Source organism: Nelumbo lutea, chromosome 1 (genome assembly GCF_056320005.1).
Source record: "Nelumbo lutea isolate HS-2025 chromosome 1, American lotus-T2T, whole genome shotgun sequence".
Lineage (NCBI taxonomy): Eukaryota > Viridiplantae > Streptophyta > Magnoliopsida > Proteales > Nelumbonaceae > Nelumbo > Nelumbo lutea.
In genome coordinates, this window is record NC_142684.1 from 42,905,287 (window position 1) to 42,958,854 (window position 53,568).

At 36.9% G+C, this 53,568-nt stretch overlaps 1 protein-coding gene and 1 pseudogene across 1 annotated transcript; both read right to left on the minus strand.

Moving 5' to 3' along the window:
• Positions 1-19,496: 19,496 nt before the first annotated feature.
• Positions 19,497-20,550, minus strand: LOC148874421 (uncharacterized; annotated as a pseudogene).
• Positions 20,551-24,166: 3,616 nt separating this feature from the next.
• Positions 24,167-52,012, minus strand: CJD1 (Chloroplast J-like domain 1). Its single transcript, XM_088962526.1, has 10 exons — positions 51,644-52,012; positions 51,042-51,138; positions 50,824-50,928; positions 50,650-50,727; positions 33,011-33,066; positions 32,487-32,544; positions 25,494-25,619; positions 25,259-25,354; positions 24,802-24,873; positions 24,167-24,509 (listed from the first exon to the last, which is right to left on the minus strand). Exons 1-10 carry the CDS (start codon positions 51,748-51,750, stop codon positions 24,447-24,449), a joined length of 858 nt encoding a protein of 285 aa, XP_088818652.1. The 5' UTR covers positions 51,751-52,012; the 3' UTR covers positions 24,167-24,446.
• Between the last annotated feature and the right edge of the window lie 1,556 nt (positions 52,013-53,568).

Here is a 53,568-nt window from a genome sequence, read left to right on the forward strand (position 1 = left end):
GTACATCATTTTGGTTGAAGCTAAGTGCATAAAAAACTGTCCAACATAACTTTCTTGTTTACCCCATCTATCTTCAGGGAGCAGGGAATAACTGGAAATTAGTCCGGGTTCAGCATTTCTAATAAACACCCACTAGCTGTGTTTGGGATCTTACCCTAGTTGCTAAGACTAGCTGCTCCAACTCCTTGGCAGCACACTAGTGTTAGTCATATAAGGATAAACTTGCCAAATCTATTCAATGGTTGAGAACATTCTAAACTAGCATGAGTCTCTTAAGTCTCCAATTTAAGGGGTAATACACAGAAACATGTCAATTTCAACATGTAATGATAGTGTACTTTATCCATTTATAAATAAATGTTTATGTACATCATTCTGATAAGAGCTAAGGGCATATTTTATATAACAACTCCCATTTGCACTTAAGTCAAATCGGGTAAAAGTCTCAATCGTATACTATCCACATGTTCTTCAAACACTTTTTGTGTTAGTTGCTTAGTCAGTGGATCGACTACATTCTCTTTTGATGCTACCTTCTGAATCTAGATGGCTCCTCTAACAATCTCCCATAGAACTAGTGTTATCACATAACATTGGAATGAGTGATGTGGTATGACTCCAAATTCCTAGATGAATTTCTTCATCCATACTACTTATTTAGCTGCTTCACTTATGGCAATGTGTTTGGCCTCAATCGTGGATTAATCTTCTAACTCACTACATAGGATGCCAAATGTATTCAGATGTAGATTTTATATCATCTGAACCAGTGAGGTTGCTAAATAAGTAGTATGGATGAACTACCATCAAAGGCAAGACAATATTCTTTAGTCCTTTGTAGATATTTTAGTATGCTCTTTAAAGCAATCTAGTGATCTTATCCTGGATTAAATTAATATCCACTCACAACACTTACAGCAAGAGCAATGTCTAGCCGAGTGCATAACATAGCATACATGATGCTCCCTACAATAGAGGCATAGGTAACATTTCTCATATCCTCTATCTCCTCAGGGGTCTTAGGTGACATTGCTTTGGAGATAGTGACGCCATGTCTGAAATGAATGAATCCCTTCTGGAATCCTACATGTTGAATCTTTTGACAATCTTGTCAACGTAAGTATATTGGGACAATCCAATTAACTTATTCGATATATCGCTATAAAGTTGAAGTCCCAAGATGTAAAAAACTTCTCCAAGACTTTTCATGGAGAATTTCTATGGAAACCATACTTTTACTATGGTTAACATTCTTGCATCATTCCTAATGAACAGAATGTTATCTGTATATAGAACCAAGAATATAATCTTATCTCCCACTAGCTTTTTGTAAACACAAAGTTTATTCGGATTTTGCTCAAAATCAAATTGTTTGACTATTGACTAAAACTAGATATTCCAAATGCTAGAAGCTTGTTTTAAGAATGGCCATGGGTCGAAAGGTTTCCTCATAATCGACTCCTTCTTTCTGAGTATAACATTTCACCAAAAGCTGAGATTTATAGGTCTCAACATTTTCATCAGGGCCATTCTTCTTCTTGTAGATCAACTTGGAACCAATTGCTTTCACCCTAGGGGTAGGTCTATGAGAGTCCAGAATCCATTGGTTTTCGTCGAGTCCATCTTTAATTTTCTTGGAATCTAACTACTTTAAGGAGTCTACGTCTAACATAGCTTCTGTATAAGTCATGGGATATTGCCATCTGTAATTTTTGGATTAACTCTTATTACCCCTGAGCCCTCCTCATCAAGAACATCTTCCTGATGATGATTGTTAATGATGTAATCCTCTTTTAAGATGTGAGAATTTTGACTAACAAAAACTTTTTGTTCTCGTGGATCATAGAAAAGATACCTAATAGAGTCCGTATGGTAGCCTACCAATAGGTAACAACTTACTTTGGATTCCAATTTGTTTGCACCTATCTTTTTGACATGTATTGGACAACCCTATATTTTCAAGTGTCTTATAATTGGTTTTTTGCCAATTTAAAATTCATAAGGAATCTTAGGAACCAACTTGGTTGGAACCTAGTTCAACATGTAGATTGTAGTCTTTAATGTATATCCCCAAAAGTATATGGGTAACTTTGAGTGGACGAGAAGTAAGTAGACCATATCCAATAAAGTCTGGTTTCTTTTCTTTGATACACCATTCAATTGTGTTGTAATAGGAGGAGACAATTGTGATATAATTTCATTGTTCTTTAAGTAGTTCTTGAATTCACCGGAGAGATATTCACCACCTTGATCTGATCAAAGGATTTTGATTTGTTCCCTAATTGTTTCTCGACTTTATGCCTAAACTCCTTGAACTTTTCAAACGATTTGGACTTATGTCTCATTAGGTACATGTAACCATATCAAGAATAGTCATCGGTGAAAGTTATAAAGTAAGAGTGTTAGTTTCATGTTTTAACGTTCATGGAACCACATACATCAGTATGTATAAGGTCAAGTGTGCCTGTACTTATTTCAGGCTTATTTGTAAATGGCCATTTTGCCATCCTACCTTGAAGGCAAGGTTCATAAATTGGTAGATCTTCTACTGTGAGAAAATCTAGAAGACCATCATTCACCAATCTTGTGATACACTATTTGTTTATATGGCAAGTTGGTAATACTACGGGCATATGTGATTAATCATTTCTCGTGTTCTTTTCTTGGGGATGTGTTCTGACATCATTTCGGTCACATTTATTTCTAAAAAAGGGTGAAGAACATAAAGACCAATCTCAAGTTCTCCATGAGCAAGGGTTTTGTTATTCAATTTAATTACAATTTTATTACTGAATGAAATAGAATAACCATCCTTACATAACTTAGAAATAGAAATCAAATTTCTTCTAAGTTGTGAAGAATAAAGACAATCTTTAAGGGTAATAATCCATTCTCTAAAAATTAAATCTATTGATCCTATAGAAGTAGCTACAATAGTTGTAGATATACCCAAGTAGAGCATGACTTCATCATCGCTCAACCTTTTGCTTTCCTTAAACCCCATGCAATGTATTACATGCATGAGTAGAAGACCTAGAGTCAATACACTAGGATGTAGAAGTGACCAACATATTGGTATCTATGAATTGAGTTTTGAAATTGCCTTCTTTCTTCTTCTTGAGGGAATCCAAATATTGGGGACAATTCCTCTTCTAGTTCTCAGAATTCTTGCAGAAGTTACACTCATTTAATGACTTGTCTTTCTTCTACATCTTTGGCTTGTTGCCCTTCCTTTGAGGCCTCTTCTTGCACTTTCATTTCTTCCTAGTAGATTTGCCTCCATCAAAAAGCATGGCCACTAGCTTGTCCTTTCTAATCAGTTCATCGACTCTCTACAACATATTATCGAGCTCAAACAAGCTTGTTAGTTTGTTCATGTTGTAGTTCATGACAAGCTGGTTAAAGGATGTGGGTAGAGAGTTTAAGATGACATCAATCTTGGTATCATAATCCAACATGGAACCAAGAGCCTCAAGTTCATTGATAAAACCTATCATCTTCATGACATGGTCATGAACCGCTTGGTTCTTGATCATCCTGGTGGTTATGAACAATTTGAGGACCTTTCGCCATGCAGAACAATTCTGTTACTCATACGTGGTCTTTAAACTATCTATAATATCTTGACAGGATTCTACTTTGTCAAATTACCTCTGGATAGAGTTGTCTAGTGAGGCAATGATGTAACACAAGGCAAGAGAGATTTTCTCTTCCCATTCCTGTTATTCCCTTCTCTAAAAATTAAATCTACTATTCTTATAACAGTAGATGCAACAGTTCTAATTATCTCCAAGTAAATCACAAACTCGTCATCATTCAGCCTTCGACTTTCCTTAAATCCCTGCAATGTGTTACATACATTAATGGAAGTCCCAATGTCAATACACCAAGATGCAGAAGTGACCAACATATTGGTCTCTATGACAGGAGATTCAAAATTACCGTTTTTGTTCTTGCGGGATTCCATATTCTGAGGACAATTTCTCTTTCGATGCCCAATCTATTTGCAGAAGTGACCTTTATCGGATGACTTGTCTATCTTCTGCTTTTTCGGTTTGCCTCCCTTTTTTGGAGGTTTCTTCTTACCCTTCATTTTCTTCCTACAAGATTTATCCCCTTCAACAAGCATGGCTATTGGCTTATCCTTATTAATCAGTTGCTCAGCTCTTTGCAACATATTGTTGAGCTCATGGAAGCTAACTTTTAGCTTATTCATGTTGTAGTTCACGACAAATTGATTAAAGGATGATGATAGAGAATTCAGAACGACATTAGTCTTGGTGCCATCGTCAAGTTGGGAGCCAAGAGCCTCCATTCATTTATATAACTTATCATCTACACGACATGGTCATAAACTAGTTGGCTCTCGGTCATCCACATGGTCATCGACAATTTGACGACCGTTTGTCTTGTAGAATGATTATGTTCCCAATACATGGTTTTAAGACAATCTAGGATATCTTTTCATATATCAATTTTGCCAAACTATCTCTGCATGGAATTATCCAAGAAGGCTATGACATAACACCGAGCAAGAGAATTCTTCTCTTCCCATCCTGATATTCCTTCCTTCATGCCTCAGAAGCCCCAACATCCGGATGTCCAGTGTTGGGTTTTTGGAAACGTTGTCCAATTTCTCGGATGTAAGCACCAGGTTTAGATTACAAAACTAATCTAGATAGTTGGGTCCTTTCAATTTGTTGTCGCCTAACAATTTAGCAAACTATCTATGAGAAATCACATGAGTGCAAGGGGCCTATATATGAGAAATCACATGATAGTTGGGTCCTTTCAATTTCCCTCCTACCTCAGTGACGAGGACAAAGTTCATGTCCCTAGAAATGTGGAAAATCACATGAGTGCAAGGGGCCAGTTGTTTTAATTGCATAAACCATTACTTTCTGTGAATGATCACATTTCCAGCCATCCAATGAGCTTTCCATTCGGCCTCCATCAAATAAGGTTCATTGTTATTTTAGGTTAAACCTTTCTAATTGGTAAGTGTAGACCCGTCATATCGAGAGCTCCAAGGTACTATGGAAGAGTCATCCATTTTAGGATACACCCCTTCTGCTAGTCTATGATGCCCCTATCATCTCATGAAGCAATCCCACCGACTGTCTTAGTGAAATGGATAACCCAATTTTATGGTGCATCTCCACCCACCAAATCAGATTGTTTTCATGCTAATGACAAAATGCCTTTAGAGATATCATCTTATGATATTCCCTATCCCATTGCGCTTATGTTGATAATGAGTGAATGTGTATATCAGTCCCTAGGTCATGTTTAGGTAATACCATATTGGCTCCCACTGACTTTTACAAAGTCATATTCAAATGGACACTTTAATGGGATAGGGTTCCCACGAGGTTCCTCTTGGAGAAGAAGCTATTGTGGGGACCCATTAGAAAAGGAGATCATACAATGATCCCTGGGATTCATGACAATGATGTGCATTTAGCCATGATGTTCGTGGAAAGCCTGATAAGTCAATACATGGCCCATGAACGAATCACATCCATTCAACACATCACATACACATACATAATTGATCCATATCAATTTAAAACTTGTAAAACTTGATTCATTTAAATTAACACATGATCAACCCATCAATGGACCAAATTATCTAATAATTTCGTCTTGGTATATGGGGCTAAACTGCAAAAAGCAGTTCGACCCATATAGTTGTCTATGCGGAAATGGGATAGTCTTGCTTTAATCTAACATTAAATGGTTTTTCAAGTATGGGCCGAATTGGTCCCTACAATGGGTCATCAAACCCATGGCCTAAAATCGATTTTGGGTCACTCAAATAATGATCCAAGGGGCTATGATCAGACCCCAAAGAAATATAGGTTCAACCCAACAAGATTGGACCAAAACTAGGTCAAATCAGCCTAGGGTTTGGTGTCCAAAACATGCATTAATTCACATAGGTAATGATCTGAAACTATCAGTTATGATTCACAATCATATTAGAAAATAAATAGAATATAATAAAAAATAAATGGCTAGGGCTGATAGTGTGATGGTCCGAATCCAATCTGGACAAAAATTGCATCACTATGAAACTATAATCTACAGATTGATCTCTATTTAAGATCTTTGTCTTCTCTACATACTTCGACTATTTCTCCGATGTAAAAATAAAATAAGATAACCCTAATTTATATTGCTTAAATAAAAAAACACAATACATTCTTTCTAGAAAAGAAAAATAATTAATTACAGACCACATAATGAAATTAATAAATTCGGTGTGCACAAATCTTGCCACCATCAAGAGTTCGATCTCCATCATACTTTCAGCCCAAGATTTCAAGAATCCATAATAGAACAATTCTATAAATATATATATATATACAAATTTTAGATCATTGGCCCACTTTGAGAACCAAATTCTTAGAGATTTCTTCTAACTACGTAAATCGACTAGACTAGTTCTTGCCAATTTCAGTTTTGGTTCCAATTTGGATTGGTTCATCCCAAGGATTGAACCTAGTGCTCTGATACCACTATTGGATGGGTTAGGATACGTCATATGGATTGCGAAACCATGCAAGATGGTTGGGTGAAATTTTAAAAATTTCGTAATCCTTTTGGAAATCGAATTTCCTATGTTTTAAAAAAATGCATTTTTCAGGATCGATCTTGCACTGAACCGAACCAAATTCGAAACCAAACAAAGAGGGACATGGGGAAGTTGAACCTAAACTAGACCAGATTTGCACTGATTCAACAACACTGTTTTCATCAAAATGCAAACCAACTGCTTGGGTCGAATAAAACTTATCTTTATCAGTCCTTGAAAGCCTAGGTCGTGATTTGGTTTCTTGGAAAAGAAAAGAGTAGAAGAGAGAACAAGATAGAGTGTTCTTCTAATCTAGTTCACCCTCTTCTTCTTTTATCTTCTTATGGAGCACTCTCCTAATCAAATTAAGAGATTATCCAAATCTAATTTGGATCTTGACTCTATTAAGAAATAAGTTTTATCTTATTAAAAGAATGGGTGCTCCATACCCATTTCCAAACGTAGATATGTGATAGCTTACATAATCTTATTGATTATGGGCCTTGGGCCCATTTCCTTCTAAGGCTCACAACCCAAGGTGTTGCATGGCCAATTTAGGCCTGATTTGTATGGCATGGGCCCCATAATGACCTCACGAAAAGGCTTCTTTGAATTTATTGCTAAATGCAATGATCCCTTGAGCATATTACTATGGGCTCAATATGGGCCCAACATTTCCACATGGGTTTAGCCCAACCTCTACGAAAAGGCTTAGTTGAATTTACTGCTAAATGCAATGATCCCTTGAGCACATCACTATGGGCTCAATATGGGCCCAACATTTCCACTTAAATGATCATTGAATTCAGTCATCCTATGAAGACCCAAAGATAATAGACTTAAGTAAGATAAATCCCATCAGGCAATTAGCCCTATAATGGTCTTTTACACATAACCTCTTGGCCCATAATAATTACAACACTACTTGACAGGGAAGGATCTTTCCCCTAACTACATGGTACAATGTCATATTCTCTACTCGGATGGATTTCAGGAATTACAACATTTTGCAAATATTCTCATAAAACATTAATATATGTACATGTATATATCATAAATATATTTTGCAAAATCAGATTGCAATCCACTATTGAAATTCACTATCAGCAATTTAGGTTTCCATTTGAGAGTTTGTAAACCCTATCATTCACTTTATCCAACAAAGGAGCTGATCCTATCACTATGATAACCCACTTAGGTGAATTCTGATACTGCCCTGACATACCCAAGTTTTAACATTTGATGGATCTCACTGATTGGCATATCAAAGATAGCCCAATCCAACACTTAGTGTAGTACCATAATCATGTTTAAGTGTTATGTGTCATTTTCCAGATTTGCCCATCAATCTTCAAGGTCCAGGGCATAACTAAAAAATGATCTGTGTTCAGTGCTTCATCCAAACACACACTGCATGTGCTTTGGGTCAAACCCTAGCAGCTGAGACAAACTGCCCCAATTTCTTTGGTAGCACAACAGTGTTAGCCTTGCCAGGATAAACTCCCTAAGTCTATCCAACAATCAGGAACATTCTAAATTAACACAAGTCTCACAAGTGTCCAATTTAAGGGGTAATTTCATAGAAACATACCATTGCCAACATGAAACAATAATGTACTAATATTCATTTGCAATAAATATATTTGTACATCAATTTGATTGGAGCTAAGGGCATACACTAACAAAGCAACCCCATAATGATCTCACACATGCCCATGTGGGTTAGGGCATTGAACTCCTGACCCTATCAGCATTGATCCCGTTTAGGCCCAACATTTACAAATAAATGATCATTGGATTCAAGCACCCTACGAAGACCCAAGGATAATGGACTCATTTAAGACAAAGTCCATCAGGTAAACAGCCCAGTAATGGTCTCTTACACTTAAACCTCTCATTCCATAATGATCAAGCACTACTTGACAGGGAATGACCTCTCCCCCTGGCTACATGGTGTAGTGCCACACTCTCTGCTTCGATGGATCTCGAGATTAAAACCTTTTGCAAGGATTTTTCATAAAATAGTAGTATATGTATCATTTAAATACATCTGCAAACCAAATTTGAAACATTGGTGAAGTCCATTACTGGCAGTTTAGGTTTCCATCAGAGAGTATAAACCTTAATATTCACTTTGTTCGACAAAGGGGCCAATCCTATAACTATGGTCACCCACTCAGGTGAATTTTTAGATTGTCCCAACATACCCAGGTATTTGACCCTTATTAGCACACTAGTGTTATCCTTGTCAGGATAAACTCCCAAAGTCTATTCAATGGCTGAGAACATTCTAAACTAACACGAGTCTATTAAGTGTCTAATTTAAGGGGTAATACAAAGAAACATACCATTATCAACATTTAACAATAATGTACTTATATTTATGTACATTACATAATTCTAATTGGAACTAAGGGCATACACAGTCTAACACACAAGAGAGAAAGAGAGAGAGTGTGTGTGTGTGTGTACGGAAATCCATGTTTTATTTGGTGTTCATGGGTTTCATCCTCTAATTCCATTTAAGAGTATGGTTTGCTTAAAAATCAGTCCTCTCTTTTGTTACAAATCCAATTTTGTCATCCAATTGTTTTCTATTCTTTCACCACAATGACATCTAGATTCTCTAGGCGAAGAAAGAATCCAAGGTTGCAAAGTTGCTTTAGTTTGATATCAGGTTGGAAATCCAAAACTATAAGCCATGTGGAATTATGAATGGGAACTCATAAATTTTGACCTTCATTTTTATGCTAGGTAGCCAAGATGGAGGTTCCATGTTGGAATCGATAAGCCTCAAATCATGGATTTCGGAAAACCCCAATGTACTTAGGTGAGAAGGATGTTGAGAAGTGGGATTGTTGATCTTTGTTTCTAGACACTGAAGTACATTATGTCTAGAGTGAGGAGTGGAGATTGGATTTATCACCCAATTTTGATGGTCATTTGAAGAGTCTTCATCTGTTTTTTCCAGCCCCATTATGTTGCATATATTATTCCTTCCACAACTCCACTGGGAATCATGCACCTCTCCCAATTTTGCCTCTTCTTTGACTTTTGACCTTACTTTGAGAAAATGGTGATTCATTGCCCTTGCATTCTCTCTCTCTATTTCTTCCCTCTCTGACTACTTCGTCTTCGACATCGGAACTTAGAAGCAACTCTCAAGGAAAGGCGATTTGGAAATTCATAGAGAGCCATAAAGCTCTCAAAGCAGAAGAGAAGACCTGTGATTTTGGCATCGTTTTCCAACTCTAGTTAAATTACGATATGGTATCATTTGCTCTTACTCCAACATCCATTCCATTTGTTGTTGAAACTCTTCAATTCCTTTTTGAAATTGATCGTATTTGGTGGTTATTGGATTGATTCTCTAATATGGGTCCCTATTAGATGCAAGCACCTACTTAAGTTATGCAAATCATGAGGAGAAGCTACTATTGAGTTTAAGTCTCGTTGCAGCGACAGTGATGGAAGAGGGGAAGAAGGGGGGAGAGAGAGAGAGAGAGAGAGAGAGAGAGAGAGAGAGAGAGAGAGAGGGGTTATCACATTGCCTCTTTGTCTCTTTTGGGGAGGAGGGACTACCAGAGATCTAGCATAGCCACCCATCTCTTTCAGTGAACCGTTGTGTGTCAAATGGAATGGGAGAATGAATAGTAATTTTTTTCGAGGAATGACAATTGGGGTTATCATTCTCATTGCAATTTAATGGTAATGACAATTGGGGTGGTTTAAGACAATGGTTAAATAGCAAGGGAACAGTTTGTCAATTAGCTAAATAGTAGGGGTAGTTTAAGAAATTTGCCTATAATACCATACACAATAGAGCTTATATGAGTGCCTAAAATACTTGTTGATGTGTGCACAATGTACACATAAATTCTGATGTTTATGCATAGTTTTGATGCTGATTTGTGTGAATTCTTATGCCAAATTAGCTTGATTTTAGGAAATTACCAAAGGAAATAAGTCTACGAAAAAATAGCATAAAACCATGCTAAAAGAGGTCAAATTGGTTGTACTTTAGCCCAGCTGGGAGAAAGGCCCAGCCGAGAGGTCAAAGGAGAGCAATTCGGCACTTGAATGCCCATGCAGCACTCTTTGGGAGAGCCCAAAGAGAGAGCCCAGCTGAAACTCTCCAAGAGAGCCCATTCAGCCCAACAAAGAGGGAGGCCCATTCATAGCTCAAGAACAGCCCAAAGTGCAACCCAAGGAGCCTAAGGGCGGCAAACTCTCTAGAAGTTTCAAGAGAGGGCTGAGGAGAAAACTATATAAGGAGAGGAGAAGGAGGGAACACTCCAGCTTGGCAGGTTCAAACTCTTTGTGTGCAACTTCCTTGGGTGAAAAGTGATTTGGTTCAAAATCTTGAAGGGAGAAGAGAGAGAGGCATGCAAGAGGGAAGAAAGGAGAAGATTCAAGAAACCTGAAGAGGAGAAGAAGCTGAATTTGAAATTGGGAGAAGAAGCCATTGGAGGAGATCAATATAGATTGTATTCTTCCTTGAATTCTGTGCCATTGGTAAATGAAATCAGCTAGGGTTTCATGTTATTTTCTCCATTAATTCATCTTTCTTGTTGTAATTGAAGCATGATTCTTGTAATTTCAGATTAGTAATTAGTTTTCTAGGGTTATTCGAATGGATTAGATGCAATCTTTATGTTTCTTGATTAGGATTTTATTTGTAGAATAGCTAGCCGAATTGATCATGATTCTTATAACGTCTAAATTGCTTGAGAAAGAATTTAGGCAATCTTAATTCTGTTTGGCCGAACTGTTCTTTCTCGGAGTTTCTAGATTGCTTGAGAAAGAGTCTAGAAATTCGGATATGCTAATTAAGAACCGAATTGAGTACAAGGTTAGAGATAACTTGTACAATTCGGTTGGTGTTCATTCAATCTAAAATGATGCCCTAGAATTCTTGATCTTAATACATGCATGGGGATTAGATTCTTCATAGAAATATAAGAATCGTCACTCATGCATAGAATGAACATGCGCTTGAGAGAGGCAATTCATTGCCTTGGGGTTTCACCAAACCTAGGCTGAATCCCAATCCAATTGAATGACCTAGAGAACTAATTGTTGAACCAATTTTGTGCATACTTAGCTTTTCTTCTCAACTTGCATGCAAGGTGTTTGATCCATTGTGTTAGAGATAGTTTGCTAGTTAGAAATTCAGTTTGAGATTAGATATATACAATTCGGTTTATCAGATAACAGAAGGCTGATATATTACTACTAGTTGCTGCATAAGTCCTTGTGGAAAATGATACTCTATTCATCACTCTATTACTTGAGTGACTAGTGCACTTGCTAATGTAGCAAATACACATCACTTGTAGTTGGGCTTTTATGTGCCAACAAGACCTAAATGGTGTTTAAACTTGAACATCTGCCTGCACTCAAGATGATAAAAGTATAGAACATGTCACATAGTAGGTTAGAACAAGAGACCTCTGAATGTGTAGATATAAAAAGTATAGAACATGTCACATAGTAGGTTAGAACAAGAGACCTCTAAATGTGTAGATATACCACTATACAACACAATCTATTTAGTCACAAGAGTTTTACTCTAGATGCTTTGTAGGGCTATTCATGAATTGGGCCAAACCAATTCAATCAACCAACCCAACCCAACTCGATCTGAGTTGGTTGGTGTTGTTAAATTTTCCGTCGGCCTCGGTTTAAAGACATAAATAAACCAATTGATCGGTTTGGGTTGCAGATTTTGAATTTACAAATCAAGTAAAACCAACCAGAACGGTTGTATACAGTGGGATACATAGCATTATAGTCGTTAAAAAAAGTTAATTCTCTTTCACATGTGATATGTACTGTAAACTACTTTTTCTAAGACATCACAAGACAATGACACAACCTACCAAGTCTTGTATGTCTACAATCCTAGCCCCTACCCCCTAGGCCTATTTTTCGGCAAATGCCTACAATTTCTATTCATTGTTTAATTCTTTATCATTTTTTCATTAAATTTTTATTTTGACATTTGATTAAAATATTCAAATAATTGTTTATTGTCAAAACATATGTCATGAATTTGTACCAGTCATAATGATTTTTCTTTTTTATTTTCAATTTTCATGTCATTTCATATGAACCCCAAGCTACAACCTATAAACTACAAAAGCACAAGAATGGATATCTCAGATAAAGTATCCATCAATGGATATCTTAGTTTGGTTAAAACAGACCAAATCGAGCATCTAACAACATTATTTTTAATTGGTTTGTGTTATTTTTTGGATCTGTTTCAGTTGGCTTATTAGCCAACCCAAGATATTTAGTTCAGTTGCTAAAGTACCATGTAACCAAACCGAACCGACCCATGAACAACCTTAATGCTTACCCTAGTCAGGAGTTCTTCTAAAAATAACTATACATTATGTACAATGATAGAATGGCTTGTTTTTCTTGTGCTTGTTTTGAATCAAGCTAAACCCCTCTATTTATAGAGGATTTGAGAGCAACTGACCATTTTCTGGACATTGAAGGGATTTTTTCTTTCCTATAAATGATTCAAATTTGCTCCAACATGATAAAAGGCTTTCCAAAGATAACAATAGTTGTTTAAGCCTTTAAATGGTCAAATTTCTTAAAAGTAGTCAATTTCTAAATATTTAGTATCCAATTACTAAATGAAGGGAGGAATCCCTTTTTTAGAAATTGGTTTGTCTGGATTAGTCAACTACGAATTTTTGGATAGTCAACTATTGTGGGAATTGGAAAGTAGCCCACTTTAGGGATAATTCTATAAGAGCTACCACTCATCACTAAAGAGAAAAGGGGAGTGATGGTAATCCTAATATTTGAATTGAAATAGCCTTTAATTTTTAGTGACTCCCATGCCAAGACAAAGGTCATCCAAGTAAGTTAGGGAGGGGGAGGGAAGGTGTTAGGTGCACCTCTCTCCTTTCTGTGTGAATTCCAATTCCCCTGGACCAAAAACTATCCAATGGGGTTTATGCAAATGAGCAATGGGCTTCTTAATAGAAGATTTAACAATTCAACCATGCAAGTAGAGTGCAAATGTATTAAGTGGCATGGTTCCATGTTGTAAGTACATATAAATTAGCACTGCAGAGATTGTGATGAGGATCACAAGTTATGAGTGCACGAAGAATTAAGCTTGCAATGAGGACTGCGATGGCACAAAAGAAACTACCAGAACACCTACGATGAGTGTTATATTGATTAACAAACTTGACAAACAAACACGAGTGTAGACCTTCAAGATGGATGAGAAGCATTCTAAAGTGATGAAGCCAACCATTTACACCTGCGATGGCATACACAGTCATTGTTCAAACTTATTTGAAGCCTCAACAAACAGGGTTCGCCAATACTATGCTATGATGAGTAGCGACGACTTGCCTCATCATAGTAAGTCATGTCATTGTGACATGCCATTAAAAAAAACTTATTTCTAACACGTGGCCACAAGTGATCCTAAAAAGAGACATATCCAAGAGATACCACATGATGATCTTAAGGGAAAAGGGAATCCTAATCCCAGAAGATCCCACTGTACATGTGGAGAAACCCCAATAAGTCTTACCCGCTAAGCACCAGACAATCGTGATTCACCTTCCTAATGAGAAAAGTCCTAGTCTGTATGTTTCTCATTATAGTCTCGAGATCTCCCTATAAAAGGGAGAGACTCGAAGGCCCATACATGGGATCAATCTTGAGAATCCCTACCTTCTAGCCTTCAAAGCCCCATGCTCACTATTTTCCTACAATTCCCTCCCTCACAAAGCTTCCTACGCATCCCTATTCACATAGACCCTTGGTCATCCTTTGTCTTTCAAGGAGGACATTCCCTATTGCCTTTCCACCCTACTTACATTAGAATCTCTAGTTACCTCCTTGATCACAAAAAAGATGGTTCGTACAAGAATCAGCCTTTCTCCAGTCCACGAGAAAGAGCCCGTTGATGAGGGATTCACTCAGGACGTGGACACCAAAGTACCCATTCCCCTAAAATCAAGTGGTTGCCTAGACAATGTGATTTTATCCCACAAAGTCTACAACTTTGAAGAGAGCTTCTGTCGGAAAAGATGAGTCATATGCTTCAGTTTCTCCTACAATGCATAGTTGCATTAGAGAACGATGTCTATCCCAAGACCACAATACTGGAACTTTATTAGAAAAATACTTACAAATTGACCCCACCCACCAGAAACACCACCCGAACATCCCATCCTTCTAGTTTGTCTACACTCATCCTGCTTGTCTTCATCGAGGAATGAAACAGCGTCCCTCCTAAAGCACCTGTGAGTCGCATGGAATTGAGGGAGTATATCCAAAACCTCTTAGAGGCTAGACAAAGCAAGACTCAGGCCTTCACCCTCCTCTAAAATCCTTACTCTAACCAAATTCCTCATAAGCCCTACCTAGTTGGGTACACACTGCCCAATAGTGGCCCCTATATGATGAACAAAGGGGCAGTCCTCAAGAGCATGTCAACAAGTTCGAGGATGCTTTGGGACCTTTTGCCTTAGATGGGGATCTCAAGGTACAAGAATTTTTTAAACCACTTACTAGGTCGGCCTATTTGTGGTTTGTCAACCTGGCCCCTAAAATCTTGGATTTGTGGGGAGAGCTTAGCACCAAGTTCTTGTCCAAGTGCTCCAGTCTGGAGCGGCAACTCATCATGGCCAATCTACACAGTGTTGAGCAGCGACAAAGAGGAAATCTTCTAATCTATGTGATGCAATTCTAGAAGCTCACACACACCGTGTTCAATGAACATGTCGTGTTGGCCGAACCCCATACTCTAGACCTGGTATCCAGGGAAGACACGATGATGGGCCACCACCACCTTTTAATTGTAACAAAAATGAGGTCTTGATGATAATTAATAAGCTCGTAAAGGACTAAGTCATCAACCTACCTCCTCCACCTCCTCACATCAACCTAGAGAAGGATAGACATGGTCCCTAATGGTGCGATTTCCATTAGTCCACCAATCATAACCTAATGGATTGCTTCACCCTTTGGAGGATATTTGCTCAAAAGGTAAAACTAGATGATTCCCTTAAACGAAAACCAACACAAGTCGGTACCAACCCCTTACCTAATCATCAACAAGGAGGTAGTGTGAATGTGGTTGGAGCGGTCCACTATGGCAGCATAGCATCGGATACACTCTTGGCGAGGTTCGAGTAGAGCGAGGAATTATGTCAGTTCTTCTCCAAATAGGAAACCAATGACTTTACAAGGAGAGCAACCATTAGGGATTTGGTTGAGACATTCAAGTGATCCAATGAACCATATCGCCTAAACCGCTTCAATATAGAATTCTATGATGATGATATGTTAGCCACAGACCCTTATACGTAATGGCAAAGATCTACGGGCATGAGGTAAGGAGAGCATTGATAGATTAAGGGAGCTCCGTTAACCTGATATTTGCACACATCCTTCAACTAATTAAGATCATAGAGGATGATATTGGTGGCTTACCGATGGAGATGACTGACTTCAATGGCAATATATCGGCAAAATGTGGCTCAATCATTCTCCCTATGGTCATAGGACCATTCTTCGTAGAACAAAAGTTCCATGTGATTCATTTTCTGGACCTAGTACCATCAACCTACCACCAATGCATCAAAGCGAAACATAAGGGAAGAGTGGTCCCATACCTGCCACAAGAATACCATTCGAGGTATTATAGGCACATCTACAGGATGCAATATACTACATAGAGTTGGCCAAATATGGTGAAGTGTGAATTACAAGAATTGACAGAGTTGAACTACCCAAAGAGGAGGACGGTAATGATGCATCAGAGTCACAGACACAGATAGAAACTTATACCATACTTCTATACCATCGTGGAAGAAGATGAGGATGCTAACGTCCCTACCACCAAGAAAATATCGATTGAGGTATAAAATTTACATTTTATAAATATTGTATGCCAAAACAAATGAAATATACTATAATTAAAATTCCTATCTCTTATTGTTTCATCAAATACATAAGCCTCAATAAAAACACATTGCCATTGCTTCCATACTATTCTTTAGAACAATAGAGATCACCCTATAATATTGACATCGCACCAACATATGGTGGTACAAACACCCCAACAGATACAATAAGCATAAATCAAGGTACATAACTCACAACATAATGAACCAGACAAACATATAAACATCAAAACTAACATATACAAACATAAACAAGACAAAACTAGTGACGTCATAGAATACTACGATGAAATTCACATCCCTTCCAAGCATCTATAGGATTCCAACAGTGCAGTCAAAGAACCGTTGGAGGAAATTGATATCGTAGATGGATAACAGGACAAACATCTCTTGTTCATCTCTTCTAGGCTACAAGGAGATGATAGGACAACTCTACTTTTACTCTCACATCAGTCCTTTATCAAATCATAGAATTCCCAGACATCTTTGCCTGGTCATACAACTAGATGCCTAGACTGGACCCAACCTTAGTGAAGCATGCTTTGTACATAGACCCCAAGCACAAACCTATAAAGTAACCCTAAAGGGTCTTCAAGCCAAAAGTAGGTCTGAAAATCAAGGAAGAAATAGAGAGTCTCCTCAAAAATCAGGTTCATAAAGCCCACGACACACCCAAAATAGCTAGCAAACATTGTACCAATCAAAAAGAAGAATGACCAACTAAGGTTAGTTCCCAAACTTCCCTTCCGAGTGCTCATCGCATAGTAGAACTTAGCTAACTCCAGCCTCTGCTATCTTTTAGGTGTTGTGTGGATTTCCATGGCCTCAACAAAGCTTGTCCAAAGGATGAGTTTCCTCTACCCAACACGGAGATCCTGATAGATGCTACAACCAGAAAGGAGCTATTTTCTTTCCTTTACGCTTATATTGGGTACAATCATATTTACATGAACCCTGTAGATGCACTACATATAGCTTTTCGAGTGCTGATAGAAAACTTCTATTTCAAGATGATGCCTTTCAAACTCAAGAATTCCGAAGCCAGTTACCAAAGAGCAAAGACATGTGTCTTCCATGACATGATGCACAAAGAAATAGAATGATATGTGGATGGCATAGTCATCGAAGCTAGGAAAAAGGAATACTACACAGAGGTCCATAGAAAATTTTTCAAGAAGAAATGTAGAGAATTCAATTTAAGCCTAAATCCACTAAAGTGAGCATTTGGAGTGCAGTTAGGCAAATTCCTAGGGTATAGAGTTGATCAGTCCAGAATTCACCCTGGTGAAGCCAAAATCAAATCTGTCCTGGAACTACAATCACCTAAGAATGAATCGCAGCTTAAAACCTTTCTAGGGAAAGTCTCATAGCTTAGGAGATTCTTCCTAGGACTCACACTGGCCACTTCCCCTCTTCTCAAACTCACCAAGAAGTCTACTTAGTTCTAGTGATCTAAACAACACGAGAAGGTGTTTGAATAATTAAAACAAGCCCTAGATAAGGCCCCGACCATGTCTCCTCCTAAAGTAGTAAAGAGTTCAGACTCTATATCACATCTAATCTTGAGGCCATAGGGTGTCTAATAGCTCAGGAGAACAATGAAGGACAGGAACACCCAATATATTATGCTAGTAGAACACTTAATCCAATAGAAATGAGGCATTCCCACATGGAGTAGTAGTGTTTAGTACTAGTCTTCGCCATTCAAAAATTTAGACACTATATTTTAGGACAGAACATAGTCATCATAGCAAAGAATGATCATGTTCGATACTTTGTAGACAAACCACTTCTCTCAAGAAGGTTTGTAGAATGGATTATACAACTAAGCGAGTACAACATCAAGTCGACCCAACCCAAAGCCATTAGATGCCAAGCAGTTGTAAACCTCTTAGTTGCATTCCCCAGTGATGATCCACTTGACGTATCTGAAGAAATCCCTAGAGAAATACCCTTCATCGAAGTAGTAGATGATGCCGAATGGGACCTAGCATTTGACAACAATTGTACTAATTCTTTAGCAGGCACAAGAGTGACTCTGGCATCCCCTTTGGGTGATACCACAACATATTCCTTCAACCTCCAATTCCCCTATTCCCATAACATCATAGAGTATGAAGCCATTGTCTTGGGACTAACCATCGCAAGAGACTTAAGGGTGACTAAAACCCAGGTGGTCGGAGATTCCAAGCTAATAATTGGCCGAGGGGAGGACATAACTATTAAAGAAATCTTTATCCTCCCCAACATGATCCTCATCCAGAGCCTCACAAAAAACCTAGAAGTGATATACCAGCACCAGAATATAGCAAAAAATAGATATGTTGATGCCTTTACCACTCTAGGATCTAAAATTAAAGCCAAGCGAAGACCCCACCACCATATCCATTAGAATGCAAAGCCAACCTACCATTGACAGAATGACCCATTTTGTGGAGACAAAAGATCAGATCCAAGAAAGAGTTTGGTGTTTGCCTATAGTTCAAAAGCTCTAAAACCCCACCTCCTCTACCCAAGACTACAAGATACTTTTGCAATACTAATTGGTGCATGGGGTGCTCTACCATAAGATGGTAGATGGGGTAAGAGCGAAGTATTTAGGAACTAGAAAAGGACAAATAGTGCTAAAAGAGACCCATGAGGCCTGTTGTGGGAACATTGCAACGACTCTCTACAAAAGACTGCAATGATTCATTTACTACTAGCGTAAGATGAAAAGTGACGCCACCAAGCTGTAAAACAATTGCGATAAGTGCATACTCGAGATAGACAAGTTTGAATGCCTCGTTGTGGGTGAAGCTAACTGGTGAGACACTTACTTTGACTACCTAAAGGAGGAAACATTTCCCATAGACACCATACTTACAAAGAGGTTGTTATCCAAAATTAAAAGGTTCTACTTACAAGACAGGATGCTCTATTGCAAGTCCTACTCCGACCTACCTAATCAACTGCATGTCTTGCTACTGAACCACTAGCAATTGGAGCCTCATTGAAATTTCTATATTTGTCTTGGAAGGAGGTTGTATTTTGAATCTGTTAAGCAGGGTGTTTGTGTTCTGGTTGCCTCTGATGAAGTTGTGTATTGCCATGCAAGCCACAACTATTAATTGTTGTGTTTTAGTGAATAGCATGGCATACACTTCAGAATAGGGAGTCGAGCCTTTATTATACTGAAACTCTGTTTGATGACACTTCTCAATGATGCATGGAATTGTTGAAGTACTCTTCTTTTATTGTAGGTCATCTACCCCTTCGAAAGTCAGGTAAATGATACTGTGTATTACGATATGGTGCCATGTAGTTAGTCATGTTAAGGTAGGCAGAATCCACAACATAGTACTTACCTGATCATGGGAATAGGTTATATATATTTATACGTGTATCCAAATAATCTAAACAGATTATTAACGTATACATACATACCCTGGGGTGGATGTGGGAAATTATATTTCCGATTATGTATGGGCTCTGCAAATATGCAATAGTTATGTGTAGTCCCCTCCAATACATGGACAAATGTAAACCACGTATTGAAATCACATGCAGCCATTACATTTTACATGCAAGTCCCTTTTCTGTGTCGGTAAAATGTCTACATATCAGTAGGGACCCACGCAGATATGTGTGTCCCATCAATATCCCTATGCAATTCTATAAAATAAACACTATTATACATACATTCATCCATCTTGTGATTTTAATAATAGCTAATAGTGGGCAAATAGGGCCAATATTTTTTATTATGTTTGATGTATGGATGGACACTATTGAAGCTAGGGGACCCTATGATTACCGATGAAGCTTAACCACCGCCATCAATATATTATTGAAATACCAACTAATTGTTTCGTCGGAGTGTTGGAACCATTCTTGCATCATCCGATTCCTTTCATTGTGACCAACAATGTAAAGGAAAATGGCTAATTGCTCCTCCACCAAAACATCCTGACTATCTTCAATGAGCCACCGTTCCTTCAGTGTATTGCATAGACATATAAACACATGTTTGTCCATATAACAAATTTCATACAACTAGTGCAATCCATGGTGTATGTAGGTTCTTTGTGAACCCATATCATAACAATACTCATCCATGACAAATGCAACATCTAGAATACATTCCATCTCTTCATCAATGTCCATTACCCCATTGTATGACAAGCTAATTTTGAATTCTGTATCCAATACTACTTTGGTCTCTGTTTCGACGTCTATATCAGTATCCATCTCTTACACTACCATGAAATTTAAAACACACTGAGATAAACATAAAAAGAAAGCATAATGACAAAAAATGCAAGTCCAACACACCATATCAAGTAAAATAATAAAGGTTCTAAATTTAAAAAGTTAACAAAATGAAGGAGTAATCAAGTTTGCAAAGCGTAATGACAAAAAAAAAAAACAACAAAAGTTCAACACTCTTTCTCAACCAAGTAGAGTAACATGTGAAACTATCACTCTCTCAGAATGCTCATACAACTCTCTAATCATATTCAGACGCATGGCCGGTCATCCCTTCACTTGAAGTTGCCACTGCACCATTCGATATGGGCAAAAGGAGGAGGGTTTTCTCCATTCTTAGAGGCAGCTTGGGGAATACGAAATATTTTAAGAGACTGTATCATCCCAAAAAAAAATATGAATAAGCACTTGTTGAAGAAGTGCTTAAAAAAGCCACTCGAATGCTGCTTATTTTTTAAATGCTTATTTTCGAAATAAGCACTTATTCCTGACTTATTTGTTAAATAGGAATAAGCACTTATTTTGCATGATCCCAATACTTATTAATACTCATTCAAATAAGTGCTTATTATAAGTGAAATCAAACAGGGCCTGATGTAACAAGAGAGATTGACAAAGTCTTTTATGGTCCGTTACAACAACTTCCCCCGTTTCATTCAAATGAAAAGCTAAGTGGGCCACTACATCTATTGCATACGTTGTTACACTTGTTGCATGGGCTGCATACGTGGGAACATAGGTAACTCAAACATCGAATCGTAACATTATATTATTACTTTAATAATAATATATACCTATCAGCTTTTCCATTCTTCAAAATTATTACTTTAATTAACCAAAATTTACTATTTGTAATACTTTAATTTTGATAATTTACTACTTATATTTATTGCTTTTCATTATGAATAGATTGATTACAAATTAACCAAAAGTCAGGACTAATTTATTTGACTGATTACTAATTGACTGAAAATTACTACTTATATTTTTTTACTAATTGATTCATTAATTACTACTTATATTCATTACTAATTAACAAAAAGCTCCTAATTGACCGAAATATGATCTTAGAAAACTAACCGAAGAATTAATTCAATAAAAGTTTTGGAAAATCATTAATTTAATAGAAATTTTCATAATTTATCAAACAATAATTTTGGTAATTTGGGACAACAATTAATTTAATAGAAATACTTATTTAAATGAATTTACCAAAAAAAATATTTTGTTTACCAAAAATTAATAATTTGTTTCCATGATTTTAGAAAATTAATTTTAGTAATTAACTGTGGTAGATTAATCTTGGTTAGCTTTGTAATTAATTTTGATAAATTAATTAGTCAATTTTCCAATTATTCATGCTAAATTAATTTTGGTAACTCTCTTAATTTAACTTACCAAAAATTAAATTAACAAAATTTGGAAATTTACCAAAAAATAGTTTCAGTAAATTAAATAAGTTAATTTTGGTAAGTCTAAAATTTATCAAAAATTATTATTTTTCATAATTTAACAAACAATAATTTTGTGACATTTATACAATTAATTTTGGTAAATTAATAAAATTTTGATAATTTTCCAAAAATGAATTTTGTTAAGTTACTTTTTGCTAAATTTGATAATATACCAATAAAATATTTGCTAAATTTGATAAGTTATTTTTTGTAATTTTGCAAAATTAATTTAACAAAAATGAATATAATAAATTTTGATATATTGAAAAAATTAATTTTCTTAAATTAATTGAGCTTTATTTTGGTAAATTAATAGCTTACCAAAAAGTTGTTATTTTTTCTAATTTATGAAACAATAAATTTAATAATTTTGTAAATTATTATTTCATTTGTTTTGGTAATTTTGGAGAAAATTAATATAATACAATTTTTATAATTTTCAAAATTAATATCGGTTAACTTGGACAAATTAATTTTGGTAATTAATTGTGGTAAATTATTTTTGGTAAATCTTATAATGAATTTAGATATATTACTTTTGGTAAATTTGGTAATTAATCTTTGTAATTTAGTTTTGAAAATTTTGTAAAATTCATTTACCAAAAATTTAATTAATCAAAATTTGATGCTTTTCAAAAAATTAATTTCAGTAAATTAATATTGGTTAAATATGATATATTAATAATTTATCAAAAATTATTAATTTTATCAATTTCAAAACAATAATTTAAAATTTTCAAAATTATTAATTTAATATTTTTTGTAATTTATATAACAATAATTTTGGAAACTCTAAAAAGTTAGTTCTTGATAATTTTGGCATTTAATTTTGGATAATTGGGTGATTAATTTTGGTAAATAAATTTTGGTAAGAATTGACCTCTCACAAATTGAAAGGTTCAAAACTTTAACACTTTATGTTGATAAAATATGTATTTTAACTTTTACCATACAAACATTAATTATATAATTATTAAAATTGTAAAAATTGAGAAACAAAGTAGATTAATTTTACTAACAATATATTATATTATTTTCTGTCGATGCATCACACACTTGCAAACTTCAAAATCTCTTTTATTTTAATTTTGCATAACAAAACCAGTCCGTTGCACGGACCCCGCTAGTACATTATATGCCAACCTGCCCTGTACGGCTGTACCCCTGGCAAGAATCACTTCGAATGCAGAAAAGTTGTTCAATGAAAACAATTGAGGTGCTAGTTAACCCAATTTACTGAAAACAAAATGGTTGCACTGAACCCGGTTCATATTCAACATTCCCACCTTTATTCATTCTGTTGGTTGTGTTTCTTTACAGTGCAAATGATACATAAATGTACTCTAGTTCAATTTTGCAAATGTTTGCTAAGCATATACTAGTGCACTGGTAATGACAACTGTCACAACTACCAAAACATATTTGTATTCACAATTGATGCATTTTGATATATACTTTACACTCGGTTGATGTACAAAAAAAAAAAAAAAGTGGATTTTATGTTTCTCGTTTTTTCAAATTCAGTTTAGAGGGGCCGATTTAAGGCCCAGCTACCCTCTGAACGAGTGGCTGACCCGATACAACCCCTGTAGGGGCATATCAGGAAGCCACCAGCACGATACGCATCAGCCGATACGTGTCCATACTTTAAACCTTGCTCGCTACAACCAAAAACCGTTTGTTTGGAATACAAAATTTATAAGTACCAAATTAAACCAATTTATAATCGTTAACCAGTGGGGGAGAATTTTTGAACGGTAAATATTTGTTTTTGCACCAAAACAAACGCAATCTAGTTACTTAAATGCATGCTTTGCTTAGGTGCAGAAAAGAGTGGCAGAAGTAGAAGTGATACAGAACAAGAACAGCAGCAGATACGTGGATGTGTACGTCTCTATAGTAAATGTCTTAAATGCTTTGATCCAATGATAGGAATAGAAAATACTCGACACCAAGATATTATTAAATGAAATAGGCATAATCCTTCATTGGGAGGGGAGCAGAGATCAGAGATATTTCCCTTCCCCACGCTCCAATTGGAGGTTTTAGCTCTATTCAAAATTTGAAGAAAAGAGATTTAATACAATCGATCAAAAAGCTCATTTTTCCTCTCTCACGCCCCAATTGGAAGTTCAACTCATGTGGCAAAATTTAACGGCAGAATTCAACAGAGAATAGAACCAAATCACCCATATCCTCTGAAACTGCATATCATCTGTAATATGATGCCATTATATAAAGCATAACAGCAGTTGAAACGGTAACAAATAGCTCCTGCATACAAAGGATGAAAGGAAACTAGCTACCATAAGGGCAAATCCAAACAAAATTGCTGGAAGGAAGAATTGCATGCACGAATTAAATACAAAGTGCATGTTATGTGTGCATGTCTTGAGGTACAATTATGCATAACTGCATGCATCAATGTATGTCCACAGGCATGCATTAACATGGTTGCTTTATGTTTATAATGCATCTTTTAATGTCCACATGCACATTAAACTTCGTATGCATCTTCTCCGTGTTATGTGCAAGAACCAAAATTCCAACAAGTCAATTTAAGTACCTGGTTATTGTAGAGGAAAGCAGGTATGTACTGACCCAGAAACTCAATAAGGTTAAGAATGCCTGTGAAGCCCTGCAATATTTATACAGTAAAGCAAAGAGGAAGAACATCAGACAGTCAAAAAAGGAACGGGCTTTAGAAGAGAAACTAAACAATGACAAGCATTGCTTAAAGATCTTACGAAAATGTGGCAATAAAGCCCGTAGAATGCAACTAATTTTTAAAGCCAGAAAGGCGGAAACATCTCTCAGAACTAAGGATAACCCTTCAAATTACAAATGAACATGTGAAACATTTTAGACCATGAATTTGGTACCTAAAACCAAAGAAGTTCATATCTGATCTCCACACAAAGATATTATGGGACTTAATATTTCACTCTTATCAACCTATCACCGAGAAGATAATTATGGTATGCCTGATCCAGTGACACACACAAAGAAGAAGAATCATGTACCAAGGATGAAACAGCAATGCAGCCAAAAACCAGTGCAAGAGAACGAAGAAGACGTTTTCCCATTTGCAAAGCCCTACCTTCATCCTCACCATCTTCCTGCAGATAAAAGACATATCAAAATTCAATTAAATTGAAACAGTAGTACTAACAGAAAGACCAGAATTAGCTGTAAATTCTTCATAAGAGAGTACCACTAAGAAAAGGATAGAGAAACTGGTTGCTCAAGGTAACTCACAGTAAATGTTGGAGATACAGGTGGTTCAAAGGCTTTTAACTTTTCAAATATTCTGTAGACAAATGCAAAAGCTAAAAACTGCAGTGGCTTCCATTCAGCATTCTGTTTGATTATGATCCAAGCTGTCTGCATAGAGGCAAAGAGATAATAACAGATCATCTAGCACCCTTTCAAGAGAAGAAAGAAAGTGCAACTTACAACTCTCAAAGCTAACCCAAATATAATCTACAAGCAAGAAAAAAAAATGCGCTCTTCACCGACACCTCTTCCTCAAGGAATTTGAGAACACAGGACCACTGCTCAAAGCTCCATGAGATGGATGCAGTTGGCTTAATGTTCTCTTTTATTTGATTAGTATAATAACAGTATTGTACATGTCATAAGCAGCTGATATTAAATAATTTGTACCATAAGATTAATTACGTTTTCCCTCTTTGTAAGTAAAATATAAATTATACTGGGAATAAATTTTAACAGATGCAGTTGATATGCTACACATACATTACTACGAGGAAGAGAAAGGTTAAAGAATGGAAGTGTGGGGAAACAGGTTGGCAGTAGCATGCATAAGAATCAAAATTCATGGTAAAGTAATAAACTAGATCCTTCAAAAACAAAATTGCATTGGCACAAATACATTGATGAAGACAGGTGTGGTCCTTATGATTGAGAACCAGATCAATTTCTTTTGATTGGCATTGAGAAACAACTTCAAATTGCTTCATCTTTTCCATACTATTCTAATGCAGAAGTTTATAACTTCAAATGGGGTCATCTGTCCTGAAACGCAGCCACTGTGCTCCTCGTCATAAAGAAGGTAAAAGAGAAAAGTGAGACGATTTCATTTCCTTTCTTCAAAATCCTAAACTTTAGCTGAAATAAGTTCACTTTCTATGATAGAATGCCATCCTTGTTCTATGCACTTTGCACAATTTTCCATCATTTCAAGTGCTATGAAAGGTACATTATTCAAAATTTCAAGGCAGGGTATCATAAAAGGCTGAATCAATCAAAAGTTTCATTGCTCGAATCAAGCCAACCTTCAGGGGTTGAATCAGAACTGGTTGAAAGATATCCATATTTGGTCTACCAAGAGCCAACATATTACAATGGGCTGAGTGGCAAAACACCCTGTGAAATACCTAACTTATGTGGAACGTGTAGTTTTGTTGCAATATTCATATAGTAAATGATGTGGGTCATAAAAGATTTCAAAATCAAAGTTGAAGACGGATGCAATAAATGTTGCATTCAAGGTTCAAAAGATCGATACGCCTCTGTGTATCGGCAGAGGCGTTTCAGTACTTAGATACATGCGGAAACAAGCTTTTTTTAGTTTTTTTTCAAAACTTGGTTTTTGGGGAGTTAAATAGAGGTACTTTTTATTTAAAAGAGTGGAATCCCAAAACACCTGTAAACAGGCGTATCAGGACCCAAAAGATATGATATGATATGCCCGATACGGGGCATATCGTATCAAAATTTTGAACCTTGGTTGCATTGCATCACTGATGAGTAGCAGCAAAGGCAATTGCCAAGACAGTAAACATATAATCTTTTCATACAAATAACAGAACTTGTATCAAAGATGAAAGACCATGAGGGATGCACATAAGCCCAAGATGGATCTAGAGAACAACATGCAGGAAAAAAATGGGGTGTGGATCAGAAACTTTACAAAGCCTGAGATACCCTATACCATCTGTACAAGATGGACCTAGCAATGCTTCACTGAAACAAAGCACACAACTGACAGCATCATCACCAAAAATATACAGTGCAATGACACTTCTACCCAACATTCTCAATAAGATGGCATGTCATCTGATTGAACGTTCATCTCCCTCTTGCAAATGAACTCACTTTTATTCCCACATTGACCTTTTCTTTTCCTATACCACTGATTGCCAGGCTGTTTTAGGATGGTTATCCTTAAAGGCAGAGATCTGCTGGCTCATAAGACAGTTGATAAGGGAAACCAAGGCTTGCGCAACCAACATGAACTGCTCATTCAGTTCTGCTAGCAGATCTAATAACAGCAAAGGCTTAGCCTGGCCCAGAACTCGGCCCAGCCCAGCCCACAAATTTCCAGAACTGGGCCCAGGTTTTTTGTGCTTAGGCCTGGCCCAGACTAGATGATAATTATAAAGTATAAAACTATTTAATATATAATGTGTGTATATGTAGTAAATTACAATCTCATCCTTAAATAAAAATCAATACAACATAATCCTACTGTTTAGATTTAACTATCCATTTTATGAACTTATACCCTAAGGAGAGCAAAATCAAGAGAAAACCCTAAACCTATCAAAACACCAGCCTACCATCACCAACAAGCAGCAACCAAAAGTTTGATTTTCCACTGGTGCCAGCATTCTTTTTCTTCTCCGATGCACCAATGTACCTTTTTCTTCTTCTATATATGGACTGTGGCACTGCCAGTACCTGGCAGTTGTGCCGTTCAGTTGCTCACATGAGTTCACCATCTGCCATCCGTCTGTAATCCCTCAGTGGTGATGGAGTGAACCACACAACCCCTATTTATGAGGGTAATGTGCTTCCCTATCCTCTGTTTGGACTTAATCTTGTTGGCCAAGATCTAACTGGTTGCTTGATGAAGACTCTGACAGAGAGCAGATACTCCACCACAACTGCTTAGTAGAAATTGTTGCTGATATTAGGGAGAAGGTTGCCCATGTGGCTCTTGTTACAAGCTACCTGATGTGCAGGTTATCATGATTGAAATAGAGAGCTCTACTGCCCAGACGTGCTATTCCAATCAATGAGTTTAGTCACGCACAATTGTGTAGATTATGGAATAAGCATTATAAGTATATAATCCTGATAGCTTTTATTGCTGCTCAATCTATGCAACATGTTCTCAGATTTGACATCAGAGGCATATGCATTAGTTCTTGGTTATTGATTTAAGAATGGCTTGAAGATTGATGCCAACTCGTATATATTGACAGTGACCATGCTAATTTATGTTGAATGTTGAGTAGTGGTTCAGTATCTATTCTTGCAGACGTGCAAGGTCTTGTACTCTTGTTCGGGAAATCAGATTGGAGCTTTCAAAGTTTGAGCAAGTGTTCCAGCACCGTATATTTAGTACTTGTAAATTGTAATGGGTTTTCTTATTTCCTACTGAGCAAAGATTGTAGATTCAGAGATGTTTGTTTTTCTTTTTTTTCTTTCCCTTGCCCTTTAATGGAGGCTTGTAAGCTTAAACTTGTGGTCATGGGCTTTCCCACTTCAGTTCTTCATTGAATTTTGCTTTTTAGCCAAAAAAAATGCTGTATTGGAATTACTTTTTTTTATCAATTGTATTGGAATTACTTTTCCTGTTTTATTAGTTTTCTTCTTGCTTCTTTATTTTTTCTTGTTGGGTAATTGGATTTCTATTCTTGCTGATTTGTTAAGTATGTTAGTTTTCTTGTGGCTAATGGCTACAGATCATCTAAAATTGTCTGTTCTTTAGGTTCAGAAAGCCCGGAGGCCAGGACCAGGCCCGTGTAGGGCTGGGCCAAGGCCTGCAATTTAAGTCTAGAGTGTGGACCAGGATCACCCCTACCCTTTAGCAACGGCAAGGATGAATAGAGATGAATTGCTTTATTATTTTATCAAAAAAAAAAAGAAAATGGAGGTGAATTGCTTTGGGGGCACCAGACATGGGATTGTATCCTGTATGGTTCCATGATGAAAGTGTATGTCATGTCAGAGTTTGGATAATTTATACCATGGTTTACAATTTCGATATCAAAGGACATTTCACAATGTTGAGATAGGGAAATTTCAGGGATATTTTTCTAACATTTTGAAAAACATAAAGAAATCAAAGAAATTTTCTGAAAACATGGAATTTGATAAAACTTCATGGAATTGTTAGGAAAAGTATAGTTGCACATTAGGCTCAGAAAACCATAGCCAACAATTTTGTATATCAAATAAAGGGAAAATAAATAAACTTGAGTAGTATCTTTCTGTCTCTCTTTTAGTCTTTTAGCCATCTTTTTTTCTCTTTTGTTACGTCTTTTTTTTCAATTCATTTGTATTATAGCTACTTAGCAAGCGAATCATATTAGAGTAGTCAACACCCAAAGACAATCATTTTGAAGATTTCTATGAAGCACCAGAAAGTTTATGCATACTCCAATTTAAATCTTAAATACATAGTTTACCAATGAAATTTGATATATCACCTATATATTGGCAAGGTATCAAAGATATCTCACCAAATATGGTGGAATGCCTTTTAAGTTAAGCTTTGTGAGACCTCCCTTCCCACCTGACCTCCATCCTCACAATCATTCTTATAAAAATGCAATCACTGTGGCCTTTATTATTCCTGAAAACTCCACCCACTCCAGATTAGCCCAGGTTACCATTACTACAGCCATCAAATCTCAGCTTCGCAAAGCCCTCCTCTGGTGGTATCCACCTAATGCTCATTTTGTTTTTTTTTCTTTTTTGAATCAGCAACACAGAATTTTATTAAAATTTAAGGAGAAAGAGATTACAACAAGAGGTTGTTAGAACTAAAACCCTTTACACCCAATGCTCATTTTGCCTTTGCATGATAATGAGTTGGCCACTTCTCTCCAATTCCTAATTATGTCATCTGTTGAGAAAAGAGAGAAAACCTCCATGGTATTCCTATCTGCACAATTGGACAAATACGTGTGCCCTTCCTCCACTCTCAACAACTACCTCTCAACTTCCAAAACCCCCAAGTCCATTCTTGACCAACACCTTAACACACTACCATTTACTTAGTACAATTCATCTGCTGCAGCTTCATCTCTACTTTTTAGATCTGCAAGCACTTTTCTTTCCTAGCATACTCCTCTCTAGCCAAGAAGAACAAGCCCGATTTTTTAAACAATTTCAATTTCTCTATCAATGACCCTCTCCACATCTACTTTCATATCCACTAATCTAACTTGTTTCAACATAAAATCATTACCATTCTTCGTTTCAGCATCTTCCTCTAAATCATCTTCAAAAACATCCTTCATATGTTCTTTAGATTTTATCTGCCCTTATTTTTAACTACTTGGGTTTTTTTACATGAATATGATCTTCCCATTTTACCTCAAAGAAAATTATTCATGCATGCGCCCATCTATTCCTTCTGATGATTCATCCCTCATGTTCTCCTCCAGCGAGGATCACTCTCTTTTAATAGAACATCTTCCTAGTAACTGCACACAATGATGTATCATTTCTTATACCGTTTGCGGCATTTGCTCCATTCAAAGTTACCTCTATCTCTGATATCAAACGCTCTATAATCAAACCCATTATCTGGTTGATAACTTTGCTGCTCTTCCTCTTATAAAACTTTTTGAACCTTTTACATGGATCTGGACCACATAACCCACTCTTAAATTGAAAAAAAAAAACCTTTGGTGACATGAACCAATCTATGGCTTTTGGCATCTCTAACATGTCTTGTTCTTTTCCAAAGTTACTTTCTCTTCCTTACCCATCAAATGTGATTTGATGATTGGATTAAAATTTCAGATGTGACCTAAATCTTTTCCCACTTTACCACCATGAACTTTGACAATTCCTTTTCCAGAAGCTCTGTCATCATCTGCCTTCAACGTTTCGCACAGATCCAAACCTTCTCAACATAACTGCCTAGTTTTTCACTTGGTGCCCATGCTAATGGTCAATGAACTTATGCTGAGAAGAATCACCCTCAATACTTCTTTACATCAAATTATTTCAAGTCACATTAACTTCAATTAGGTCCTTGGGACCAACAATGGCTGATGGATGATCTGATCCACCAAGTAGTGCATCTGTAGTCAAATAAGCCCCATCAACCACCCTAGCTGACAAGAACTCACCCCCCCCCCAGGTTTTGTGAGACTTCCCTTCCCACCTGACCTCCACCCTCACAATCATTCTTACCAGCAAGGTTCAAAGTACCGATACTGGACGATACGCCGGTAGGGCGTATCGACCTGATCGACCTGTATCGGTCCTTTTTTTTAACTTTTACTTTTTTTCAACTTTGGTTCAGAGGAGCCGGTTTAAGTCCCAGCTACCCTCTGAACCAGGCCCTGACCCAATACACCCTGTAGGGGCGTATCGGGAAGGGCCCGATACGTAACGATTTTTTGAACCTTGCTTACCAGTCACATCTTCTTAAACACATTCACACCCAATATCTTGAATACCAACCCCAACCATCCTCCCTTTCATGATCTTCATCAGCTCCTCACACATGACCCTATTCCCCAAGGAAGCTACAAAGGATATCTCTAACATCTTCCATCTCAATCACCTCCTGATTCTGGTTCATACCATAATCTACCACCTCGTTACCTGTGTTATGCATTGAAGAATCAATTTTCCATGCAATTGCCTCTCATCCCAAGGGCTGGAGATAACCTCCATCACATTTTGTTGCACACTTGGCATTATGGCCACCTAAACATGAATTGCAGTCACTTCTTGAATTATCAATATCTACTGTATTTCCATTTCCTATGATACCCAGATACCTGTACAAGGGTGACATATCACGTTAGATGTGTCAATTCTTGGTGTAAATTTTGTATCAGATTCCATATCCAGCCATGTGCTTCATCCATGTGAAAATGTGCCTGGATTACAAACTATTAATATAAAGATCAAAACTTGATCCTTGGCAACATTGAGAAACCATCATGGCTCAATGGTGAAACTTGACCTAAGGGCCAAATGCTTCAAATGAACATTTTCAAAGTCCCCTTTCTACTTGTATTCATGGCATCATTGACTTCACTGTGATTGTGCTTTCAATTTAGAACCATGAGATTCAACAAATAAAATATACATAAATAGGGAATACAAGTCAAATGCATTCTTCTTATGATTATAGAATGTGCTTACTTGTAGTAGCCTTATCATTTACACCAATCAAATTAATTAAAAACAGACAAATATTGCAAACAAAAGCTGAAACTTTTCTCCACTTGTTGTTTACAAACTTACAAACAAAGCAGATATTGCCATATTGATGCGCATGTCCGTTACACTAGACTTGGTGAACCTGCAGAGATGGACTTCATAAGTGACAAGTAGGGCACTAAAGAAATTAAGAAGATCTAAAGATATAGTTATAAATCATACAAAAGAATAGCTATGGGGAAATGGATAAAAAAAAAAGAGAGAAAAAAAAGTAAATTACTGTAGTTAATTACAGATGAAATGGTCCATGATTAACCTCAAACTAGGATTTCTTCCCTTTCCCTTTTCAGAGGTAATTCTCTGTCAGAAAAGCATATTAGTCTTTTATTTAGAAGTTCTAGATGAAGCCAAATCTGGTCTTCACTTTGTAATATAAAATTCTGTATAATAATTTGTTTTAGACTTAAATTGTAACTTTAGGGAGAGCTACATAATTCAATTTTTGGATCACTGAAAATAAAACCATAAGTTTCCTACAACAGCTGCTTCACAACCAGAAGATGTTACTAAAGGAATCCCATTCATGAGAAGATGATACTGAACAGTACCGTGGTCCCCAAGGTACAATTGGCTGCTTATCAGCGTATTTGATGTCCTTTGATACCTGCTTTGTACAAGCATAAAAATACTGTTCAATAAAAATAACTAAGCCAAGAGCCAGAGGTTAAAAGTTAGCTATATATAGATGAAAGCAAACTATACTAGTAAATCTCTACCTCCTATTACAGAATGTACTTTCCATAGGAGCATGCATGCAAGAAGGCAAGACGGAAGTTCGAACTTGATGCTAATGGCTAAAATTTATTCTGCTTCATTTATTTAAAATAAAAAATTATTCTATGTATCGATCTTTGTTTTAATTTTTTATGTTGATTATATAACTATTTAAAATAAGTATCATATATGCTTTTATATTGGTACATTCATGTCAGTTACTTTAAGAATCTTGTGACAGTACATCATCAGTTGGTGGCATAAAATAAAAGAAGACAATGGAGAAGAGTTTTTTTAAGTTTTCTTCCAAACGATAGCATGCTGATATGGAGTTGACACAAACAAAGGGCTACACCAAGTACTCAAGGTTACATTTCATTCAAAAACAAAGATTGCAGCTCCCTATCCTAGTCTATCTTTTTTTTTTAATCGATAACAGAATTTCATTAAATTTTAGAAAAAATACAAGAGGGAGCTAAACTTTCTTAACCTTACTCAAGGAAATTAAAAATTACAATTGTGCCCAAAATAAATGATTTCTTCCCACCCCCTGTTTTGCTAGTGCATCAGCAAACACATTAGCCATTCTTTTAACCCAGCTAAACCTCACATCCACATTTCATGCCAGCCACTTGAACCTCTTTTTTTCATTACTAAAAACCCAGAAATCACTTTCTTCCTTTTTGCAACCAATCCACTACCAGCTTTGAATCACCTTCTATAATCAGCCTACTCAAGTTCATGTCATTTGCCTTTTGCAATCCCTCCACAACAGCCATAACCTCAGCCCTATCCAATTGGGCCTGAAAATAAACCAACAATTCTGCCTTCACTATCTCTAAAAACTCCTCCAATACCAGAGGGAATTGGGTTAGAAGAACTACTCCCATCAAAGTTTAGTTTGATGTAGTCATTCATTGGTGGAGACCAAAGAGGGCATGTACTGGATTTATGACAGCCCGACCTAGCCACTTTCAGTTTTTCATAACGTCGCCTACTGAGAAATTGGAAAAAAATCTCCAGAGACTTCACCCGATGTACTACTCTAACCATGATGGTCTCAATAACCGCCTCTCTACCTCTTTTTTTTCTGAAAAGAATCTTGAATTCCTTTCTTCCTATATGGTCACAGCTCACTGCAGCCCTTAAACATTCCCATAACAATTTTTCCCTTTTCTTTGGCCACCTAAAGAAAGTAGAGCCAAACAAGCTTTGCACATTATGTGGTTTGCCCACTGTTGTGAAACTTATTTTGGTATGCTGTTAGAATGCTGTCAGCCTAGGTGCTGTCAGCTAGTTCCTTTTTTCCTTTTTGTTATTTGTTCATTATTATGAATTGCCACCAAGGGCAATCTTGTAATTACTGGTCTTATTATGTTAACAGAATATAAATAAGCTGGTAGCCGGCCAGCCCTTCTCTCTCTCTCTCTCTCTCTCTCTCTCTCTCTCTCTCTCTCTCTCTCTCTCTCTCTCTCTCAATCGAACACACGGTATCAGAGAAATAATTCTGGGGCTCGAAATTTTTTTTTCTCATCTGAATCTCGGTCCTCTTTTTTTTCCTCTCTTTCTCTTGATCCCTTGGACATGGAAGACCAAGAACTATAATCAGATTGATCAAAGTTCTTGCGGCTGCTGTTCTTTGGGTTCCTCCTTGGTCGTAACACCAAGAAAACCTTAATAGAAGAGAGGCGATGCTGGAATGACCCTCCTCTCTTAGTTCACTGCTGTGGAAAGCATTTTCTGGATTCTCCGATGCTGTGAAAAAATATTTTCTGGGTTCTTTTTCTTGATCTCTTGCACCTTCGTACAAGTGCTGGACAGGGGTATTGCCCCCTTTTTTCTCTGTGGTCTATGCTGTGAAGAGCTGTGAATGCCGTGGTCTTGAGGTTTGCATCTCCATGCTGGACAGCAGTATGTGTTTCCTTTTTCTATCATGTGCTGTTGTCGAACTGTTGGTAGGGCTTGTTAATGACTCCTTGTGGCCGAACTATTGCTGCTAATGGACTGTGTTTTCAGTAGCCTGTTAGTAGACTAGTTGTTGGACTGATTATTGGGCAATTCTAAGGGCCAACCTATTGCTGGACTGTTTCAGCAGTATTTTTTTCTCTTTTCGGAAGTGGAAATTCTTGGGAGTTTAGCATTCTGTTTGTGTGGGATCTGGTCTGGCATAATTGTGACCCTTTTTTTTTCTCAATGGCAAATTATGATTCAGCATCTTCTGGAGTTACAACAACTCATAGTACAGCTGGTATGGGGGTGAAAACATGATGTTTCCCATGCCAATTACCCCTTTAAATGGCCTGAACTACCTGGAGTGGGCTAAAAGTGTGAAACTTTATGTAACAGCAAGGGAAAAAGCTGGTTACATAAATGGCAGAGTGAAAGAACCCAAATGTGAGACAGCTGAACATGATAGGTGGGACCAAGAAAACAGTATGGTAATGTCTTGGCTCCTTGCAGCCAGGGAACCCGATGTGAAGAAGAACTTTATGTGGGCAGACACCACAAGTGAGATTTGGGAACAAGCCAAAACCACCTATTCTGAGCAAAGGCATTATGCCAAAATTTACCAGTTGCAAGCTGAATCCTCAACCTGTAAACAGGGAAATCGTAGTTTGTCTGCCTATTATTTGGCCCTTACTTCCATATGGAAAGAATTGGATCACTATCGGGCTATAGAGTGGAAACATGATGATGATACTAAGGCCTATAAGAAAATGGTTTCTCAGCAAAAAGTGTTTGCCTTCTTGTTGGGACTGAACCCTACTTATGAACCCTTGAGAGTTCAGATCTTAGGAAGCAAAGAGTTGCATTCGGTTCAAGAGGTATATGCCCTTGTTCAATCTGAAGAAAGTAGGCGGAGTGTGATGGTTACAACTGAGGGGAAGCAACAGGTAGCTTTGGTTGCAATGGGTAATAACAATATGGGGAACAAAAGTGACTCCAAGAAGGCTGATGATAAAGACAAGTTATTTTGTACCCACTGTCAGCGCTCGGGACATACACATGACACATGTTGGGAAATTCACGGGAAGCCCAAGTGGGCAATGAAGAACCAAGAACAAGGTAAAATGCAAGGTCAGAAGAAGACAAATACAACACATATTGCAGCACATGTGGCAACCCAAGATACTCAAGTTGTTGGTACTACCTTGGACCACTTTACTAGTTCTGACCCCAAGGAAGATATCATGAATTCCTTCAGAGATCACTTGGAGTCATATGGTAGGGCTTTGCAACAGATGGATAGTTCAGTTACTAATACTCCTACTTTATTTGCACATTAGGCAATGCAGCTTCTGCATTCCATGTCATCACTACTACTGGTTCCCCTTTGATCATTGACTCAGGGGTCTCTAACCACATGATCAATAAGCCAAATTTATTTCAGACTTATAGCCTTTTGTTAGGAAGGGATAAAGTGAGGCTTGCAGATGGATCATTCTCCTCCATTGCAGGCCAAGGATCATTATCCCTTCCCCATGGCCTTAGCCTAAATAGTGTGTTGCATGTTCCCCAACTTCCTATAAATTTTCTTCAATCAGTAGTATCACAAACTCTTTAAACTATAGTGTAACCTTTTTTCCTGGTTCATGTGTTTTTCATAATCTAACTTCTGGGAGGACGATTGGTAGAGGAAGCCTAGTGGATGGTCTCTATATTCTCGACAACAAAGTTGGTCTCTCAATGTCGTCCTCGGAGTCATATAGTCAGTCAAATAAAAGTCAATTTTTTTTGTGGCATAGTCGGTTAGGTCATGTTTCTTTTGAAATAGTGAAGTCTTTGTTTCCATTTTCATTTAAGTCATGTTCAGTGTCCGATTTCCAGTGTCAAACATGTCAGTTGAGCAAATAATCTTTGATGTATGGGGGCCTACTACTATAATCTCTGAGGGCGGGTATAAGTACTTTATCACCTTCATCAATTATTTCTCTCGCTATACATGGGTATTCCCAATGCATAGCAGAGATGAAGTTCCAAAGATCATGCAAGACTTCCAGCAGATGGTGTTTACGCAATTCCATGTTGAAATACAGATCTTTCAATCAGATAATGCTAAGGAAAACTTTCATGGTGAGATTAATGAGTTCATTGCCTCCCATGGATCTATTCATAGGAGCTCATGCGCAAGAACACTGCAACAAAATGGTGTTGCCGAAAGAAAAAAACATACACCTTCCTGCGGTAGCTCGAGGGATGATGTTACAGATGAATGTTCCAAAAAGGTTTTGGATGGATGCTATACTTGCAGCCGCTTATGTCATCAATCGCATGCTCTCCAGAGTGCTGAACTACATGGCCCATCATCAATTGTTGTTCCCTCAGTCCCCTCTATTTTCCATTCCCATGAGAGTCTTTGCTTGTCATGCTTTTGTCCATGAGTTGTCTCCATCTCGGGAAAAGTTAGACCTTCAGTCCATTCCTTGTATCTTTTTGGGGTATCCCTCCTCTCAAAAGGGGTATCGGTGCTTTGATCCCGTTAGTCATAATTTTTTTGTCTCTATGGATGTGTCCTTCTTTGAGTCTGAACATTCTTCCCTACTTCTCCTCAGGGCGAAAGTAGTGTGGAAGAGGAGAAGCAGGTTCAAGTCCGCCAAGTCTCTCTTCCTTTTATTCCGGACCTGGCCCCCTTTCGTGCCTTCCAATGTATATGTCGTCGAGATCAACAATGTGACAGAGATGTGGAACTACCAAACACTGAGCATCCGACACCGTCAAACTCCCAAGAGGTAAGATCAAACCCTGCTCTACCTATTGACACCCCTGCTCCTACTGTGGATGACCTTGACATTCCTATTGCTCAAAGAAAGGGAGTCAGGTCATGCACTACCAAACACCCCATCACCCAATATGTCTCCTATGATCACATTTCCCCCTCATACCGAGCCTTCCTATCTGTAGTTGATTACATTCCTGTACCCAAAAATGTTGCAGAAGCCTTAAAATACCCTGAATGGACAGATGCTATGAAGGAAGAGATTAAGGCCGTCCATAAAAATCAAACTTGGGAATTAGTGGATCTTCCGAGGGGGAAAGACCCAGTGGGGTGTAAGTGGGCATTTACAATTAAGCACAAGGTGGACGGGACAGTTGAAAGGTATAAAGCAAGATTAGTAGCCAAAGGGTACACTCAAATGTACGGAGTTGACTATGATGAGACATTTGCTCCAGTAGCTAAGATGAACTCAATTCGAGTTATTCTATCATTAGCTGTTAATCTTGATTGGGAATTGCATCAACTAGACATTAAGAATGCCTTTTTCAAACGGTGACCTAAGGGAGGAGGTGTACATGGTTCAACCCCCGGGATTCTGTGCCAAGGGAAGTGAGAATAAGGTGTTTAAGCTAAGAAAGAAAGTCTCTCTATGGTTTGAAACAATCTCCCTAGGCTTGGTTCAGTAAGTTTCATATGGCAGTTCAGCAAGTAGGGTTCAAGCAATGTCAGTCCGATCACACACTCTTTGTGAAGAGATGTCAGGAACAGGTTGTTTTGATAGTGCATGTGGATGATATCATCATCACAGGAAATTGGAGTTTATAAATACAACAATTGAAACAATTCCTTACATCTAAATTTGAAGTGAAAGATCTAGGTCTTCTAAAGTATTTTCTTGGAATTGAAGTTGCCCGCTCTAAAAGGGGTATCTTCATTTCTGAAAGGAAATACACCCTTGATCGGTTACAAGACACAGGCAAGTTAGGTGCAAAACTAGCAGATACTCCTATGGATGTTGATCATAAGTTGGGTAATTGTGATGGTGAACCTCTGAAAGATGTAAAACAGTCTCAAAGGTTAGTGGGAAAGTCAATTTATTTGTCCATGACTCGTCCAGCCAGACATTGCTTATTCAGTTGGTGTCCTGAGCCAATTCATGCACTCTCCTAGGAAACCACATTTGGAGGCAGTAGAGAGAGTTCTTAGATACTTAAAAAAGTATCCAAGAATAGGTCTACTATTTAGTAAGCATAATCATCTAAAGGTGGAAGTCTTTACAGACACTGATTGGGCAGGTGATGTTGGATGACAGAAAGCCCACAAGTGGGTATTGCACATTTGTGGGAGGCAACCTAGTGACTTGGAAAAGCAAGAAACAAAGTGTGGTAGCAAGGTCAAGTGTTGAAGCAGAGTATAGAGCTATAGCACAAGGGGTGGTTGAAGTTCTTTGGCTAAAAAATATTCTAGGGGAGCATGGAGTTGTTGTTCATAATCCTATGTCTCTTTACTGTGACAACAATGCAGCCATTAGCATCGCCAACAATCCTGTCTTACATGAGAGGACCAAGCACATTGAAGTGGACAAACACTTCATAAGGGAAAAATTAGAAAAATGGGAAATTTACATCCCTTATGTCAACTCCAAGGAACAACTTGCTGATGTCCTTACAAAAGGTCTTCCGTACTCGCAGCACAATGGGTTGTGTGACAAGTTGGGCATGATAAACATATACAGCCCAACTTGAGGGGGAGTGTTCTGAAACTTATTTTGGTTTGTTGTTAGTATGTTGTTGCATCCCTTATGTCAACTCCAAGGAACAACTTGCTGATGTCCTTACAAAAGGACTTCCATACTCACAGCACAATGGGTTGTGTGACAAGTTGGGCATGAAAGACATATACAGCCCAACTTGAGGGGTTTGCTATTAGTATGTTGTCAGCCTAGTCAACCTAGGTGCTGTCAGCTAGTTCCTTTTTTCCTTTTTGTTATTTGTTCATTATTATGAATTGCCACCAAGGGCAATCTTGTAATTACTAGTCTTCTTATGTTAAGAGAATATAAATAAGAAGTTGGTAGCCGGCCAGCCCTTTTGCCTTTGGTTCTCTCTCTCTCTCTCTCTCTCTCTCTCTCTCTCTCTCTCTCTCTCTCTCTCTCTCTCTCTCTCTCTTTTCTTCTCTTCTCAGTCGAACACACCTACCTCTTACAAAAGCACCTTGACTTTGAGAAATAATGGAAGGAAGAACGACCCTGATCCTTAAAGATAGAACCTTAGCTATAGTTCTATAGAGACTATTCACCAAGCTAACAGATCTAAGCTCATGAGGATGTGTTGCATCACTTTCTTAGGCACCAAAGCTACGAAAGTTAAATTAAGACCAGGGTTTATTACTCCTCTTTCAAAGAATTCATTGAACACTACCAGTAAGTCTTCTTTCAAAATGCCCCGATAATCTTGGTTCCATTGTGAATCGATCCAGCCTAGATGCTTTTCATCTATCCGTTGAAAATACAACCTCCCTAATTTCCTCTTGCTCGAGTCTCCTCTCCCGCCAATCCTTAACTTCACCTAGTAACCTCAACTACTCAAGACCATCAAGCCACACTCTTTTTATTCAACAGTCTCCTAAAAATGGATCTAAGATGTTCTTTAAATGCTCCAGCTATCTCACTCTATTGTGTCTTAGTTACACCATCCAACACTAATCTTGAAATGTGATTTCTCATTTTCATGCCATTAGCCAATGCGTGGAAGAATTTAGTATTTCTATTACCCTCCTTGATCCATTTATTCCTAAACTTTTGTCTCCAATTTAGTTCCTCTTTGTGAAGTATATCTTCCGATTGTTTTCACAAAGACCATCTAATTTCCTTATCTCCTTCCTCAGAGGTACCCCTCTCCTCCTTATCTAACTCTTCAGTTTGACTGATCACTATTTGCTTCCTCTCTTCAATCCTCCCAAATTCAAGAATATTCCACTCCTTAATTTTGGCCTTCAACTCTTGCAACTTCCTATGAAATCTCATCCCTTTCCACTTGACTCTTCGATTGCAATCCCCCCACCACTCTCTAATTTTTGTATAAAACCTAGGTGACAGCCACATTTTCTTGAAACAAAAGGGAGTTGGGCCTCTTCTATGAAACCCCTCCCCATAGATGGAAACAATGTTTTTAAAATCGTGTGATTCATGATTTGAATCATACGATTCATATCTTTATTGATCAAAAAATCATACGATTCATACCGAATCGGCCCCAAAACGATTCAAATCGTATGTCCCAATCGTTTTTTAAATTAATCGTGCAATTTATGTTGAAATCGTTGTATGAAATCGTAAATCGCGATTCAGAACCGATTTAAACGATTAGAACCAAAACACAATTTAAGATAAAAAGACCATTTAGTCCACTTTTTTAAAAGCTACACATTTACATCAAGGGGCAGCAGTGTCATTTTGTTTTTATTAACTTAAATAGCCTCTTTAATCAATCAAAAGAGTCTTACTACTATCAAAGGAAATTCTTGGGTGGGAGACCGGAAAAGACAAAACCCTCCATTGAAGCTCCAACCTTTATCCCCTTGTTTTCTTTCTTTCTTTCTTTCTTTCTTTCTTTCTTTCCCCTTCTTCTTCTCTTTTGACATGAAACAAGGGCTCCACCCCATTTCTTTCTTTCTTCTTCTTCTTTTGACGCAAAACTTTCTTCTTCTTCTTTTGACGCAAAAACAGGGGCTCTGCCCCATTTCTTTCATTCTTCTGGCTTTTTTGCATGGAAGGTAAGGGTTTTTCTTTTTTTTTTCTGATTTCTGTTATTTTGTTAGTTGTTGATGAAAAGGGTAAGGTCCAACCCCTCTTCTTTTGATGCAAAACACTTCTTCTATTCTGTTTTTGCATGAATTTTTTGCAATGAAAACAGGGGCTCAGTCCTATTGCACTTTCCTCTTTAATTCCTTCATTTTTTTTCCTTTTTCTTTTAGATACAAACACAGGGGCTTCAACCTCTTATACTTTTCTCTTTTTCTGATGCAAAACAAGGGCTCACCCCCATTTTTCTCCATTTTATGTTTGACCCATGTTATGTTTTCATTATTTCATAAGACTTTTCATTTTATCTAGTGTCATATTTTAATTTTTTAAGTTAGTTGTTCTTCTTGTTAGGTGTCCTTTTGTTTATAAATGGTTGGAGGCTATGATAGAATAGGGCATCTTTGCTGGACACTGAAGAACTCTATATTTCTAATTGATCAGTGAGGATTTCTTTGTTAGCTTCAGTGTATAAGTCTTTATTTATGTTGGTTTAGTGGATATGGTTAGGCTTATGATTTGGCTAGGTTGTAATATATTATACTTGTCCACATAGCATCTCTTTGGTTGTTTAGCTGTTTATGCCAATGGATGTGCTTATGAGTTATGTCCAATTATGCAATGGTATTAATTACCAAAAAAAATTATTAGATTTCAGAATTTAATATTTTTAATTGCATTGTTTCACTATTGTATTCTTGTATTGATGATTTGGCTTAAATTATTGAAACTTGAAAGACATGATCATGAACATGATGTCATGTAAAGCTGATATTTATATAATTAAATGATCATATCAAATAGCAATACAGTTAAGGATATAATTTTTAATTGCTTAAAATTGAAGTTGAACTTGATCATACCCATGGCATCTATTGAATTATGATTTATGAAAGTGGTGTAACTGTCAGACTCGCTACTAGTCTACTACTATAGTACTACTACTACTACTACCTATTTATGTTATGTCTATAGGTTAAAAATTAGTACAAAGTCATTCATTTTCATAATTTTTTAGGGGTTTAGGTAATTTTATAGTTTTTTGACAATTTTTAGAAAAATCAGAAAAAATCTTACGATTTACGATACGATTTGATTTAAACCTCTTTACGATTTATGATTTACGATACAATTACGATTTTCAGAACATTGGATGGAAATTGGCCAATGATCCAAAGTTAACCTCGGCAAAGCTCTAGACACTAGACCTCCCCAATGTTCTTCCCAATCCACTAAGAAAAGGAATCTATCCAACTTAGAGCAAATTGGGTTGGCTTGGAGGTTGGACAAAGTAAAACTACTATAAAGGCAAATCTTTAAGCTCAAATGCATTTATGAACTGATTAAGCCTTCTTATAGTTGTGGTAATACCTTGTCTCCTGTTATTAGTTTCTTCAGTGAACCTAATCACATTAAAATCTCCACCAATGCACCAAGGTCCCTCCTACAATCCTCTTATATCTTCCAATTCCTCCCACATTTCATTCCTCTCCCTATATCCATTTGGACCATACAGATTTGTTAACACCCATTCAAAACCATCCTCCACTTTCTAAAACTTTATGGATACTGTAAATTTACCCCCAAGCTCTTCAGTTTCAATCAATTTCTCATCTTTCCACAAAGTTATTAAACCCCCTGACAACCCCCAAGACAAAGCCAATGCCCAACTTATTCCCCCAGCCCTCCATACACTTCTTGACCAACTACTATCAAGCTCTACCAATTTGACTTCCTAAAGAATGATTATGTCAAGATTTCCTTTCCTTGCTGCATCCTTAATGATTGCTTTCCTCCTAACACTACCTAAACCACAGAAATTAGAACTTAATATCTTTGTAAATATCCATCTTTTTGGTTCCCTTTTGTTGCTCCTCTTCCTACTCCCTCCCTTTTACCCTTTCCCTACTCACACTAAACTCCTTGTCTCCTTCAATATCCCTCTTCAGCTTTTCAACTTCACTCAACTTCCTTTTCTACACCTTTCCTTCACCCTTGTTCTTTCTTAAATATGTTTTCATAACCATTGGGTCCTTAACATAAGAACCAAGTTTCCAAGCAAAATAGACCACATCCCCATTCTTGTTTATTTTATTCTTCACATGGTTTCAAATGTCGCTTAATTTCGCTAATGCCACCCGACATATGTCAATGTCGAGGCTCACCGACATGAAAATGGATGGTAATATAAAAATTACATTATTTCGATCAACATTTCCTATATTTCGGAAATGTCAACCAAATCGGTCCAAATAACAAAAAAAAAAGAGAGTTTTTCCTATTATGTCGACAAGATGTCGACTAATGTGTACATTAATAATATAATATATTAGTATATTATATTAATATAATACAGTATATTAATATAAATTATTCCATTAATAATTTTTATTTAATATTTCAAATAAAATATTAATAAAAAATAATTAACAAAAAATAAAAACAAAATAATAAATTAATTACTTCATAATATAAAACATAAAATGTTTTTCAAGTAATAAAATATTAACTAGTTAGTATTTTTAAAATATTTATTAAAATCAGAAAATGTTAATTAAATTTTATAATAAATCATAATAAATTCATTAAGTTTTATAAGAAATCAGAATTTATCATAATCTTAATACTACAAAAAGGAGAATCGGTTTATTAAATTTATAATAAAGCATAATGTATTATAACTTTAATATTTAAAAAATCAGAATAAATGTATTTCTATTTACTAGTGTGAAATAAATATATTAGAATTTATAATAAATCAGAATTAAAAATAAGAAAAGAAAATACCGGATAACCTTGTAAAAACATCAAAATGCATAATAAATCAGTAAATCGTCATTTACTAATTCGTTATTGATCTTAGTTTCTTAGCTTTATATAATGGTTGGGAATAAGATAATAGTTTAGAAATATGTATAAATGCTTCTTTTATCATTTTACAAAATATCATTGCATATTTCCACATATTTCATAATATTTGCACAATGTCTCTAATTTTTACAATATTTCCCCTCGACATTTCCGACATATGTCCTATATTTTAGTAAGCGACATTTCCATCAACATCAACATTTTAAACCTTGAACTTCTTCACAGTGTCTTCTCTCCCTACTTCTCTATTTCTCCTACTCCCTTCTGCCCTCTCATATTGCCTCCCTCCTCAATTTCGTTTAGGTTACCTTATCCTTCTAACTCTCTTCTTTTTAATTCTTCAAACAAAGCCTCTATCAGTTCCCAAATTCTTCTGCATTCTTCCTCCATATTCACCTTCATATTCATCATATTATCATCCTTCTCAACATCCCTTTCACTTACACTTTGGTCTGCATTATCATGGGCATGCATCTCAAAAAGTTATTGGGGACCTGGAGAACATCTGACAAGCATAGAGCAAGACTTAGTATCCAAAACTGAAATGACAATTTTACCTGAGAAAAAGGATCTGCAAAGGAGGCCTCAAACAACTCTTCCTATTCATTAAGTTGTTCTACATCCTCCCTATCAATAGAGTTTTTTTGGGAAGATCCCCCCGTCTGTGATAATACTCGTTGCAAGTCTTCAGGAATTTGTCACTTGTCCCCACCTGACATCTCTCTGATAGGCCTTTGGAGATCCTCCTCAATTCCCTTACAAACACCCTGCCAGGAGTTTTGGTTTTGGTTAAGTTTTCCTCTGTTTAGGCTTCAAAAAATTTTCCCACTGACCTTGTGCAAATCAATTTTTTACCTGTAGAGACATACTATACGCGTCTCCATCATCTTCATCCTTACCATTTTCCCCCACACTGCCAATCAACGACTCAGCCTCAGAATCAGAGTTCTCATCGCCAGAGGAAGAACAGTCCATCCAACCTCCATCGACATCCTCAATGTCCTCCTTTTGGTCCCTAGTACATCTGGGGTTAAGCCAATCCATTGCAATTCAACTGGAGTGAGATTCTTGAGAGTTGCCCCTCAGCCGTCACTGTAAGGATTCTTTCTTCGATTTGGTCTTCATAGAAGTATGAACTGGGGATGACAATAGACTTAGATTTATCATCCCTAATCGGCCCACTAGGAAATGTTGGGCCACAACTCACCTGAGCACTTAATTCCTCACGTACTCCCTTCTTACTAACTACTAAGTCCCCCAACCCAGCCCAGTTTAGTGGTCATTAATCCTAACCCAGTTGGTTCAGACTTAGTGGTCATTACTAATTAATCCAGCTTAAAGGGCCCCAACCTGGGTCTAACGTGGCCCCAAACCTCATCGTCCCAACAAATGATTTCTTACTCTCCTTTCTCTATTTTCAAAAAGATTTTAAGTATTTTCCTTTTCAATTGAAACCCTTATTCGGCCATTTGGAAGCAACCTTTTAGTTCCATCTACACTGTCTTTGTTCCAAAGATTAAACAGAAGTCCAATTAATTTTAGAGTGAAACTTTCTTGGTGAAGATCTAATTGATTGCAGGACATGTGCCAGTTTTCGATCACAACCTGCCCATCCATGGTCTCCACTGTATCTACAGTCGATATAACTAGCCCCTCTTCTCCAACATCTAATATAGCCTTACAACCACTGAAAGGACTAACTGAAGAAAACGTAAATCCAAATTTCTTCAAGATACACTCCAGGATCTTCCCCCAATCTGTAACATCTCTTACTGCCGTAAGAATCAACTGTTACCTCCAAACTCCTTTCTCTTCACTTACCATCAATTTCTGATTCTTGTTTGAACCAACCAAAAATAGCTTAGGGCCCAAGGTTCTCCACAATTTCTTCCTTCAACTCCTCCCCAACCAACTGAGTCATTCACCACTCGTCCACTCTAAGCACAAACCCCTGCTTCCTTCTATTGGTCTTCATCCAAGCTTGGTAGAAAATCATATATTTCATTCGTCATCGCCGTCAATTGCTTCCTGTTCTCACCAAAATATTCTGCTATTGCGACAAACCACCCTTTCTTGTTACTTCGCACTTCTCATATCTCTTCCCCATTACACCTAAAGAACTCTTCCACCCCTGTTTTTTAATAGAGTATACTGCACCATCAATGAAGCCTTTCAACCAGCAAATAGCTTCTCCCACTAAGAATATTGTAGCTCTTTTGTCTTCCCTGATCTTCAGTGCCACTACTCCATTTCTCCATTCCTCGAGCAGTTTTTTTTTTTTTTTGCTTCAATCTTCAGTTCCCTTCTCCATCTCGACATTGCTTGAAAACCTCCAGCTCCCCTTCTGACATTTTCTCAATCCTTAGATCACCACAGATTGATAATTTAATGCCTTAGGCTCAGTTTGGAAAGAGTACAAATGCAAATATGTACAGCGTAAATACATACAAAATAATACAAAATATAAGGTTTTACACTCTACATATTTACATTTGTACTCCTTCCAAACTCAGCCTTACTTTTGTAAAAGGAAAAAGTGGGGTTCCTTGTCAGTCTATCCCTTCCTTTTTTTCATATTTTCAAACAAAGATTGTAAACTAAATACTCTAAATCATTTTTTTATAAGTAAATGCTCTATATCATTCTTTTGTTGTTTTTTTTTTTTATATCAACAACCAGAAAAAAGATTTTCATTAATGATTTAAGGAATTAGATACAACTCAATTATCAAAATAAAGGAATTAGATACAACAAGAAGTTGTGAGCAACAAGCAAGCCCAATACAAGGCAAGCCACCCAACCATTATTACAATTGTGCCCAATACATATTTTGTCTTTGAACCCCTTGCTTAGCTAAACTATTTATCAAACTGTTGGCAGATCTACTAACCCAACGTACTCGCAGGTCCATACCTTTTGACAGTCATGGGGCTGTTCACAAAAGGTTATAAACCAATCAAACGGACCAAACTGGACTGACTTGACCCAAAATGGTCAGGTTTAAAAATAGTCGATCAGATTCAGTTTAAAAAATATTAGAACCCAACGAGTCGGTTCAGTTACGGGTTACGTCTATGTAAACCAAACAAAAAACAACCTGGCATATATATGTAATGGCAAGTTGGCAACCAGATCTTTTGTTATTTTGACTAATGTCAGCCTGTAGCCCAAAGTTCTTGCCTCATCTAACAATTGTCACAAAAAGCTAATAACTTAAAAAAGTAACCTGCAACTGACAATAAAACAGTGTGGTTCAGAATTATTTTCTTATCCTTCAAAATAAAATATTAAAATAAAAGGAATTTTCCATTCTCTCGTGATGTCCCAATGATAGATCAACAAGCACCCTCTTTTTTCAAGAAACCTGATGCAATTACAATTAAAGTCAAAATTCTGCCAAAATGCTTTCACCAATCACTTCCTTCCATCACATGTCCTTTAGGCTTTAACCCATTACACACATACAGTAAAGTAGAGTACCTGCTCAGTCCGCTCAAAGAACTACAATTATGCATTATCAACCATCATTTCTTCTTTTTTTTTTTTTTTTGATCAATAACTCTGAAAAGATTTCATTAATTAGAAAACTTTAGGATACAACAAGAAGTTGTGAAAGAAGCCAGCTTTAGTAAGCTGACCCAGAACAGAATTACAAATGCGCCCAAAACATGTGTGTTCTTTGAACCCCTTGCTTTGCTATGCTATCTACCAAACTGTTGGCAGATCTCCTAACCCATCCCACCTGGATTGACATGTTCTTTGACATCCATTTAAGTCTTCGGAATTCATTCTTCAACTGCCATGTCACCCCTTCCCCTTTCTGCAACCATTTTATCACAGTTTTTGAGTTTCCCTCGATGATCAGTCTATTAATACCCAACTCTTTAAACTTCTCCACCCCATATGCTGCAGCTAGAAACTCTGCCCTTGCCACATCACCCTGTTCCACAGGACTGGAGTACAGAGCAATAATGTTTCCATTTTCATCTCTAATGGCCCCCCAATGCCTTAAGGGCCTAGATTACCCACAACTCCCATCAAAGTTCAGCTTCTTCCAGCCATCTGTTGGAGGAGACCATGCCTCAAAAAACTGTTGTCTCGTAGATGAGGAGACAGCAATAAGTCCCCAAACCCTAAAAAAGTCTTCAACCTTAAAAGTTAAAAACAACTTCAAGCTTTTTACCCAATGTGCCACCCTCGATGTTATTGTTTCGATTAATGCTTCCTTACATTTTTCTTTTCCTTCAAATATTCTAACATTTCTTTCCTCCCAAACAGTCCAAAGAAGTGCTGCTCTAGTACACCTCCATAGAATCCTACCCCTCCTTTTCATGCCACTAATACCATTAAGGCTGAATAAACCTTCCAACCTGTCAAGAGAAGACCACTCGCACCCAAAAAAGGGAAGTAAACCAATTCCAAATAAAACTGACAAAAGGGCAAGATACTAGAAGATGGAAAGCAGTCTCACCACTCAACTTACACAGGACACACCAGTTGGGGGACAAGCACCAATTTGGTCTTTTCCTTTGAAGTACATCAAAGGTATTAAACAACCATGAAATACTTCCCAACAAAAAGCATTGATTTTAGGGGGAGTAGGAGGGCACCAAATTTCTTTGACTGGGAAAGGATGAGAAGAGGGAGTGGCAACCAACGATTGTAGAAGGGATTTACAAGAAAACTACCTATCAGAATTAGGAGCCCAACCATGAAATACTTACTTCTCAACCGTCATTTCTCTTGGGTTATCTTTGTTTTTCGGTTAATTGATCAAAACTGACTGAAACTCAAACAATTTTTTCCATCTGTTTTAAGTCCTTATTGGTCGGTTTCAGTGGCTCAAGGGTTAACCCGGCAGTAACGATTTGGTTATTACAAAATACAAATAAATAAAACCAAACCAAACCAACCCGCGTACAGCCCTAGACAGCCACTTAAAGAGCCTGAATTCATTCCTAAGCTGCCAAGTCACCCCTTGCCTTATTCCAAACATTTCTTTTATTGTATATTTGCATTCTATATAAACTCATTTATGTGATTGCGTCAACATCTAATATTTAGAACATGTATTTTTTATGTTCAACCAATCAGTGCCTAGGCACCAACCAGTCATCATATTGCTAAGGAGGCCAAAACAATTAGTCATCACTTCACTGCATTAATAACACTGGGAATAATTAAGTTGAAGACCATTTCCTGGGACAGTGAACTAATGGATGAATCAAGTGACTAACAGATATGATAGATGCTTTTAAACGGACAAACTAGTCCATAGGTCCATTAAAACAATACACATCTAAGCTTTGAAATTGATAGAGAAAGTTCTATGCTAACAGCAAAGAAAGTTCCTGGACAAGATTAGCAAAAATAGAAAAGTTATTACAACACCAAGATGAATATAAAATTACTTTGCTGCCAATCTGCAAAAATGACTAATATAAACTACAGAAAAAATTATGAGGCATCATATAAAACTGAGTAGAGAGGCCATTATTTGGTATAATTGTAAAATCTCGAGCTGGCAAGCATGTGAGGGCAGCCACTTTGTGCAAAAAAAAAAAAAATGCCAACTGCTAGGACCATACCCAGTGTACCCCTCACAAGACCCTAGATAGCTGGGACCAACACTGGGTAATGGCCTTTTTAAATCGAACTAGAGTAGCAGTGCTAATAAGATGACAAAATCAGATTCTATATTGATATTTTTTGTATATAATAAATCTTTAGAGGGTATGCAATGGTCAATATTAAGCATCAGGAAACTATTTCAGACCAAAAAAATGTTATAACAGTGTTTAAAATTAGTGTTCAAATTTTCCAAAGTAACTTTGAATGATGCAAACAAAAAACAATACCAGAACAATTGAAAAATGAACTTCTACAACATACCAGGGATTTTACCATTTCATTATGATAGTAATGGAATATGGTTTTCTATCACAAATAATTCAAATCAAGCTACCGTGTGCAAATAAGATATGATAATGTGTTACAAACAGCATGCTCCCCTCCTATCAAAGACAAGAATTTCAAAAACAAAAGAAAAAAAAAGCAAAGCTAGAAAGAAACATGGACTTCACCTTGAACGAACCAAATGTCACACCCTTCTTCCTATTGGTTAGTTGTGCCATCATGACTTTATCATATGCCCTCTCTAACTGGATATAATGTATACAAATCTCTTAGACCCAAAAAAAATCAAAACTATTCATCTTATATAAAAGAGAGATGTCCGGATATCCTTAATAACCTACTTTATCCACAGTTACTTGATCACCTCTTCTCTCAGCTTCTTTGCGTTTCCTTGCATATGCTGCCTTAATCATATCAAATCCTTCTATGGGGTTTACACCAAGAACCTCATAAATGAATATAAAAGAAACAATCAATAGGCAGGAAAAAAAATACAGATTTCGTCACTCAACTATAAGAATCCTTTACAGGATTTGTCAACATGATAATTTGAAGTTACCTCATAAGGGTTTATTTCGCTATCTGGACTGGAACTTCCTGCAGCTGATGAAGCAGCAGACATCACCACGTAACTTGGTGAAAGCTTTCTAGGAAACCTGTTGAACCCAAGATTCTGCTCAAAGGTAATCCTTCCATATTGCAAATTTGCAACTAATAGCGAACACGGAATCAATCACACAATCAAAAGGCATTTTATAAATTCATGCATCCGTAAGATCATTGATCATGAAGAGACAAAGCACCCACAGAAACATAGGAATCATCCAACAAACACCTCAAACTCCAAAGGCAAAAAACTTAAAAATAATTAAAAAAAAAAAAACAGATTTTAATTTAGCTCCATGAATTTAGCCGCAAACAATAGTTTTTTCTTGATTTCTATTTTCAAGCTTCGTATAAGGTATTGTAGAATTTAGCTTCTCCCTGTATTTCATAGAATGATTCCACTAAAAACAAATCAAAATATATAAAGGGTGAGTTTCAACTCCAAAAATTCTATCCAGAACTGATGATCACCTGCAATTCGAGACACATAAAGCAGAAGCACGCGTAAATCGCACGGACTAATTGTAATCTTAGACAATATTTCGTTTGAATTACCTGACAAACGAAGCAGGAACATTTGAAACTGAAACTTCAGGGATGCAACTCCTTCGGGAGAACCTTGATGTAGAAAAATGCAAGACATTTGAAACTGCCATAGCCATTTCTCGGAACTCAATGAAGAGTAGAACGAAGCAGTTGGAAGCTCGGGTTTAGGGTTTTACGAGTGGAAACGGTCGAAAGAAGCCATTGAAGAGTACTCTCTGGAATTCGAAACCTGGCCACCTGAGCTCCTCAGCACGGGAAATCTCTATCCGAAAATGACAAAGCGTCGATTGGGTCACCCGACTACCCGATGGGCCAATAAAAAACCCGACAAATATAGCTGGTCCGCTAGACCCATAATTTAAAGAGAAAATTTTCGATAGATACGCTGTATTTTATTCCGAACTTTAAAATGCAACAATATAATATCCAAATATTTATTTTACGATGATTTAGTATCAATCGTTAATTCACCGTTAAATGTCATGGGAAAGACACAAATGCCGTGTTATCTAATTTTCTTTACCAACCTTTTATTAATAAAGCACAAGATCCCAACTTCCCACCAACCAAACCAAATACAAAGCATAAGAATTCAAATATATGAAAGCATAAGAACAAGACAAAGCAGAAGCCTTGTCACTCTATGATCTATGGATTATGGAAATCAAGAGAGAAGCATTAAGTAAGAAAATTAAAGCTCTTGAAGCTGAGGAGGACTTCGAGTTTGGTTCATGGGTGCCTCTCTCTTTGACAGAATCTAAAATGTGTGCAGTCGATGACGTGTTCTTTCAGGGCCAGATCCTACCTTTACAACTCTCAGTTAACTTTGAAATGACGTGTTCTTTAATGCATCAAACTGATCAACAACAATGTGAAATGTGTTGGATGATTATAAGGCAAGGATATTAGCTAGAAACTTCACATCAAATGTTGGATTAAGTAGTACTTCACCTAATATATCTTTGGCCATGTCTCGAAACAAAGTTGCCATCGTCCAAGTTGTTCATGGTGTTCAAGCACATGGTGTTCAAGTACCAGGGAGAGCAGATTGTAAGAATAGAATGTGGCTATAGCACCTATAGTTAGGCAAAAGACTCCAGCAACCCAACCCAACAAAGCAAACGCAAATGGTAAACTCAGAAGCGTCGGAGCTACAATCAAAGTTGTTAGATGATATCCATAGTGCACCCATGATCCTGCAATTTTAAACAAAAACATGCAACACCCCCTTCAATCTTCCATGAACTCTCTCTCTCTCTCTCTCTCTCTCTCTCTCTCTCTCTCTCTCTCTCTCTCTATATATATATATATATATATATATATAATATCCCTCTCTCTTGGAACAATTATGATTCAAGAGGACAAAAGTAAAAAAAAAAAAGCTAAAAATCAATATAGAGATGAAAAGGTGAAGATAAGTCCACCTCTGGATTTGAGAACAAAGAGAGCTCCAGTGTCAAGATCCTTATGCTGATGAAGTTGGGCAATGAAGAAGAATGGTTCAATTCGGATTCCATCAAATTTGGAAGTGGAAGAACAATACTAATCTTTCTCTCCATAGATTGAAACTTGTAAAGGTGTATGAGACACAAGCACAGAAAGAAAAGGAGTTTCACTTATAAGAGTAATCATGGTCAATGGTCCAGAGCTTCCAAATTCATCAAATACCTACTTATAATCACACAGTTATTGAGTAGTTGTAAGTGTCCAGTTAGCGCAATTGAAACAGTTTCTTAGAGGGTATTTGTTTCTAAGGCCAAAAGTAACAGAAGAAACTCAAACGTGAGTGAAAGTGATCATAATGAAACATCTCTCACGAAACAACAACAGCAATGGCAGGATGAGGGAAAGCAAGCCATGTCTCACCGTCGCACATTTGAGTTGTTAAAGGAGCTCTCATTACAGATGTGCCACGGGAAGCTCAATAACAAGTA

Excerpts from the sequence above, each read along its gene's own strand:
- CJD1 (XM_088962526.1), bottom strand. The coding sequence starts at position 51,750 with ATGGCTATGGCAGTTTCAAATGTCTTGCATTTTTCTACATCAAGGTTC. Across the intron at positions 50,929-51,041 it reads GCGAAATAAACCCTTATGAG|GTTCTTGGTGTAAACCCCAT; the intron begins GTAACTTCAAAT and ends TTCATTTATGAG. Across the intron at positions 32,545-33,010 it reads ATTGTACCTTGGGGACCACG|GTTCACCAAGTCTAGTGTAA; the intron begins GTACTGTTCAGT and ends CCATCTCTGCAG.